Raw genomic sequence first — 68,593 nt, forward strand, 5'->3', positions numbered from 1 at the left:
AGGCCTCTTGTGTTACAAAGTTTACCATCATCTTTTCTCACCCCTTTGGTGATCAGTTGCTTGTTTTCTAATTAACCTTTTGCTATTGTATTTGCTGTTTTACAGCAGGTTTCCAGTTATTTTATATTATCTGCATTCTAAGTGTGTAAGGCTTTCAGCCGTGAGTGTGGTCACTCGCCTAAAAATTCTAATTTTCTATTTGTATTTACGCAGAAAGCCTTTAAAATCTTATTTACTGCCATTCCTGGCGTCTGATGTCTTCTTCTGTGTTTGTGGCTACTCGCCTTTAATATTTCAATACCTGTAATTTGTAAGTTGCAGCGAGTTTTAAACAATTCTTAATTTATTGCCATTCCTGGCGTGTAAGGCCTTCTGCCCAGATCACAACATTATCTGTTGTATCTGTACTTAATGGCGATTTGGTAAATTGTAGGTCGCTGAAAACACTATTATTTGCACAGTTGTTTATTCCTTCATTAATAACGTGTGGTATTTTATTTATTGTTGAGTCTGTTATTACTAGTTTAAAATAAATTGTGTGTATCTTTAAAAGGCAACGAATAGTAACTGATTACGGCCCCGTCCACAATCGTAACCGAATCCTGCCTTCCCTTGTCTACCAGGTCTCAATTAATATTCCATAGTAAGATTTTATAATTTGTTGTGAAGCGGCGTTTGGCTTTCTGCACTTACTCAGACACATTGAGACTAACGACGTACTTAAATCAACAGTGTTTAGCACTGTGTAAATATTGTTTTTCCAAAGAAATTTGATTTTATCATTTATATTTCTACACGGGAAACACAAGTATAATGAAGTACACAAAGAAGGTAAGAACGAATGAACTTTAAATTACATTGTACTCAACGATGAAAAATATAATATTGTACGGGCCAGAGAGTACAAAAATGTGTACAGGCATAGACTAAAATGTTATTAGGTAAAATAAGTGGTGAATGTTAGGTTCAGGCAAAATGAGGGAAGAAGGATGGAGAGGGGAGAAAGGAGTCCGTGAAACGTGGATGGGACAACTGTTGTAGTATTGATCACAAACGTATTGTCTTATCTTGAGAAAAATATTTACTAGTAATTGCGCCGGCCAAAGTGGCCGTGCGGTTAAAGGCGCTGCAGTCTGGAACCGCAAGACCGCTACGGTCGCAGGTTCGAATCATGCCTCGAGCATGGATGTTTGTGATGTCCTTAGATTAGTTAGGTTTAACTAGTTCTAAGTTCTAGGGGCCATTTGAACCATTTGAACTAGTAATTGCTGCTTTATTAAGCATGAATACCTCACTCGATTTGGTCATTAAGGATTCTGAGTTTTATATAAACTGGTAGCCAGAATTTCACGTAACGTTAGTTTTCTGCCTCTGTTGTCTCTGTGGAAAACATCACATTTAATATAATAAGAATGGCTCTCAACGAGAGCAGTGGAATCTTTTCCGTTTTCCGTACTCCAGTTCTTTTCATGTTCATTTAGTCTAGTTTCTATAGCGCTACCTGACTGACCTGAGTATAAATGGAGACAGGAATTGCAGAAAATCCTTTAAATCTCTTTCCATTCTAAAGATTGCTGGAGGGTTCCTGAGAAGTCTTGCCCACAAATAGCATGGAAAGGGTGGGGGTAGAGAGGGCGGGGGATAAATGTGTTGTCAGTGAAAATTGGTGCTATACTGACATGCTGTTGTCCTCTTTTCCTTCTTTTTGCTAAGTATTTAATCAATTACGATACGACTGTAGCCATTACTTTAGCGATTTCCTTAAATATTTTGGATCCAGTTTCAATACCTGGTTTCGTTTGTGGCATGGATATCAGGCGGTTCACGTATTTGTGTATTATAAGTGATGTTCTTCATATAGCAGATAAAAACGAATAATTAACACAAAATTCTGGGTATTAATAAACACAATTCACAGAATCCTATCTTAATCCCTAATGGTCGAACACAGATCCATTATTCATCCTCGATAAAATAGCAGCAAATAATTAATATTGTTCTCAACACTGTTGTAAATAGTAACGACTGTTCCAAAACCACATCTCATTGTCTCCTTCCTCCCACCTGTCATCTACCTCCCTTTTCTCCAGTTCACGAATTCACCAGTTATTTTGTACATATAACATAGCAGTCTGTTCCTGTACTCGCATGTGTACCGTTCTGGCATGTATAACGGACGATCAAAATGTTTCTGTTCGAGATCGTTGCTGCAGCGAGAATCCAATGACGGTTTATAAACACCGACATACAGGTAAGGCATTAGTATCGCGTTCTTTTCTTTCTGACGTGTGTTGGTTAAATGCGGAAATGCGTACTACGGTGACCTTATTACCAAATGCATCCAAACGGGACCAACGTGTTGCTGTTCTTTTCTTGCCTGATGAAGGACAAACACTGGTAACATACATCGGAGAATGAAGAATGTGTATGGGGCAGGACGTCTGTCGCAAATCACCGATGTGGAAAGTTGGGCCTAGGGATTCTGCCGCTTCATGATGCCGCGCGTGGCCTTATTGTAAGTGTAACGCAGATGTTACGTCAGCTAGAGTGGGAGGCACTCGAGCATCTGCCCTAAATCCTCATCTCTCCCCAGGTGATTATCACCCTCCAGTCCCTTTGAAAAGGCCCTGAGGACTTGACAGTTCCTGTCGGTTGAAGATGTGCAACAGGCGGTTACCGACTTCTTGACACAGCAGAACACTGCGTTTTACCAAAAGGGTATCTTCAACTTTGTGCGTCGGTGGGATGGTTGCCTCACTCCTCAAGGCGATATCCCCTGATGTGGCGTAGCGATTCGAACTGTACGGCCTTCGAACGGAAACTTTTTAAGTTTTATACTTTCAATCCTTGATTATGATGTAATACAAGATTTAATTGTTCGAAGCTTCTATGAGTGTTTCACTACGCTTTCGTTTTTCGTATAGATATATAGTCGTAAAAGGTCGTATCTATACAGTTATACTGTCGTTGATATTGTGTGGACTATCAGTTTATCCTTAATTTGTCCAAAACTGGCCTAGAAATCCGAAAGTCAGGTCACAACGAGCTGTAAAATATTGTTGTGCAATGTGAATAGTGTCTATTTCAGTTTTTTTTTTTTTTATATACAAGATTTCTAACTATGTGAGTTAATGTGTCATGGAAGAACTCAATATATAAGTCACAAAAATCCAATTAAAGTAATAGAATTAAACAATGAAAAATATATCATTTAATTATATATAATCTATGTAAATCAGTAAAACATTACAGTGAAATGCTCGAAAAGGTCTAAACTATTGAGCGGAATTACTGTACTTTACTGGAGATAAGCATCTAATAAGAGGTCAATGTCCGTAAAATGTCAGGATGAACTGCTGAAAAGCAAATGAGTCAACGTGGCGGGGCAGGTGTACTCTTGTGATATCCTAGCCGCTGGTCACATGGAGAGCAGGCGCGTCGTCACAGGCACGTGCTGAGAGTGATAGCGGGGTCTTTCCAGCAAATGGAGGCTGGATGATCTTATCTACGCTTCCGCATGACAATTTGTAACGTTACTCCAAGCGGACACCACCATATAAATAGGCTGGCAAGAGCGGCGCTCGGCGTGTTTGTTGGGGAACGATTGTGTTGGATTCCCCTGCAGACAGCTGAACCAGCCGTCGTTCGTAATAGAACGCTGATATAGGTCTGAAGTATGTCGAAGGCACGGAAGTTCGTCATCACGAGACTCTTCAAAGGAGAGCCGAAAGTCAGCGACTTCAAGCTCGACAGCGAAGACATCCCGGTCCTGCAGGATGGCCAGATACTGTGCGAAGCGGAATTCATCAGCGTCGACCCCTACCAGAGGGCTTACACCGAGGGCCACGGAGTTGGACGCACCATGATTGGATCACAGGTACTCAGCAGCATTCGAGCCTCACTTACCACCAGAGCTGGCACTGGCACTTTATTCTTACTTTCAAAGTTACTTACATTAATTTCCACTTACCACGTGCGTCTATTTCGAAGCTCTGCTGCTTAAAAATTTGTCCATGAAATACAAGGAGTGGTCCTGATCTTAAATTTCCTTTCCTACTTGGCACATATTATATTATTGGACAAATGATCAAAAATTTTTGTTACTGTTTGCTCAAATCATTTCTAAGCCACTTACAGCTTTAATAATGTGCAGTAAAGAACATTCTTTCCTCTAGCATTGCAGGTATTGATATCACTGTTCTTCTCAAATTATGATGGGTTATTTATGACGTATTTTATTAGCAAACGTGTGTATTGCGATGGACAGTTTGATTGCCTAACTCTTTGAAGTGATACCTACGGATGATCACCATATAAACTCCTTAATGCTCGCCTTTGTGCAATCAGTAGTTTCTTTCTGTATGGTGAGTTTGCCCCAGAAAATTATTTCATGGGACATTGAGTGGAAATATGGAAAACTCATCAGGTGATTACTTCGATTATTTCCAAGATTAACAATTATATGAAGAGCGTAACTGGCTGAACTTATTTTTTTGAGAAGCTAGATAATATTCTTTTTCAAGTTCAAGTTTTCGTTGATATGAACTCCCAAAAATTTAGAGCATTATACTCAATTCTGGGACTAAAATTTAAGGTGAAAGTATACCACTGATGCGATTTGCTGATGAGATTTCTATCCTCGTTGAAACTGAAGAAGAATTACATGATCTGTTGAATAGAATGAGCAGACTAGTGAGTACAGAACATGGACTGAGAGTAAATCGAATAAAGACGAAAGTCATGAGAAGTAGTAGAAATGAGATCAGAGAGATACTTAAGAACATGATTGATGGTCATGAAGTAGATGAAGTTAAGCAAATCATGAAGCAGATCAAGTTAAGGAATTCTAGGCCCTAGGCAGATTAATCAACTGTTACGGACCAAAGAGCACACAAAGGGCACGTTAGAAGTGGCAAGAAGGGCATTCTTGGCGAAGAGATGTCTAGTAGTATCAAACAAAGACTTTCATTTGAGGAAGAACTTTCTGAGAATGTATGTTTGAAGGACAGCATTGTACGGTTCTGAAACATGGACTGTTGGAAAACAGACGAGAATTGAAGCAAAAAAAAAGTTCACATGTGTGTGAAATCTTATGGGACTTTAACTGCTAAGGTCATCAGTCGCTAAGCTTACACACTACTTAAACTAAATTATTCTAAGGACAAACACACATACCCATGTCCGAGGGAGGACTCGAACCTCCGCCGGGACTAGAAGCACAGTCCATGACTGCAGCGCCTAAGACCGCTCGGCTAATACCGCGCGGCGAGAATCGAAGCAATTGAGCTGTTGAGGTACATAATAATTTTGAAAATCAGATGGGCTGATGAGATAAAGAATGATAAGGTTCTCTGCAGAATAGAGGAGGAAAGAAATATATGGGAAACACTGAGAGGAAGAAAGGACAAGATAGTAGGACATCCGTTAAGACATCACGGAATAACTTCCGTGGTACTAAAGACAGTTGTTGAGGTTAAAAACTGCCGAGATAGACAGAGACTGGGCTACTTGCAGCAAATAACTGTGGGTGTAGGATGCAAATCCTACTCTTAGATAAAGAGGTTGGCGCTGGAGAGGACTCTTTGGTGGGCCGCATCGAACCCCTCTGAAAACTAATAACTCAAGAGAAAGGAAAGAAGGACTCCTTACTGACACCTGTTCACTTGCTACATCAATATTGTTGGCAAGACACCATTAAAAATCTGTACCGTGGGTTTCTCTCTAATGGGATTTATTATAACGCTAGTATCGCCTCCAAAATGTACGTATTCTGCTTTTTGAATGTTAAATAGAAGATCTTTCACATGTACAGGGCTATTACAAATGATTGAAGCGATTTCATAAATTCACTGTAGCTCCATTCATTGACATATGGTCACGACACACTACAGATACGTAGAAAAACTCATAAAGTTTTGTTCGGCTGAAGCCGCACTTCAGGTTTCTGCCGCCAGACCGCTCGAGAGCGCAGTGAGACAAAATGGCGACAGGAGCCGAGAAAGCGTATGTCGTGCTTGAAATGCACTCACATCAGTCAGTCATAACAGTGCAACGACACTTCAGGACGAAGTTCAACAAAGATACACCAACTGCTAACTCCATTCGGCGATGGTATGCGCAGTTTAAAGCTTCTGGATGCCTCTGTAAGGGGAAATCAACGGGTCGGCCTGCAGTGAGCGAAGAAACGGTTGAACGCGTGCATGCAAGTTTCACGCGTAGCCTGCGGACATGCTGGAAAATTGGCTCATGCCACAACTGGAGACCGACAGCGCCGACTTCACCTTTCAACAGGATGGTGCTCCACCGCACTTCCATCATGATGTTCGGCATGTCTTAAACAGGAGATTGGAAAACCGATGTATCGGTCGTGGTGGAGATCATGATCAGCAATTCATGTCATGGCCTCCACGCTCTCCCGACTTAACCCCATGCGATTTCTTTCTGTGGGGTTATGTGAAAGATTCAGTGTTTAAACCTCCTCTACCAAGAAACGTGCCAGAACTGCGAGCTCGCATCAACGATACTTTCGAACTCATTGATGGGGACATGCTGCGCCGAGTGTGGGAGGAACTTGATTATCGGCTTGACGTCTGCCGAATCACTAAAGGGGCACATATCGAACATTTGTGAATGCCTAAAAAAACTTTTTGAGTTTTAGTAGGTGTGTGCAAAGCATTGTAAAAATATCTCAAACAATAAAGTTATTGTAGAGCTGTGAAATCGCTTCAATCATTTGTAATAACCCTGTATAAGGAACAGTTTGGCCGAGCGGTTCTAGGTGCTACACTTTGGAACCGCGCGACCGCTACGAAGGCAGGTTCGAATCCTGTTTGGGCATGGATGTGTGTGATGTCCTTAGGTTAGTTAGGTTTAAGTAGTTCTAAGTTCTAGGGGACTGATGACCTCAGCAGTTAAGTCCCGTAGTGCTCAGAGCCATTTGAACCATTTTGAAGGAACAATTATGGACCCAACATTGAATCTTGTGAGACCCCCTTTGTGATACCTACCCTTCCAGAATTGTTAGAATTATTCAGCACATCGTTTTGGATTGTGTTTGCATGATTGAAACCATCCGTGTGGAATGCGACCAGTTCTACAAATTTTGTGTTGCTAGAGTATAACATGATGAATACAATAAAAAGGCTTGGGAAAACCACAAAAAGTCAACTGGTGATATTTTGTTACTGAATACTTGTATTATTTGGTGACTGTATGTATACATAACATTTTCAGTCGAGCCATCCTTCTGGAATCCAAAATCTGATACGGCAAGCAAATTGTTTGAACTTAAGTATACATAACTTTTCGAATATTTTGGAACTGTGTAGCAACTGCATATTTTTATCGGTTCGGAAAAATTCCTTGTGTCAGAGATTCATTACATATGCAAAGAGCAAGTAAGGTTATTTGTAGGGACGGCTAATAGTCAACTTCGATTTATTGGGAGAATTCTAGATACGTATAGTTCATCTATAAAGGAGATAACATGAGGAACACTTCGGGCAAAAATTCTCGAGAATTCTGCTTGAGAATTTGGAATTCCCAACAGGTCTGATCTAAGGAAGTGATCGAAGCAATTCACAGGCGTGCTACTAGGTTTGTTACCGCTATGTTCGAACACCCCAAGAATGTTTCGGAAAGGCCTAGTGCACTCCATCGGTAATTCCTGGAGAGAAGAAGACGTTATTTTCGCAAAACAATGTTGATAAAGTGTGACGAATTGCGAAAGACAGCAGAGCGATATTACAGCGATCAAAATTAATTTCAGGTAAGGGTCGTTAAGACAAGCGAAGAGAAATCTGGGTTGTGTGGAAACATATACGCAGTCATTGTTTCTTCGTTTAATTTGGCAGTTGAATAGGAAATTACGTGAGCAGCGGTCGCAGAAGTTGGACTCGGCCAGTCAGCGAATGGTTGGTTCCGGGGAGTATGTATAAAATTTAGATGTAGATGTAATTTCAAAAACTTTATAAAAATCAGCAGTCTAGAACAAATATTGGCTTTCCTATTCCAATAATCTATAGTGAAGTAGCTAAGGGCAACAATTTCCACACAACAACGATAAACTTAAGTTTGTTGCAATAATGATAACACGTCACACATACCGTAACCGAAGACCTTACTGATACCTGTAGAGTTGTTAATATTAAGCAACAGCAAATACCAAAGCTCTTTCACAGAAACTTGTGTCGATATTATGGTGGAAATTCTGTGTGGAAGTTCATTGCTTATAGGATGACAAATGTTTCAGTTGAGAGATTAGTGTTTCCCAGTCTTAAAAGAATATTTCTGCTAACCGTGAGATCATTTGGTATAAATAATTGTGTGTGCATGCTAAAATTACGAAATTAGAATATTTATTTTACAAGCAGTGGCCATAATCATAAATAATTAGAAAAGATACAACATTAGATACACCCGCTTTCTGTGAGAAATGTTTTAAAACAATATCCTCTTTTTTTGATGACTTCTCAGTTAAACATGGCATGCTGTTATTAACGATTTTAAAGCTATCATCATTCTAAAAAAAACAACAAAAGAGAATGTGTCCATATATGAAGAACTGTGGCAGAAGTTTATCACTGTTTATGTAATCTGTACAACCATCACACATTTGCAATGGTAGACTGCAGTACTTACTCATAAAACTGGAACAGGAGCATGTTTGCCTAACCATAAGGAAATCCACGTGTGGATGTATTGTACGAAAAGTCGGACGTCTGTCTCAAAGAGGAAATATTTGTGCTTTTCAAGTTACCCAATTTGTCCTCAGGACTTAAGTTTCTAGCATTCACACTGTCAATATTCGCAAATAAAATTCTTGATACATGTCAGGCTATCGTAGGATATACACTGGAGAGTACACTGAGACTGGAACACAGGCTGATGCACACGAAATGGAAGGAAAACTTAGTTTATTCTAATTAAATAAGCGAAAAAATACTGTCAGCAGTATTTAAGCAGGAAAGAGGTCATATTCCAGTCTTTATGGTATAAAAACCAGAGGTAGGAAGAAAGGCATCGGAAATGTTCTACGACACACTTCAGGAACAGGTGGATAAATAAAACAGCCGTGTCTAGTTTGTAATAAGGAGAGATTTAAATGCTACATCTGTTAATATACCAATACCAAACGTAGCTGAAGCGTTTGGGGGGATCGTTATGAGAATGAAATCGGAAGAGAGCTCAGAAAATTTGGAAATTTAAATCATCTGAAAGTAAAGAACACCTTTTCAGGAGAAAGGACATCAATAAGTACACCTGGAATGCAAGAGATCGCCAGTAGACTCTGTCACTGTAAACCAAAAATTGTCACCTCTTATTACCAACACACATACACAGCGGATGAGTTAGGTCCTCAGACCATTTTATTGTTGTTCCAAGAACCAATGTGTTGACAAAACAGAGCAATGCGCGATCTATACAGGCATTATGTGTAGGGGCTTGTAGCATATTCCTAGATTACCAAATAGGATTGGAAAGAAGTACGCCGCTTTGCTTCAAATGATTCCAATTTGACTTTCTCGAAATATTTGGTTACGCTTCTATAAGGACTCTACTATCCTGTTACGAGCCTAGAAGAGTATCTCGAATCCAGTGAGTGTCTCTTATGCATACGTCATATTGTTTCCGAACGGCGGAACAATACTCTACAATTGATCGCAGTAGTGACTTGAACGTAACTCTCTTTATTGACACAGTGAACTTTTCCAGGAAACTTCCTACCAATCTGTCTTCCGTTCGCCTTTCCTAATACCTGCAGAACGTGATCGTCAAATTTCCTACGTCGCCTTATTGTTACACATAAATACTTATACGATGTGGTAGAGATGGTCACCAACTATCTTGTAATATAACAGCTTTTGTCATTTCCCATTGTCCTTCATTTACCCATGTCTGAAGAAGCTATAATTCATTACAACAAAATGATTTTTTTCTGTAGGCAATAGCGTGATCAGCGAACAATATATAGTCCTCCTAATCCTATCCGACAAAAAGTTTGTGTACCGTGAGGGTATTAGAGATCCTTTTACACTTCTTTAATTCACATCCGATGTGAACGTTCTTGGAGCCTTTGATGACCATTATAAATATTTACAAGATATAAATATTTACAAGAGCATGTTAGCCCACACATTATCACACATTATCCTTATTCACCATAACTAACTAACTAACTCCGTCTACAGGCCGCAAGCGACCCATCGGGACCATCCGACCGCCGTATCATCCTCAGGTGAGGATGCGGATAGGAGGGGCATGGGGTCAGCACACCGCTCTCCCGGTCGTTAAGACAGTTTTCTTTGACCGGAGCCGCTACTATTCGGTCGAGTAGCTCCTCAATTGGCATCACGAGGCTGAGTGCACCCCGAAAAATGGCAACAGCACGTGGCGGCGGGACGGTGACCCATCCAAGCGCCGGCCACGCCCGACAGCGCTTAACTTCGGTGATCGCACGGGAACCGGTGTATCCACTGTGGCAAGGCCGTTGCCCATCCTTATTCACCATAACATATAAATTACTGGCGCGCCTAATTTTCGACCACATCCTAGAGGTGAACGATAAAAACCCCAGTCCAGCAGCGTGGCTTTAGAAAAATCGGAGTTGCTGCTAATAAGTGCTAACACTCGCTACATCGGTTGCATCTGGATTTCAGAGAGGCCTCAAATCGTACACAGCGTTAGTTGATCGGACGGCGGCTTTACGATACAGTATGTAGGGAAATGTTGATGCTCAACTCTGGTGATGTAATTCCACGTCAGAAGCTAGCATGTTTCCTTAAAAAAAAAAAATAAAAAATAAAAAAAAAATTAAAAATAAAATAAAATAAGAAATGCAGTCTGATCGAAGATTTTCAGTTTTTCTGATAGAAAAGCTGAGAACCTTGAACAATTGTCCCCTTCAAGGGTCAGTCTTGGATCCTATTTTGTTTAATTTGAAGTTTCACAATACCCATCTTCCTAATCGAAGAAATTCCAGTATGCAGATGACCTGGCATTAATTTATCGGCACAGAGATCATTAAGCATTATGAACGTACGGTCTAAAGCGCGTAATCATACTAAATGGTGACTTCAAAAGAAACCAAAGTGAAGCAGATGTAACGGCTTTCCTTTTCCATAATAAAGAGGTACACAGGAAGGTACATATTTTAGTTCACAGGGCAGAAGTTCTCTTATAACTACGCCCCTAATACTACTTCAGCCTCGATTGGACACTGTGATTTAAGAAGCATTGCACGAACCTGTTGAAGGATCTTGGCTCAAGGGTAAATCTACTATAAAAATGGGAGCCAAACAGCTGGGAAGCCATGGAGATACGCTACGCAATGCTGTAGTGTGACTTTTGTGCTGAGCTGCTGAACATCGTACAGCTCACATACAACTAGCGCAAATGCAACTGAGGACATGGGGACCATTTACTGGCATTGTCGGATCCACCCCCACGCAGTGCTTGCGCCTCTTATCAAATACTACCCCTCAAGATCTGAGAATAAAAGCTGACAAAGTGCAAATTCTTATGAGGATGGAGTCACATACGGTTTATTTTCTAAGTGCTCTTTCCAAATCAACTAACCATACACCTGAAGGAAAACAAGCCACTGTAACGAGCTGTTCTTCTGGAAGGTTGGACGGACGGTTTTCTGCTGGAGGAGGGCCGGGGTGTACACAATGAAAGTAGCCTGTCTGTTGCTAAAACCCTTTATTAACACTCATATATGACCTAATCATAAAATCAGCTGCAGTTATAAAATTATTTGTTTGTAAAAAGTGAAGCACTGCCCGGTTGTAGGACATATGTGGCATCTTCAGGTGCACGATAAATGTGAGTCCACAAAGGATAAGGCTAAAATAAGTTAAAATACTTTTGTGACTTTTTGTGATGCCTTTAGCTGCCTTTCTCTCTATTTCATGTACGATTGTACAATTTCGGCCTTAGGCCATTTCAATTCTCTAAAATGGAAGCATTATAGACTGCATGCATTAGTGACCCTTGTGATTTTGACATAGGAAAAAGTCATATCTGTTGATATATTAGGCGCATTATAACTTACTCTTCGGATAATTCTTTAGTAGCATATTATACCATGCCAGTCCTTGCTCCTAAGACTGCATGTAATGGTCATAAAGTAAGTTAGAAAGGTGTTTCGGTATTTTAGAAGCACGTTACTTTGGAGTAGTAGTAGCTTACTTCACAAATTTCTGTTAAATAATTATAATCTTCCTAGTGTTAAGTACGTTACAACATCGACCTTACATACACCGAACCGCCAAAGAAACTCGTCTCGTTCTTTTAGATAATGTGCACCCATTGTTATTTCTGCTATTACAGATCATTGACTGGGACTGTTACTGATTCAGTAGCCAGCAAGCGACACGGTCTTGGAATAGCTTCTGCGCTTAATATCTCTTCCAGTCTGGCCATCATTAAGGCATGCGTATTTAAATACAGAGACATGTAAACAGGCAGCATACGGCGCTGCGATCGGCAGCGCCTAAATAAGACGACAAGTGTCTGGCGCAATTGTTGATCTGTTACTGCTACTAGAATGGAAGGTCATCAAGATTTAAGTGACTTTGAACACAGTGTTATAGGCGGCGCACAGGTGGTGGGGCACAGCTTCTCCGAGGTAGCAATGAAGCGGAGGTTTTCCCGTATGACCATTTCACAAGTGTACCATGAGTATCAGGAATCCGGTGAAGCACCAAATCTTTGACATCGCTGCGGCCGGAAAAAGATCCTGCAAGAACGGGACCAACGACGCCTGAAGAGAATAGTTCAACATGACAGAAGTGCAATCCTTCCGCAAATTCTTGCAGATGCCAATGCTGGGCCGTCAAGAAGTGTTGTTGTGTCAACCATTCAACGAAACATCAGCTTTGGAAGCCGGAGTCCCACTCGTGTTTCCTTCATGACTGCAGGACACAAAGCTTTACGCCTCGCCTGGACCCATCAACGCCGGCAACGAACTGTTGAGGGCTGGAAACAAGTTGCCTGGTCGGACGAGTCTCGTTTGAAATTGTATTGTGTGGATGGACGTGCACGGGTACGGAGACATCCTGCATGTCAGCAGGGGACTGTTCAAGTTGAGGGAGGTTCTGTAATCGTGTGGGACATGTGCAGTTGGAATGATATGGGACCCCTCATAGGTCTAGATACGAGTCTGATAGGTGACACGTACGTAAGCATCGTGTCTGATCAACTGGATCCATTCATGTCCATTGTGAATTCCAACAGACTTCGGAAATTCCAGCACGACAATGCGACACCTCGCATGTCCGTAATTGCTACAGTGTGGTTCCAGGAACACTCTTCTGAGTTTAAATACTTCCGCTGGCCACTAAACTCTCCAGGCAAGAACATTATTGAGCACATCTGCGATGCCTTACGACGTGCTGTTCAGAAGAAATCTCTACCCCCTCGTACTCTCACGGACAACCCTGTGGGATTCTTGGTGTCAATTCCTTCCTGCACTACTTCAGACAGTAGTCGAGTCCATGCCGCTTCGTGTTGCGGCACTTCTGCGTGCTCGCGGGGGCCCTACACGATATTAAACCAGGTGTAGCAATACTTAATCTAACTTTAACTATCTTACGCTATGGACAACATACACACACTCATGCCCGAGGGAGGTCTGGAAACTCCGATACGGACAAAAGAAGCATCCGTGAAGTAAATTATAATGCGCCTAATTTATCTATAGATATGAATTATTCCTATCTAAAAATCTGAAGTGTCACTAATGTATTCATTGTATAATGCTTCCGTCTCAAATACTTGAAAATGGCCAACGCCGAAATTGTATACTCGTACATGAAATAAAGAGAACTGCAGCCGAAGCCATCACGAACTCGTTCAAAAAAAGTTTTTATCTATTTTATACTTATTTATACATACTTTGTGGACTCATGTTTTAACACGCAGCTGAAGATGTGACACATGTCCTGAAACCGTGTAGTGCTTCCCTTTTCAGAAATAAATTTTGTTACAACTTTAGCGGACTTAATCGTTGACGGTGAACAGTTTTGGATGTCCCTTGAAGATAAGTTGAGGTAGTATCACATATTAGTTTTGAGTCGTCTCATACCAACGCATGAGTTCCAGTAAGTAGCACTCAGCCAAGGGCCACAGGGAATGACTGGAAGTTCTTTTTATAATTTGGCTGCGTTTATGCCTAGCCGCAAATCAATAACTCGTAGCATTCACCTAAAATCCTCAACTGAAGAAAAGGAAAGTTTCAGTTAAATGCAGCCAGGAATTTACGTAAAGAGAATTTATCAGAAAGATGGTTCAAATGGCTCTGAGCACTAGGTGACTTAACTTCTGAGGTCATTAGTCGCCTAGAACTTAGAACTAATTAAACCTAACTAATCTATGGACATCACTCACATCCACGCCCGAGGCAGGATTCTAACCGGCTCGGCTCCAGACTGTAGCGCCCAGAACCGCACGGCCACTCCGGCCGGCTATCAGAAAGACTGGATGTGTGTCTCACAGTAATAAGTTTGTGAGCTGTCAATACAGAATGTTAGTATGCCAACGCGGGAATTTAAATAAACCCAGGCAGTAACTCGCGCACTCCAAAACGTTGCAACAATTCCAAGTCCCACTCCCTTCATATTTAAGTTAAAGGTCGTCTGTTGCGAACCGCCAAAATTACAGGTTCCAAAAACCACTCGCCAAGGTTGCTGGTGAAATTTAAAAGTTCTGAATCGTTCCCTAACGAAGATCCTACAAAATTATAAATTTTATATGTCCACGTTTAGACACTTGAAGAAATTTCAACACTTTCACGAAGCGACAATCATTACGTGCATACAAAATTCACCACAGTGACTGCTTCCTAATACTACAGAATCAGACTATTCCTCTCCAACTGCAGCAAAAACTAGGCTGTCTCCGCCAAGATGGGTGCCGTGTCCTTACGTCCTCGCACTGTTACATGAGTCAAAACATATACTTTTGGAATTTGGAAATTTGTGGTAAGTTCCTATGGGGCCAAAGTGTTGAGGTCATCAGTTCATAGGCTTACACGCTACTTAACCTAACGTAAACTAGCTTAACTAAGGACAACACACTCACCAATGCCAGGGGGAGGACTCGCAACTATGACGAGGGTAGCCGTTCGAACCGTGGCAAGGCGCCGTAGACGGCGCGGCTATCATGCGCTGGTAAAACATATACCTACTTTATTTCTTTCAATACATATTATAAAGAGTATAGATTTATCGCTGTATAAATGTATTACATATTAATTTGCCTTAAAATTTTCTCAGCTTTTCATTGCTCCCTTCATTCTTACGTTACGTTCCCTGGTTTTCTCGTAAATTTTAATTATATCACGGAAAACGCTATTTGTTCTTATATTGTCGTTTATATAGATTAACATTTAATAATAATTATACTCATACTTCCTTACCTATGTTTATTTCACATACTGCTGATACTTTCAGCACATTAATTACTCCCAGTATTTCCCGATGCGGAATAGACATCCTGGCCTGTATTCCAAAACTGGTAATGTTTATACCATTCTCTTTTGGTTCTCTGTTCGTGGACACTTTATTTATAAAAAATCGGAAAAGTGTTTGCCAGGTTATTAATTTTTAAAGTTAATTATCACTCAGAAAATATTTAACATAAAATAAATTAGAAATTGTACATTGTACGATGGCGCGTCTAAACCCTCGCACTCGTTTCTTTTTTCCCTTTATTGTTATTTTCATACCTGATGGAGGTAGGCTGGCAGCGGTACACTACGCCGCTCTTCGGCCACAGATAGGACAAACGATGCATAAGGAGACATCGAAAGCAAACATGGTCGATAAACAATAGTAGACATACAAAATAAAAATACATGGAGCCGTTGACGGGCTCAGTATCCGAATAAAAAACGTTCAGAACGTGGACACGAACAGAGATGACAGAAATGACACATGCGAACGATGGAGCACAAACGATGAATCTCTGTAACAAGAACACGGTGGGCACACACAAACACTGGTGATGATCTCCGGCGCGCGAGTGTTCACTGTTCATGTACAAGTCTGGGGACCTGCCAAAGGGGAAAAGTTGGGGGAAAATGGAGATCGGGAGGGTGTAGATGCCAGTGGCAGAGGAGCGGGGAGGGGGAGGAAAGAAGGTAAGGGGTAAGGGAAGACCAGGGGGATAGGAGGGAGAGAGGAAGAGTGGAGGAAGAGAAAGGAAAGAGGGTGCCCTTGGGAAAAACACAGGGGGTGGAAGGGGAGGATCAAAGTTGGTAGGAGGGAGAGATGGAGGGGATGAGGGCATCATCAGGGAGTGGGAGTTGGCGGAAGCCACCTTGGGCAAGTGTATGGAGAGTGGAGAGATGGAGAGCAGGTGGGATGGCAAAATACAGGCGCGGAAATGGACAGGGGTGTGACAGGATGGGAGAGACAATCGGTTGAGGGGGATCAAGTTTGATGGCGGTGTAGAGGATCCATATCCATTCGAGGAAAGGGAATGGATGCAGGAATGGAATTAGGCCATACAGGAGCAGTGTGGGGGAGGGGAGGCGGATCCAATAGGCGAGGCAGAGTGCATGGCGTTCCCGGATTTGAAGGGATTTGTAAAAGGTAGGAGGGGCAGAGGTCCAGGCAGAATGGGCATAGCAGAGGATAGGCCAGATGAGGGATTTATAGGTGTGGTGGATGGTGGAGGGGTCCAGACCCCATGTGTGGCCAGTAAGGAGCTTGAGGAGACGGAGTCAGGAGCATGCCTTGGCTTGGATTCTCCGGAGATCGGAGGTCCAGCACAGGCGACGAGCAAGGGTGACGCCAAGGTAGTTCAGGTAGTTGAGGACAGCCATACGTGGTGATGTAGAAGTCGAGAAGATGGAAGGAGAGGGTGCTTTTGCCTACAATGATCGCCTGGGTCTTTGAAGGATTGAACTTGAGCAACCACTGGTTACACCAAGTGGTGAACCAGTCAAGATGGGATTGGAGAAGGTGTTGAGAGCGTTGCAGGGTGGGGGCAAGGGCAAGGAAGGTAGTGTCATCGGCGTACTGGAGAAGGTGGACATGGGGTGAAGGCAGTGGCATGTCCATCATATATAGAAGGTAGAGAAGAGGGGAGAGGACAGAACCTTGGGCACACAGGTGGAGGGGTAGAAGGTGTAGGAATCCGTGTTATGGATCGTGACATAGGAAGGACGTTGGGTGAAGAAAGGACCCAATCAGTTGGTAGGAATGGCGAAGGTTTGGAGCCTGAAGAGGAGACCGGAATGCCATACACGGTCGTAAGCACGTTCAAGGTCGAGGGAGAGGAAGATGGCGGAGCGATGGGAGTTGAGTTGTTAGGAGATGAGTGAGGTGAAGGAGAAGGTCATCGGCAGAGAAGGACGGTCGAAAGTCAAACTGGGTATCGGGAAGGATGCGGTGCTGGTGGAGATGCTGGTGGATGCGTCAGGTAAGGATGGATTACAGGACCTTGCTGAAGACTGAGGTAAGGCTGATTCAAAGGTAGGAGGAGGCAGCGGATGGCGATTTATCGGGTTTGAGGAACATCAGGATCTGGGAGGTTTTCCACAGGTTGGGGTAGAAGCTGCTGGACAAGACCACATTATATAGCCTGTCTATGGTGGAGATGAAGGAGGCGGGAGCATCGAGGACGTGGCTATAGGTAATACGGTCATGACCGTACATTTTGTGCAGAGTGTAATGATGATATCCTGAGTAGTGATGAGGGCATTGAGCTCGTTGTGTCTAATGTTGTCCAAGAACTGGAATCCAGGAGCGAGTGGAGGGGCAGAGGTGTCATTTCGATAGCAGACATCAGGGAAGATGGAGTAATCGAACTGGGGATCGTCAGGGAGGGCAAAGAAAAGCTGACCAGTACTTAAACGAGTTGATAGGTATGGTATCATTAAGATGGGTGCATGTCTGTCGCCAGTCCCGGCGTTTCTCAGCCGCAAGCAAGTTTCGGACGTGTCGTTGTAGTTTCCGGTGGCGTTGTAGTGTGTCCCAGTCATGCGTGAGAAGGAAGGCATGGTAGACGGCGGAATTCAAGCAGGAGGAGGACGGCCTGTGGGGGTAAAGTGGGACGGTGCGGGTAGATGGCGACGGTAGGGACGTGGACCTCCACAGCCTCAGACAAGGTCTGCTGGAGAAAGGAGGTGGCTTGGGTAACATCATCAGAGTGGTAGTAGGCGAGGAGGTGGCTATCGACCTGGGTAGAGAGGGTATCCTGGTAGGCATTCCAGTCGACACAGGAATAATCTTGGACATATTTCAGGGGAGGGTCGATGCATGGATCGGGATGGGGCGACGACCGTCTGAAACGGTGAGGACAGGGAGATAGTCACTGCCAACTCACACTCGTCTTAATGTTCTGCTTTTATTTGTGGTATTGCCTTTCTAGTATCCTAATGGATTCACTTTTTATTGTGATATCTTATATTCATTATTTTAGCTGCTCCCTTTGGCCTCTCATGACGGCCTTCTCTTTCATTCTTTGACCGCAACAGCCAGCGTGCACGGGAAATTCCGAGCACCCTGAACGTCTGCTGCTCAACAGGATATCTCATACTTACACGACTTAGTAGCTGAGGCTCCAAGAGCGCCGACATCTAGCGGTGGAGCTTCAAACCTGGTGCCGCTCTGGGCCCCATGTGGCCCGTTCTCAATTCTCTTTTAATGTCGAACGCACACTGGTACAGATACATCTGTCATTCTACCAACATCAGCCCCGGAGTACACAGTTGCGTCGGATTCCAAAATTTATGCATCGTCCGAACAAGCAAAGAGCTTACATCGCACTTTCGATATCGTATCGAAGCACCACATATGGACACGAGCGTGTCGTCAACCTACGCTTCACGGCAGAAGTAACTGGTCAGCATGTCATCCACGTGTGCAGCGCATAAAGGGGATCAATTCTGTCTTGCAGGACGTAAATTCACCGCCTGATTTCAGGTGGCACGCATCGTGGAAAGCCGAGCTGACGGCTACCCGGCGGGTCGCTATGTAGTGGGTGCTTGGGGCTGGCGCGACCGCACCGTGGTCGACGTGGCGAACGCAGACAAAGACTTCCTGCTGCCGATCCTGGTGCCGGACCTCGGCGGTCTGCCGCTGTCGCTGTCGCTGGGGGTGCTGGGCATGCCGGGAGCCACCGCCTACTTCGGACTGCTCGACATCTGCGACCCCAAACCGGGGGAGGTGGTGGTCGTCAGCGGCGCGGCGGGTGCCGTTGGCTCCATAGCGGGACAGATAGCACGCATCAAGGGCTGCAGGGTCATCGGCATAGCAGGGTCTGACGTTAAGGTAACCACATTACACACAGATGTCCACTCCACCCCCCCCCCCTTTTATCACGGTATAACTGTACATGTATGTGGGTGTACTTTATCACTTATCACGGGATTATTATATATTTTAGGTTTTATAATTATTTTTTATGATTTTGGTTGGGGTGGCTAGCATGAGACCTTTAATTAACTTATTCCGCGATAACACTCGTACGGACATCGGCTGCCCCTAAGTACGTACTATACAATATTTTTTAAACACAAGGTGCGACTCACCGCCTTCCAATAAATAGTTTGCGTGAGCGCTGCTATTTAGAAAAGAAAATATGCCTGTTCTTACGCAAACTGTAATTATTAATATGGGTCTCAGGGGCTACTGGTTATTTATGTACCAAATGTCGCAAAGATTAACTGAGATATTGCGGACCTTATTGGGGTAATGATTTTCAATATTTCTTGTTCATTATTTACAAGGCAAAACTGGAGAGAATCTCGTCTGCCGTTAGGCGGCTAAAATGAAACAAACTGAAATGATTCAGTGCCGTGGATTTTAGTAAATGAAATTTATTACTACGCTATTTAACTTTGAAATTAATGAAAGATCAAAACTGAGAAGTCTCTTGCATTTACATTTAATATTATCACATGAAATTTTAATTGCATAGTGCAGTCAGCGTAATGGCCGACTAAATCCTGCTAGGGGAGATGAGCTCCCTGCACTACGAAGTTCTGTAAAAACTTGGTTAATGAGAATTAATGGTTGCGATCATGCGAGGTGACAACTAAGTCAATAATACACACTTTACAATAACAATTATAAGTATAATTTACTAAATTATAACCAAACTTAGGTTAAATATCATCCAGCGCAACAATGGCGGCCTACCTCTTGACGAAACAAAAATAGGGGAGCTCGTTCAATCACAGCATTGTCTCTGATCTTCCTCGCCTATGTTACACAGAGATTATACCAAAAAACTGTATTTTGTTAATTACATCGACATTTGTGTTTTGATAATAATAAATTACGTTCTTTACTATTTGTTATACATAGTGCAGAGGTACTTAGTCATTAGATAATTTATGTTTCACACATCTCACAGCAAAAATTTCTTTTCCCTTTCTCTAAATGTCCATTTATGTGACATACCGTCACACTTTCCCCTACTTTACTCTCTTACTACAGAAAATAATGACTGTAGTTTGAAAAGTGAACATAAATGGTTAGGATTTACCATGACTTACTGGCATCGAATGAAATTACAAGTTTACTGTCATCAGTCACTGTTTATCTATCTCCAAGACGCGTTTCAAAGGTTTAAACCTCCATCATCAGGTGGATTTACATTTGTTAGTATGTAATACGTGTGTGTTGTGTTACGATTTTTGGAGAAACTTGGAAATTTGGAAATTTGTAGTAAGGATTATAGGACCAAACTGCTGGGGTCACCGGTCTATAGGCTTACACAGTAATTAAGCTAACTGAACCTAACTTACGCTAAGTACAACACACAACAATGCCCGAGGGATGACTCGAACCTCCGACGGGTGGAGCGGTGCGAACCGTGACAAAACGCTCTGCCGTGCAGCTACCCCGCGCGGCTGGAGAAACTTGTGCACTGTGTAGAGGATAACCAAAACGCATTTCAGTACATGTTTTTGGTTTGTTTCTTTTGCAAAAACCCAATGATACATACATCAGAAAAATAAAATAAGTAAAACAGAATTCACCCAGTGGTCAGAGGTTCCTTTCAACGTCGTAACATATCGCACTTATACTGTCATATTTTGTAAACAAAGATGCCGTCTATAAACTATTAGGTGCAAGGATCATATAGCAAAGGAGAAACGTTATACAAAATACAAAGAATATTCATCATAACATTATTACGGAGTAAGTCTTATAGGATTCGGGAGATCTTTGATTTGAGGTGTTGAATAAATACTTCAGGAGCCGGCCGGAGTGGCCGTGCGGTTCTAGGCGCTACAGTCTCTAACCGCGAGACCGCTACGGTCGCAGGTTCGAAACCTGCCTCGGGCATGGATGAGTGTGATGTCCTTAGGTTGGTTAGGTTTAAGTAGTTCTAAGTTCTAGGGCACTGATGACCTCAGAAGTTGAGTCCCATAGTGCTCAGAGCCATTTGAACCAAATACTTAAGGTGGTATTCAACGCACGTATTCAACACCTCAAAACGAAGATCTGCACAATCCTTTAAAACTTATTCCATAATGGCGTTGTTATGATGTTTATTCTTTGTATTTTGTAACAATGTTTTTCTTTTGCTATATATCCTTGCACTTCACAGTTTCCAGACGCCATTCTTGTTTACAAAATAATAGAGTATAGATGTGATGTGTTACGATAATGAAAGGAACCTGTGTCCACCGGAGGTATTCTACTTTACTTGTTTTACTTTTTCTGATTTATAAACCATTGATTTTTTGTAAAGAGAAAAACACCAAAAACATGTACTGAAATAGCGTTTCATTTCTCCACTATACAGTGTCACAAGTTTCTCCAAAAATCGTAACACAACACACACACATATGCCATACTAGCAAATGTAAATCCACCTGATGATGGAGATTTAAACATTTGAAACGGGTCGTGGAGTTAAATAAACAGTGACTGGTATTAGTTAACTTGATCTTTCATGCAATGTCTATTGTGATAAGAGAGAAGTGCAAAGATAAAGAGGGTGTAGGGCATACTTCTTAAATCTACGATGTTTGGAAATTGTCGCCAGACTGTTGTATGGTGTTCTGTTTCCTTTCCATGGCAACCACAGGGAACATTTATAAAGAGATATTTTGCCTGTTGTAACTTTGTCTATTTTCTTCCCTACCGTTGCTGCATTCATTGCTAAGTTTATTTACAATCACCGGCTCCCCTATCACAAATTGCGAATCATTTCCCCTCGTTTCCACATTAATGTCTACGTCAGTATTTCGCAATCTGTCTGTCTGGAGGGTAGGTCTTGTGCAACTAACTAATCTCCTTTTCCTTGTTCCACTCGCGAATGACGCTTGAGAGAGATTACTATCGGTAAGCCCCTGTAGTGGCTCTAAGTTCTCGAATTTTCTCATCGTGGTCGTTTCGCGGGATACGTGTGGGACGAAGTAATATACTGTGCGACTCTTCCCGGAAAGTACTCTCTCAAAATTCCAATAGCAAACCTCTCCCTGATGCACAACGCGTATCTTGCAACAGCTGCCGCTGGAGTTTGTTGAGCACCTCTGTAATGCTCCCACGCCGACAAAATGAGACCGTGACGAAAAGAACCGCTCTTCGTTGGTCCTTCTCTATCTCTGTCTTCATTCCTACCTGATAAGGGTCTCAGATTGAGGAACGAAACTCATGAGTCGTTCGAAGGAGCCCCTTGAGAGCCACTTCTTTCATTGATGAGCTACAGTTCATTCGTATTCTTACTATGAAACTCAGTCTGTAATCTTCTTTTCCTGCTATTTATCGTATGAGGTCATTTCACTTAACGTCGCTCTGAATAGTTACTCCTATTAACTGGAACAAGTCGTCTCGTACCTTTAGATAATTTGCATCCATTGTTACACTACCGGACATTAAAATTGCTACACCAGGAAGAAATGCAGATGATAAACGGGTATTCATTGGACAAATATATTACACTAGAACTGACATGTGATTATATTTTCATGCAATGTAGGTGCATAGATCCTGAGAAATCAGTACCCAAAACGCAGGCCGTGGTGGCCGAGCGGTTCTCGGTGTTACGATCTGGAACCGCGCGACCGCTACGGTCGCAGGTTCGAATCCTGCCTCGATCATTGGTGTGTGTGATGTCCTTAGGTTACTTAGGTTTAAGTAGTTCTAAGTTCCAGGGGACTGATGACATCAGAAGTTAAGTCCCATACTGCTCAGAACCATTTCAACCAAGTACCCAGAACAACCACCTCTCGCCGTGTTAACGGCCTTGATACGCCTGGGCATTGAGTCAAACAGAGCTTGCATGGCGTGTACAGGTACAGCTGCCCATACAGTTTCAACACGATACCACAGTTCATCAAGAATTCTGACTGGCGTATTGTGACGAGCCAGTTGCTCGGCCACCATTGACCAGACGTTTTTAATTGATGAGAGATCTGGAGAATGTGCTGGCCAGGGCAGCAGTTGAACATTTTCTGTATCCAGAAATGCCCGTACAGGACTTGCAACATACGGTCATCCATTGTTGTTGTTGTTGTGGTCTTCAGTCCTGAGACTGGTTTGATGCGGCTCTCCATGCTACTCTATCCTGTGCGAGCTGCTTCATCTCCCAGTAACTACCGCAACCTACATCCTTCTGAATCTGCTTAGCGTATTCATCTCTTGGTCTCCCTCTACGATTTTTACCCTCCACGTTGCCCTCCAATACTAAATTGGTGATCCCTTGATGCCTCAGAACATGTCCTACCAACCGATCCCTTCTTCTAGTCAAGTTGTGGCACAAAATTCTCTTCTCCCCAATCCCATTCAATACCTCCCCATTAGTTATGTGATCTACCCATCTAATCTTCAGCATTCTTCTGTAGCACCACATTTCGAAAGTTTCTATTCTCTTCTTGTCCAATCTATTTATCATCCATACATGGCTACACTCCATACAAATACTTTTAGAAACGACTTCCTCACCTTTAAATCTATACTTGATGTTAACAAATTTCTCTTCTACAGAAACGCTTTCCTTGCAATTCCATTATCCTTCTCAAATGTAGGGTTTCGCAGGGACGGGTCGTAACACATCTGAAATGTAACGTCCACTGTTCAAAGTGCCGTCAATGCGAACAAGAAGTGACCGAGACGAGTAATCAATGACACCCCACACCATCGCGCCAGGTGATACGCCATTATGGCGATGACGAATACACACTTCTAATGTGCGTTCACCGCAGTGTCACCAAACACGGATGCGACCATCATGATGCTGTAAACAGAACCTGGATTCATCCGAAAAAATGACGTTTTGCCATTCGTGCACCCTGGTTCGTCGTTGAGTATACCGCAGCCATGGTCTCCGAGCTGATATTCCGTGCTACTGCAAACGTCGTCGAACTGATCGTGCAGATGGTTGTTGTCTTGCAAACGTCCCCATCTGTTGACTCAGGGATCGAAACGTGGCTGTACGATCCGTTAGAGCCATGCGGATAAGATGCCTGTCATCTCGACTGCTACTAATACGAGGCCGTTGGGATCCAGAACAGCGTTCCGTATTACCCTCCTGAACCCACTGATTCCATATTCTGCTAACAGTCATTGGATCTCGACCAACGCGAGCAGCAATGTCGTGATACGATAAACCGCAATCGCGATAGGCTACAGTCCGACCTTTATCAAAGTCGGAAACGTGATGGTACGCATTTCTCCTCCTTACACGAGGCATCACAACAACGTTTCACCAGGCAACGCCGGTCAACTGCTGTTTGTGTATGAGAAATTGATTTTAAGCTTTCTTCATATTAGCATGTTGTAGGTGTCGCCACCGGCGCCAACCTTATATGAATGCTCTGAAAAGCTAATCATTTGCATACCACAGCATTTTCTTTCTGTCGGTTAAATTTCACGTCTGTAGCACGTCATCTTCGTGGTGTAGCAATTTTAATGGCCTGTAGTGTATTTGTGGTATTATAGTTCATTGGTTGGTACTGTTACTGATTCGGTAGCCAGCAAGCGACATGGTCTTGGAGCAGCCTCTGTGATTAATATCTCTTCCAGTCTGTCCATCATTAAGACATCTAAAATTTCATAAGCCGACGTATGTTTGGCTTAAGAGTAGGTATCTGCGCCCCACAACGCTAGAACAGAACTTCGATCTTGTCTAAAGCCAAATTTTTTTCAGGAAGTCACATTGACACCGAAGAAAGAAGGTCCTTGACAGATGGCACTATAAATCACAAACGTGTAGCTATGGAAAGATTCTGGTGGGACGTTTTATTACCTAGTCAAAAGCCGAACTATCTGTAGTTACGCAATACACGAAACAACAAATTTTGAACAATCATAGGGAGGACCTTGAGATCACGGAGAAGAGGGACACTGGTAAATTGGAAAGTGGTCCTATACCATGCTACGAAAAGCCGGTTCTGTAACGTGAATTATTCAGTAAGAAAGTAAAGTTACGGTTGCAAACGGAACCCAGTCTTTAGAAAGATTAGAATACCGTCATAACCTTTGTCCCTCTGGAAAAAGCGTACGACAGAGCAAATTCGTATAACACGACCGAAATACGGAGGAAAATAGAGGTAATGTGTAGGCTAAGGATTGAAATAACCTTCTGCAAAAAAAAAAAAAAAAAAAAAAAAAAAAAAAAAAAAAAAAAAAAAAGTTCAAATGGCTCTGAGCACTATGGGACTGTCGTCATCAGTCCCCTAGAACGCAGAACTACTTAAACCTAACTAACCTAAGGACATTACACACATCCATGCCCGAGGCAGGATTCGAACCTGCGACCGTAGCAGTCGCGCGGTTTCGGACTGAGCGCCTAGAACCGCTAGACCACCGCGGCCGGCTAAATTTCTGCAATACAGAATGTGTGCAGAGGTCAAGAAGAAAGAATAAGAATCGAAAAGCAAGAACGAAGTGATTGGGTTAAAGAAATGGTGTAAGAAAGAAGAGAACGGATGTCCATGCCTGGGGAATAAGGGGTAGCCGCCCCTCACCGCCACCCCACTCTCAAGGAAAGGAAAAATGCAATACTGGTAGACGTTTTTATTTTAAAAAGATGTTTGAGAAACCTGTATTATGGACGTGTTTAACAGGGTCAGAACTGGACCTTTTTAATATCTACATGCGTGTCGCCATTCGTCTTCTCCAGGTCTTACCACCCTCTTACCTCCCCCCTTCCCCCCTGCTCCTGCTCCCTACAAATTATCGCATTATCGCATAGGCGTTCTTACAGGGATGTAGTCTTTCGCCCTGCTGTTCACTCTTATACATCGAAGGAGCAATGACCGGTGCAAAAGAAAGATTAAAGTGTGGCATTGAAATTCAAAATAAAATGATACCACTGGTAACACTCCCCGATGACTCTCTTCAGTGAAAGTGAAGAAGAATTACACGACCAGTTGATTGGAATGAACAACGTAATGTGTAAAGAGTATAAACTGTAAGAAAACCGAAGAAAGATGAAGGAAAGTGGATTAAGCGGAATGAGGCTAGCGACGAACCTAACATCAAAATTGAGGAGCAAGGAATAGAGCTATAATGGGACGAGAATAATATAACACGGACGAAACAAGGAAGAGATGAAAAGAAGACTGGCAAATGCTAAAGGGGCATTCACGGCCAAAGGAAGGGTACTAGTACCAAACGCAGGATGTAGTTTGAGACAAAAGTTTCTGTAAAATGTACGTCTGGAGCACAGCATTGCGTCGTAGTGAATCATTGACTGGGGAGAACTGGAACAGCGGACAACCGACGCGTTTCAGGTGTGATGTCATGGACACATGAGTCCTATTCTTTATATAGCTTTATTATTTGTAAAAGACTCAGTTTAACACTGTATGGTATGCAGATTCCAGACACATAAGCTGCAACCAATACCCATCATTTGGTGAAAACACAAATTCTCTTAGTGTGCTCGCTCTACGCCATCTTCGTCAACATATTCTATGTATCATAAGAACAAGTTAAGAGAAGGTAGCGTACGGCGGCAAATAGACATTCGTTTTTCCCTCACTCAGTATGCAAATAGAGTAGGGAATGAAATCTACACTCCTGGAAATTGAAATAAGAACACCGTGAATTCATTGTCCCAGGAAGGGGAAACTTTATTGACACATTCCTGGGGTCAGATACATCACATGATCACACTGACAGAACCACAGGCACATAGACACAGGCAACAGAGCATGCACAATGTCGGCACTAGTACAGTGTATATCCACCTTTCACAGCAATGCATGCTGCTATTCTCCCATGGAGACGATCGTAGAGATGCTGGATGTAGTCCTGTGGAACGGCTTGCCATGCCATTTCCACCTGGCGCCTCAGTTGGACCAGCGTTCGTGCTGGACGTGCAGACCGCGTGAGACGACGCTTCATCCACTCCCAAACATGCTCAATGGGGCACAGATCCGGAGATCTTGCTGGCCAGGGTAGTTGACTTACACCTTCTAGAGCACGTTGGGTGGCACGGGATACATGCGGACGTGCATTGTCCTGTTGGAACAGCAAGTTCCCTTGCCGGTCTAGGAATGGTAGAACGATGGGTTCGATGACGGTTTGGATGTACCGTGCACTATTCAGTGTCCCCTCGACGATCACCAGTGGTGTACGGCCAGTGTAGGAGATCGCTCCCCACACCATGATACCGGGTGTTGGCCCTGTGTGCCTCGGTCGTATGCAGTCCTGATTGTGGCGCTCACCTGCACGGCGCCAAACACGCATACGACCATCATTGGCACCAAGGCAGACACGACTCTCATCGCTGAAGACGACACGTCTCCATTCGTCCCTCCATTCACGCCTGTCGCGACACCACTGGAGGCGGGCTGCACGATGTTGGGGCGTGAGCGGAAGACGGCCTAACGGTGTGCGGGACCGTAGCGCAGCTTCATGGAGACGGTTGCGAATGGTCCTCGCCGATACCCCAGGAGCAACAGTGTCCCTAATTTGCTGGGAAGTGGCGGTGCGGTCCCCTACGGCACTGCGTAGGATCCTACGGTCTTGGCGTGCATCCGTGCGTCGCTGCGATCCGGTCCCAGGTCGACGGGCACGTGCACCTTCCGCCGACCACTGGCGACAACATCGATGTACTGTGGAGACCTCACGCCCCACGTGTTGAGCAATTCGGCGGTACGTCCACCCGGCCTCCCGCATGCCCACTATACGCCCTCGCTCAAAGTCCGTCAACTGCACATACGGTTCACGTTCACGCTGTCGCGGCATGCTACCAGTGTTAAAGACTGCGATGGAGCTCCGTATGCCACGGCAAACTGGCTGACACTGACGGCGGCGGTGCACAAATGCTGCGCAGCTAGCGCCATTCGACGGCCAACACCGCGGTTCCTGGTGTGTCCGCTGTGCCGCGCGTGTGATCATTGCTTGTACAGCCCTCACGCAGTGTCCGGAGCAAGTATGGTGGGTCTGACACACCGGTGTCAATGTGTTCTTTTTTCCATTTCCAGGAGTGTAGATTAGGAACAGCAGAGTGCCTATAACATTTCCTTCGAGAACGCTGGATATCACTTCTATTTTAATCGATGAATTTCCATCGATTACTACGTACTGTGACCTTTATGAGAATAAGTCGCTGACCCATTGGCGCAACCGAAGCGATACTCCATAGTCAAGCAATGTGATAAGAAATCTCTTGTGAGGAACGGTCTCAAATGTCTTCTGGAAATCTAGAAATATGCAATCTATTTCGTATCGACTATCGATAGCACCCACTACTTCGTGCGAATGAAGGGCATCAGAGCATAGAGCACTGGGTGACACGACTGAACAGTCAATTTTGTACGCAATTTCTACACGCTGTGTGCCTGATTAATTTGGTTTCTCTCTAGTACAAACGAATAAACCAATAGCCAACCCCCGAAGGAAGAAACAGGCACGCTTCTTTAAAAGAATCGAACTTCTATTTATACAACAGCTCCATACGCCTGATTACCATGATGTAGAGTCTGTGTCATTTGTGCTCCGTTTCATGAAAGGCTGTTTCCTCACGCATCTCAATGTTACGATTGACGTATCTCCCAAACTACGAGGGCTATTCGGAAAGTAAGTTCATATCGGTACCGAAATGGAAACCACTGCGAAATTGAAAAGTGTTTTATTTGCCACTTTTAGCTACACCTTCCAGCCACTTGTCTACATAGCTACGCTCCGACTTAGACGTTTGTCATAGCGTTGTACCAACTTTCCAATACAGTTGTCGTAGAAGGCAGCCGCCTGTGCTTTCCGCCAACTCTCTACGTTAGAGTACAGTTTATTGTCTGTGCAAAAACTTCGTCTTCATTTCTAGCAGTTCATGTGAATAGAAATAAAACTGAATGGGACCCAACTGCGGGGCATGTGGTGGGTGATCAAACATTTTCCAACGAAAACGCTGCAGGAGCATCTTCATTGTCCCTGCAGAGTGCAGCAGACAATCGTCATAATGAACGAAAGCCACGACAGTTATGTTCTGCGGACTGCATGACGTCAAGCGAAATCTCTCTCCAGGCCTTCATACTTGGTGGTAGACACTATCTTCTAGGCGTCTTTATGAGCTCGTCGTATGCGCAGAACTGACAATAACGATGTGGCGCGATCTACGGTCGTAATAGAGATACTGCCCAACATAAATGTGCAAAGTTTCATCCGATTTTCACAGCGGTTTCAATTTCATGAACAATCGGAACTTACTTTCAGAGTACACCTCGTATATATGGCACAATTATAAAATTTTGCAGGTACGTTCAGCGGAACATGTGGATACTGTCTGCAAAATGCGTTTTGAAAAGAGTTTGGTAGTAAAGATGTAATAAATTAAAACGTCATGCCCAATACTGAAAGTTTGCTGCATGAACAGTGAAACAGTGGTGAGGGAAAAACTTTTATGTATTCATCATTTTGTGGGAAATATCAGCAAGAAAAAGTATCGTTGGATATGGCTAAGTGGTCTGATTGTCAAATACTAGATGAATGTAATCTGGATAATTTGTGCACTCTGAGTTCCAAATGCACCCAATTCCCACAATTATACTACTGAGAACAGTTAATAAATGCAATTTAGAGCAGATGGCTCCTATTTTACAGTTCGAATTACTTTGAGGGGAGCACATCATTCAGTTAATGATTCCAGATACTTAGACAGCAAGGTCACGAGGAGGATTTCTCCAATTGACCTGTTGTTAATAATTCTCTGGGGTTTTATCAGTTGCTTGAATAAAACGGTAGGTTTGGTTTGGACTGTTTGTTCAATGCAAGAAAAATCTCTTCGTGTACTTTTGCCGTAGGCGTTACATTTTATCTTCATCACAATAACAGTGAAATGAAACTTCCTTCTGTATAACACAAATAACCAACAATTGTCCACGGCCGATAATCTACTATAGTCCGATTTACTAACGATGGCGGTTCGCGCAGGTCGATCACGGACAGGGACTGCATTGTTGCCAGTTCCAAATACGGTTGCAGTAAGGGCATACTCGTGTCTTGCGCTTGATATGAAAAACGTGTATCAAGTAAATTATGTTTCTCGCTTGCGTGTGAAAAATGTGTCGCTTATCACCACCATTACTGACGACAACTTGCCATAAATGGAATACAAATTCACTAAATAATTCGCTACGAACACGTTTAAGGTTCGCTTTGGCTAAGACATTCAGAACAGAGCACTCAGAACACTACTGAACGCTCATTGCCTGTTGGAGAATGCGTGACTCAGATGCACAGAGCAAGCCGAAACTCGACGCCATCATTCGTGACTCCAACTATAGTTCCAAGCTGCAGACATGCAAGCGCCGTTCGTTCCTCACGCATCGTTACGTACTAGTACATGCTGACTCGTCAATGCACCCAAAATTACAGATACACATGTTCTGCAGATACTCTACCAAGAAGTGTGAAAACATAAACGATGACATTAATTTTTTTTTCATAAAACGTAGAAACTTTTGGATTATCTCAAAATACGTTTTGTGTTAAGACGTACATTTATTCTTTGTGTTCAGATTCGTCTTAAATCAGGTGTTAAGTGCCTGGATGACTATTCTTCTCAGATCTATTGCATTTAAGTTATCTGATGACATAAAAAATACATAAACTTGAAATAAGAATGGCCATGAAAAAACGAAAATTATGTAGAAATTACGGGATGCCCTGCAAAAGACGAAGGACACGTAAGTTCACAGAAAACGATACTAGAGAATTCGCTTTAAAAATCAGGCATCGGTATGTTTAATACCGGTGGCAGAGTATCAGCCTAGTATCGTTGTACACGGACTAAAGACGTGTACTCAGCTTCTAAATTTAATACTTGTCTCATTGTGTTACTTTAATATAAAGTTGTACCTTTTAATGAATAGATTATGACAGTATTTTAAACTTATTGTAATCGGTATATTCGTCACGAGAGAATCTGCATCTCTATTGATGTTTCAAATAGTTACCATTTATTTTTCAGCCTCACTTGCACATTTTTTAAAATTACGTGATATGTTTCGATGACGGTGAACCATCTCCAGGTGTAAGAAGTCAATCAGTAGCTGGTTTTGTCTAGCCCATCGGAGTCTTGTGTGTCATACCACAGTACTGACACAGCAGTCTGTTGCACATTTTGTTTTAATTAAAAGAAACGTTTCGATCACTCTGAATGATCTTCAGATCTTGTCTTTCAGACAACATGGGTTGTTCAGGCGGAGCTTGTCTAGTGATTAAGACAAAACGAGTTGTTGAGGCAACTACTTATATTTGAAGATGATCAAGAGTGATCGAAACATGTCATTTAAGAAAAACATGTTAAACTGAGACTCAACAGCAAATGAGAGTTATTTGAAAACAATTTATTTGTTGTCCCTTACAGTTGCAATTGAAGGAGAAACAGCCCTTGGTCACTATTTTTAACCAATTAACCTGGTTTCAACAATGCTAGGAGTGTCCTCTTCAGGATTTAAGACAAAGAATGGACTATATTCTATAACATGGTCACAGAATAATGACAAAACGTATGATAGGGCATATGTTCGGAATCATCTTAAAAGACTGACAGTACTTATATGTCATTTATAAAGTAATAAATATGCCAAAAGGGCATTAGTCAGAAAGATATTTAAGATAAAGGAAACTGTGATGGGGAGCCACTAAGGGCACTCGTTACTTGCTTGGTGCAGGTTGCAAAACGGAGTCATGATTCTCTGACCATGTTATGAAATATAGACCATTCTTTGTTTTAAAGTCTGAAGAAGACACTCCTAGCAGAGTTGAAACCAGGTTAATTTGTAAAAAATAGTGACCGAGGGCTGTTTCTCTTTCAATTGTAACTATTTACGGTCTCTGAACGTGCAGCCATGTACAAAATTTTGTTTTTTCCCTTCAAGGTGTTCGGTAGTCAACATGCAACTGAGATTAGCCCTTTAGTAATGCAGATTTTTTCTCTGTGGACAGGTTAAGTGGGTGAAGGAGGACCTAGGGTTCGACCAAGCCTTCAACTACAAGACTGTGAACTTGGACAAGGCGCTGAAGGAGGTTGCCCCAGATGGCGTCGACGTCTACTTCGACAACGTGGGAGGGGAGCAGAGCAGTGCGGTGATCGCCAACATGAGGCACCGCGGCCGCATTGCTGTCTGCGGCTGCATCTCCGTCTACAATGAGAGCCAGGTAGCCGTGGCACCTGTCATACAGATGCACGTCGTGTCCAGGGAGCTCAGGATGGAGGGCTTCGTGGTGGCCCGCTGGTCCGGCCGCTGGGACGAGGCGTTCAGAGAGCTGGGCCCGTGGATCAGGGAGGGCAGGCTCAAGTACAGGGAGACCGTCACCGATGGCTTCGTCAACACGCCGCAGGCCTTCATCGGCATGCTCAGGGGAGAGAACCTGGGCAAAGCCGTCGTCAAAGTTTGATAATTTGAAACCCACTTCTGGACTGAGAGAAACAGCGCGAAGGCTATCAAAAATTAACTACACTTTCCATTCTCTAATGTATAATGGAGATCTAAAAGGTTCTGTTTGAACGCCCTACAGTCCACAGTCAATATGCCAATAAGGAAAATCGCCTTGAGCATTGAGGCAATACATCTCACTGACGTACCAGGTTGAAGATATCAGCATGGTGAAACACTGTGTGTGCGTGTGAAGAAGTCCGTAACAGCTGCACATCATCGTTCGACATTTATTGTCGATCCTTCAACGCCATGTTTAAGGGCAGGTGCTCGAGTATCACCCATGTGAGTTGGCAACCTCGACCAGCACAGAGCTTGGTGCACCATTCCACAAAGGTGGTTTTCCTCCCCTACACACATTCTTCGTTCTCCGATGAATGGCTACAGATGTTTTCACTTTCGGTAGTCAAGAAAAAATTAACAGCACATTCATTGTATTTGGACGCATTTTGTAATAAAGTTATGTTTCCACATTTACTGGACGTACTTAGGAAAGAAACTAACGCCACAAAAACCCCTTTCCTGCATGTCGATGCTTATATGCCTGCATTGAAATCGCGTTACGTTGTGTATTCGCTGCAGCAACGCCCTCAAACGGAAAATTTTTGATCGTCTCTTATATTTACAGGTGAATAGTAGTTCGGTATGTCCGTTATGTTTCTACCTGCCCTCCTTCCTTTTCAGTGCACTCGGTGCAACACTCTACAAACTTGCCTATTCATGCCGAGAAGAAGGTTCACCACTAATAGCAAAGCCATCTTTGCATCGGTTCCTTACCTACACGTATAAACAAAATCAACGATTTTCCAAAGCACTGTTGAGCACCCCAATTGGAAGTGGGAGAGAGCGACATAGGTTTTGGGTTTCAAGAGAGGGTATTCCAGCGGATAAAAACCCACTTTCCTGATGGTTTCAATGGTGTGGCTATCGTTGTGCAATAGCAACACATTTGTCGACAACATCTCTCGTCGTTTTCTGCGAATTTCTGGCACTCTCTTGTTGTTCAACAATTTACTGTAAGACTCTTTCTTGTGATTGTTTCCTTTGTCGGGTACTCTTCCGGTACAGGTAATTTGCTTCCAAAAATGGTCAACATAACATTTCCCGTCGATGGTGATCAACCAGGTCAACGATGAGTCGCAATCCCCGTTCCATTGTTCGTGTTGGTGTTGCATATCTCAAACACTTATTACTTCGAATTATTCAGTGAGCTTTCTCGATCACATTGCGCAGAAACTCTTTTGTAGCCGCGTTCATCATGAATGATTTGACACGGGGAACCATGACTTATGTCGAAAGAAGAAGCTACCTTAACAACAGTAACTCGCTCACCCGCTGAGACCACCTAGTGAACTTGCCGAATCTTTTGGATTGTGCTGGACACTGATGGGGTTCAGGCTCCAACTTCACACTCGGCCGGTCGTTTCAAAACATCTCTATTCACAAATAAACTCTTTTATGTGGCACGTCCTGTCCCCATACTGAGCTGGAAGTGTGGTGAATTGCAGCCCCTTTCACCTCCTCCAACCAATGGAATCTAATCACCACTCGTTGTTCCTCCTTAAAGCAAACTACTGCCAGAGTGGACACTTTACGTTCTCATCGACAGGATATAACCAAAGTGGTTGGGATCGAATGGCGCGCGGAAGACTGTAATGGTATGAACAGCAAACGTGAATGTGCGGAAGGCAGTCTGAGAAATTTAAAGGTGCATCATTATGATGAAACTGTAGAGAACTTCTGACTCTCTATTATATAAAACTGTTCACAAATGTTTTGTTCCCATTTGCACGGGACGTCTTTGGAGATGAATCGCTGTATGGAATATGATTCTGCAATTAGTAGTTGGAGCGAGCACTACATCCAAAGAGAGAGAATCGTAGGAGTAACGAGAAGCAACAGCTGCCAACCGAGGAAATGTTGCACTCGTTGATTAAGAAGGTTACTGGTCACATGCCGGCCGCGGTGGTCTCGCGGTTCTAGGCGTGCAGTCCGGAACCGCGCGACTGCTACGGTCGCAGGTTCGAATCCTGCCTCGGGCATGGATGTGTGTGATGTCCTTAGGTTAGTTAGGTTTAACTAGTTCTAAGTTCTAGGGGACTGATGACCTAAGATGTTAAGTCCCATAGTGCTCAGAGCCATTTTTGTTGCTGGTCACAACGGAGATTACCTTCAAACAATCTAACGACACGACTTACACATAGTTGTGTTTGGACCACTCTAATAAATTTATAATGAAGTTTTATTGTGATTTGAGTTTTGCTATTAATCAGTAAAATAACTTGATTTTTAGTTTTTTTAAGAATAAATTCATGTCTTGGAGACCGGAAATAACTAGAAAGTAATTTACTGTAAACAACACCTATGCCCTCCCTTCTCTCCTTTTTATTTCTTCTCGTTCTTCACTTTTATTCATAGATTTTCAGTTTTGAATCTATGACTGTCTTTATGCGAAAATTAGTTTTTGCGCCCTCGTAAAGATAAGTTATTTAGATTGTATTAACAGTAGGTTTAGTTCAAATTTCTCATTAAATACGTGCATAAGTGCGTTTTTAAGTGTACGATTGCAGTTATTACTTTACGTTACGTATTAGCCCAGTAAACCCGTAAGGATCATGAGGTCGGCTTGTAGTAGTGTATTTTTCACATTTTGGCACAATAACGTAGAGAATCCCGCTTAGTTGTTCAGTTTTCCTTTAAAATAATTTAATTTGATCGTGTACATTTACTGCTAAGTTCGTATTTTCTTAAAGTAGCATAAATCTTAATTTGTTTGATTTACAACATTTCTCACATGTGGGTTGTTTACGTGGTGTTGCGTACAATGAAGTTACATTCGGTTGTGATTAAGACAGCTCAACGGATACTACAGTTGAGTGAGTGCTATGATCTTGTTGTAAGTGGTAGTACATAACTTTTCACATTATGTCATACATGTGAAGCACTAGCCTGTAGGCCTACTTTTTGTGCTCGTAACTAACGAAATATCGTCAAAAGTGTGTTTAATTATTTAATTCTACTTTTAAGGATGTAATTTGTGCTACAATACATGATAAGTGTGGATGTTACCGTAGGATAGTCAAAGGAGGAATGGTAGGTGTAGACTGTGGGTTGGAATTTCACTGGGGTGACTGCAGGGGGAACTGAATGCTGAGCTCAACGGTCTCCCATGAAACTGCAAGCTTTGCAGAAAAGGCAAGAGAATCGCTGAGAAGGAGGCAAAAATTTATTCCCTTGAGGATGAATTAGGTCACACGAAGTTTGAACTAAACAGGCTGAAGGGGGAAAAAGATCTTGGAACTGTGTAAAGGTAACAAACAATGGGTGCAAGGGAAGCAGCTCTTCAACTTTATCCACATTTAGCCTAATAGTTTACAGTAAATCTGATGTATTACCTGAGGCAGAGGTGGAAGAGTCTCTTCCAGCTTCAGGTCACAGTAGGCTGCAGCAGACTTCTAGGAAAGAAACTCAATGTTAGCTGCTACCGAAAGAGAAGTGAGGCAAAGAGTCTTGCTGCTAGGTAGTAGTCATGGGAGGGGTGTAGACCAGTTGGTACAGGACAAATCAGGGACTGGGTACCAAGTCACTGTGAAGCCAGGTGACAGAGGACATAAGTAATTCGTGTAAAGGTTTTGGTAAGGAGGATCAGGCTCTTGTAGTTGGTGGAGCAGGCAACAGCCTGGCCGAGAACAGTAACTGCTGCTTTAGGGGTGACCTGGATGAAACAGGCGCAGCAACTACAAACACAAATGTGAGTTTTGGGGAGGTTCTGCAGCGTCATGACCAGCCTTGGGTAAACACTGCTGTGAGCTGTGTGAACACTGAGTTAATGAGGCTGCTGCTGTCTGAAACGAAATCTCACGTAAGTGCATCGCCTGTTGTTAAAATTGGGAGATGGGGATATACTTGATATGGCCTACACCTGAATAGGAGAGGGAAAGATAGGTTGGCCAAGCTTCTTGCAGATAATGTATGGGGAGATCACCATCACTCATAGCAAGATCCCTGTAGTTGTTGGTGTCAGAGGGGCATCCTTTTCAGGTTACAATCAGCATTGAGTACCCTGTTTTGGAAGAAGTGAAAATAACAGGAGAGCCCCACAAAATATTTCATAATGCATCTAAAACAGAGGTTAGCGTATTTCATTAGATTATTATAGTATTGAGTAGTAAGGTAGAAGTGAATATTGTCTGTTTGAAAATTTAAAGAGCTCTGAAAAGATGGACATCCTTTGCCTGTCTGACCACCATATAACCAAGGTATTAAATAAGTTATTTGTGAAAGATCACACTATTGCAGCTTACTTATGAAGAAATAAGAGAAGGAGGAATTGTTATATAGGTTAAGATAGAACCTAAGTTGAAAACCATTGAGACAAGTAGATTTTGTAGTGATCAGGACACAGAGGTGTGTGCATGTGAATTAATGCTGAAATATAGTTAACTTTTAATTATATATGTATATAGATCACCACTGGGTTGTTTTGAAATATTTATGACGAACATAAATTCCTTATTGTGCTATTTGTCAGACAGCAGCAAGCAGTTATAGTCTGTGATGAGATCAGTGTAGATTTTTATAGGATTCTTTCAGGAAAAATGTTCTGGAAACATTATTTTTATTTTATAATTTGGTCTCAGTCATTAACTTTCCAATACAGGTGGATGAAGACAGTAGGAATCTAATTGACAATGTTATCTTTGACGAAACATAAAGTGAGAAAACAACTGTTTCCCCAGTAACAAATGCTCTCTCTGATCATGATGCACAGTTAGGCTAAATAACATATCGCCTACAGTATGGATATCCCTCAGTGGAAATCAGTTAGAATGATTAATAACACCAGGACAAATGCTTTTAAGAATAGTTAACAGGAGATGACATGAGATATAACTTATAATGAACCAAATGTTAACAAAAAATTTAATCTTTTGCATGGTTAATTCATATCATTATTTGAAAGTAGATTTCCTGTTAAGCTAGTCAGAAAGTTCATATAACAGTAAGATAAAAAACCTGGATCACAAGAGGGCTTAAAGTATATTGTGAAAGGAAAAGGGAAATGTATATTTTGGCAAGAACAAGCAGGGGTTCTGCAATAGTTGAACACTACAAAAAATACTCGAAGTTACTAACAAATTTTATTAAAAAGCAAAGAACATCCACATAATGTCAGAAATAAGTACTTTCGACAACAGACTTACGGCAATATGAAATGTAGTGGAGCGAGATATAGCAGAGCCAGCCACACAGCAACAAAACAGTACCATTGAACGGAATGGAAGGGCTGTAGTTACTGATGGGTCACACGTACCAAATGCAGTTAATAATCATATCTTAAATATATTAGGAAGTATAGGTACAAACAGTTCAAGAACAAGCTCACAGCAATATATTGTAACTGTGTATGCACCACCAACTTCTCCTTTCGAAATTAAGAAAATTATACATTCTCTCAAAAATACAAGTTCATCTGGTTTCTATGCTGTTTCCAATAGAGCACTGAAAATTTGTTCCTATGTAATAAGCCCAATCTTACTTGAAATATGTAATGCATCACTGACACAAGGCATGTTTCCAGAGAGACTGAAATATGCCGTTGTTAAACCCCTGTTTAAGAAACGTCGTAAAGGGATTTCAATAAATACTGATCTGTTTCGCTATTGACATCATTTCCCAAAATTTTTGAGACGGTGATGTATTCAAGAATAGTATCTCACCTTATCAACAATAGTATCCTTAGCAAATTATAGCTTGGGTATCATAACTGTTGCTCTATTGAGGAAGCCATCTACACGTTCACTCACCAGATTTTACATGTATTAAATAATAGAACAGCACCGGTTGGTATTTTCGGCGATCTTTCTAAGGCATTTGACTGTGTGAATTTTCCTACATAAATTAACATTTCATTGGATTGATGGTATAGCGAGCCGATGGATAATATCATGTCTGATCAAAAAAATGCCGAAAGTTGTTCTTAGTAATTCAAGCAGTATACTCCAGGAATATAATTCTGAATGGGGAGAAATTATATATGGGGCTCCCCAAAGTTCAATCTTGGGCTCACTACTATTCCTCATATATCTGAACGATATTCCATCCAGCCCTTAACTCACGAGGTGATTTTTCTGTTATGTATCCTGTGATGTGTGGTCTCTGGGACTCCCATGTTGAAATTGTGGTTTAAAGAGTAAATCAATGGAAATTTTAATTTAAGTTACACAAAATTTATTTGTACTATTATTTAAATTCTCCTTTTTGATTTTATTGCACTACATAAAGACAGCAGTAAATTACTTTTTATGACACAAAATCTCGCACTTCGCGCGTTTTGCTTAAATTGGTAATCATAAAGGATGTGTTATACAACTGAATGTAAGTTTATGTAATATTATAGTTTCTATCCACATAAGACTAAATTTCAGAGTTTCACATGCACATAGTAATTGCAATAGATAGGTACAAAAAGAAGCTCTGCAGAACAGACATTGAATAATGGAATATACATTTTTCTTTATTAACAATCAGAATACTTTTGATCCAACACTTTCAGTATAATATTGAAACATTGAAGAAATGTGTATTTTGAAAATTTTGCTGTATACTGAAGAAACTGTTGTTTCTTTACACACACTTTTCTTGAAGCACTCAAGGCAAATAGGAATCTTGCACATTTTGCACAGGAACGGAGTTATCCTTCTCTTCTTTGGATCACAAAGCTTACAATTCTTCTTCTTGTCAAGACGGTTTTGCTGCATCCACTCGTACAGCTTCCGTACTAACTCCCAGTACTCTACCAATGTAAGCCCTCAGTTCACGTGTAAGCTGTATGTTTTCAATTCTTCTTTCCGTGTGAGGAGTAACAAGATGCTTTGAACGTTTCTTCATAAAGTTGAGCCGGTTTGCAAGCTCACTATCTTCGTAGATGTTGTGCAATACACATGCATTGACAAAACCAATGTCTACAATTCTCTAAAATATTGCCATGTGCCATCGACGAGTTCTCCTTCCTGAACTGTAGATGGAACACAATTCATAAGGGATGTCTACACCGCCTTTAGTTTCATTGTAATACTGAATAATTTGTGGCTTCTGTTTTTCCTCATTCGTGTCTGGCGCACGATGCACACTGATCAGCAGCACAACAGCTCTATTTTTCTTTGAACATGCGAAAGTCGTGTAATGCTTTTTGTGAACCCATATTGACTGGAGCCTATAGGAAGTCTTCTGTTGGGATGAAATTCCTTCGGTATTTCCTTTTTGGTTTTCTTAAATGTACTAACTAGCGTCAACCACTTTTTTCCATCAATAGGGCAAGTTCCACACAAGTATACCAATTATCAGTCGTCACATTTCTATTCGTTCTTTTGATTGGTGTAAGAAGTCGGATGCATGCTTAGGTGGGGAGTGAATAGTTTTTATCCTCTGCTGTGAGAGTCCTTCATCAGAATTCTCGCCTGTGTAGAGACAACCATTTAGAAAATAATGTGTTTTGAAATCAACTAGCCTCTGAACTTTTATTCCATATCTATAAGGTTTCTTATACATGTAGACCTTGAATCTATAGTTCCCTCTGAAGGGCACTAACACTTCATCGATTGTAGCACACTAAACTATAGTGTAAGATGTCTCTCAATTTTCTACAAATTTTTAAAAATATCAGTATTGCTGCTGCTGGTTCAACTGCTATTCGTTCAGTTCTGTCCTGATGGTCATCAATACGAAGGTAGTAATGGAGTATGTCGAATCCGTTTCGGCTCTTGACACAACGAAAAATGTCGTTTCCTGTTCCGTCTGTGGCCCAAATAGCAGAAATGTCTTCATGGTTACATTTAAATAAAGATGTGTAGATGAGAAGGCCAATGATTGCTTTCAGTTCAGTCATTTCCACATCTGCCATATCTGCAGTATTTGCACTTTTCCACTTAACTCGTTGACGTTCAGGTTTCATGTTTGTGAATAGTAGTATTGTCTCCAATATAAGTCCCATATTTTTTCAGACTCCACTTGATGCCCTAGAGCTCCAGTAGCAGGACGAAGACTAAGCAGCTGCAAGACGAAATTGTGCTACATTGTTCTTGAAAGGATCCCCTGACTACATGAAACCATCCTTGCTGTAGTATTATTTTTTCTGTGTAACTTACAACGTTTTCTCTAAGTCAGAAGAAACTGAAAGATTCCCATCACTATGCTCCTGAAGTCCTTCCTCTGAGACATATTCTTGTTGACCAGCAGAGTTGTGATCACTGGCGATTGCAAAATCATCGTCTACGTCTTCATCTATATCAGTCTTCCTCTATCCACTGACTAACAATTTTGTTGGATTTAGTATCTTTAAAATTGATACGTTTCTGCTAACACGTTTTGTAATGCACTGCAAAATACCTCTACGTAGATCACAAAGCGCGGTCTAGAAAACCCCAACACGTGTCAGCAAATAAACATAGAAGGCAACAATGCAACCGATGGTAAAACATTGTTGGGCTCCAGGTTTAAGGAGGGTAGGGAAGGCAGAGCAGCGTTCCGTTAAAACTAACCTTGAAGAGCGAGTTCGAAAATTCTCGCTCGGTCTGAGAGACCACGCCTCGTGCGTTAAGAGCTAATATACAACAAGCCGAATTAGTTCTTTTTCCCGATGAAACTGGTATTGTAATCAGTCCAAGCATATATACAGAAACAGAAGAAACGCTAAAACAAAGTTCTTAAAAGTATCATTGACCGGTTTTCTGCGAATCGTTCCATCCTCACTTTTAAAAAGACCCAAGATATTCTGTTCTCCTCATCTGAAGATACTACACCAGTGATAAGTATAAATCATGGTGGGAAAATAGTAAATAAGGTGGAAACTTCAAAATTCTTGAGGGTTCACATCTTTAAGAACTTAAACTGAAGAAAAAAACACATTTAGAACTCCTAAGAAAAACATATTTCAGCTACATTTACACTTAGAATCATTGCAAATCTTGGGGAGACACAAATCATTAAGTTGATATGTTTTGCGTATTTTCATTCAGTAATGTCATATGCAATAATGCTCTGGGGTATCTCACCTTTGAAATAGAAAAATCTTCATTACGCAAAAGCATGATGTGAGACTAATATGTGGTACACGCCCGTGATCGTCTTGTAGACATCTGTTTAAGGAGTTGGGCATTCTGACTACGCTTCACACTACATTTATTCCCTCATGAATTGTGTTGTAAATGATCCACTACAGTTCAAGAGGAACAGTGAGACACATAATTACATCACATGAAAGGAAAAGTGACATTAAGGTGGTCTCTAGCACAACTGGGGATGCACAACGCTGAGAAAGTTTCTCCTTGACAATTTCCTCTATTCCGTAGAAGAATATCTATTATTGTAATGCATTTGAGGTGGTGGGTAGGAATTTCTAACTCTATATATATATATACTCCTGGAAATGGAAAAAAGAACACATTGACAGCGGTGTGTCAGACCCACCATACTTGCTCCGGACACTGCGAGAGGGCTGTACAATGATCACACGCACGGCACAGCGGACACACCAGGAACCGCGGTGTTGGCCGTCGAATGGCGCTAGCTGCGCAGCATTTGTGCTCCGCCGCCGTCAGTGTCAGCCAGTTTGCCGTGGCATACGGAGCTCCATCGCAGTCTTTAACACTGGTAGCATGCCGCGACAGCGTGGACGTGAACCGTATGTGCATTTGACGGACTTTGAGCGAGGGCGTATAGTGGACATGCGGGAGGCCGGGTGGACGTACCGCCGAATTGCTCAACACGTGGGGCGTGAGGTCTCCACAGTACATCGATGTTGTCGCCAGTGGTCGGCGGAAGGTGCACGTGCCCGTCGACCTGGGACCGGACCGCAGCGACGCACGGATGCACGCCAAGACCGTAGGATCCTACGCAGTGCCGTAGGGGACCGCACCGCCACTTCCCAGCAAATTAGGGACACTGTTGCTCCTGGGGTATCGGCGAGGACCATTCGCAACCGTCTCCATGAAGCTGGGCTACGGTCCCGCACACCGTTAGGCCGTCTTCCGCTCACGCCCCAACATCGTGCAGCCCGCTTCCAGTGGTGTCGCGACAGGCGTGAATGGAGGGACGAATGGAGACGTGTCGTCTTCAGCGATGAGAGTCGCTTCTGCCTTGGTGCCAATGATGGTCGTATGCGTGTTTGGCGCCGTGCAGGTGAGCGCCACAATCAGGACTGCATACGACCGAGGCACACAGGGCCAACACCCGGCATCATGGTGTGGGGAGCGATCTCCTACACTGGCCGTACACCACTGGTGATCGTCGAGGGGACACTGAATAGTGCACGGTACATCGAAACCGTCATCGAACCCATCGTTCTACCATTCCTAGACCGGCAAGGGAACTTGCTGTTCCAACAGGACAATGCACGTCCGCATGTATCCCGTGCCACCCAACGTGCTCTAGAAGGTGTAAGTCAACTACCCTGGCCAGCAAGATCTCCGGATCTGTCCCCCATTGAGCATGTTTGGGACTGGATGAAGCGTCGTCTCACGCGGTCTGCACGTCCAGCACGAACGCTGGTCCAACTGAGGCGCCAGGTGGAAATGGCATGGTAAGCCGTTCCACAGGACTACATCCAGCATCTCTACGATCGTCTCCATGGGAGAATAGCAGCCTGCATTGCTGCGAAAGGTGGATATACACTGTACTAGTGCCGACATTGTGCATGCTCTGTTGCCTGTGTCTATGTGCCTGTGGTTCTGTCAGTGAGATCATGTGATGTATCTGACCCCAGGAATGTGTCAATAAAGTTTCCCCTTCCCGGGACAATGAATTCACGGTGTTCTTATTTCAATTTCCAGGAGTGTAAGAGTACACAAAAATTAACCTGAAATGTGAACGTAGTGATTTTGAGCGATTTGATTTTATGTTCCGAGATCACTTACCTTCGTTTTGACGTTCGTGCGGCGGTTGAAAAGAGAAACCGTATTACGATCTGCTGCGTTTTAACAATTTCGGAATATGTGGCTTGTTAAAATGCTGATCCGCTACATACCTGGCACTAAATTAAAAAATAAGAAGTGGGTAACTCTTACTACCTGACAAGTGGTTCTTGCGCATGTTGTACGGAAATGTAGAGATTTAAATCGGAGACCATGTCAGTAATGGGTTTGAAGAGTGTTTGTGTAATAAATGTATTTGTTAATGTGTAGGGTGCAGGTGACAAATTTAGGCGATTTAGTTAGATAGTAACATGTTACATGGATCATTTTGGTAGATAAATCGTAACGATGTAGAACGAGTCATCATACAGTAGGTGGACCAGATGAGATACAGACATATGCACCCCTTTAGCAGCGGTATACCGTCTGCTACTAGAATGACGAAGAGGAACCGAGCTCTTGAAAAGAAAGCTCAGGTAATTTCAGTTTCTAAGAGCGGTCGTCGAAATTACGTGTACAGTTATATGCCGATATCTACAGCGTTAATCTGTTGTAATATTACGTAACTTGTTCTGAGTTCAAGCATTATGACGGTTTTGGAGCACTAAAACTTTCTTTATAAGGAAATTTACAAATTAAGCTTGTTCCATTCGTTACGAAGCCCAGAGCGCCGTAGACAAAGGCACACCCACGTTGGTGCCGTGTTGCATACACCCTGCAGGGTATTGAGTTCAGCACTACAACCTCGCTTACTGAACAAACTATGAACTTGAAACTTACTGGCAGATTAAAACTGTGCGCCGGACCGAGACTCGAATTCGGGATCTTTGCCTTTCGCGGGCAAGTGCTCTACCGACTGAGCTACCCAACCACGACTCACGCCCCGTCCTCACAGCTTTACTTCTGCCAGTAACTCGTCTGCTACCTTCCAAACTTTACAGAAGCTCTCCTGCGAACCTATCCTTTCTTTCAGGAGTGCTAGTTCTGCAAGGTTCGCAGGAGAGCTTCTGTAAAGTTTGGAAGGTAGGAGACAGGGTACTGGCAGAAGTAGAGCTGTGAGGACGGGGCGTGAGTCGTGCTTGGGTAGCTCAGTCGGTAGAGCACTTGCCCGCGAAAGGCAAAGGTTCGAGTCTCGGTCCGGCACACAGTTTTAATCTGCCAGGAAGTTTCATATCAGCGCACACTCCGCTGCAGAGTGAAAATCTCATTCTGGAAACATCCCCCAGGCTGTGGATAAGCCATGTCTCCCATATCCTTTCTTTCAGGAGTGCTAGTTCTGCAGGTTCGCAGGAGAGCTTCTGTAAAGTTTGGAAGCTAGGAGACGAGGTACTGGCAGAAGTAGAGCTGTGAGGACGGGGCGTGAGTCGTGCTTGGATAGCTCAGTCGGTAGAGCACTTGCCCGCGAAAGGCAAAGGTTCGAGTCTCGGTCCGGCACACAGTTTTAATCTGCCAGGAAGTTTCATATCAGCGCACACTCCGCTGCAGAGTGAAAATCTCATTCTGGAAACATCCCCCAGGCTGTGGATAAGCCATGTCTCCCATATCCTTTCTTTCAGGAGTGCTAGTTCTGCAGGTTCGCAGGAGAGCTTCTGTAAAGTTTGGAAGCTAGGAGACGAGGTACTGGCAGAAGTAGAGCTGTGAGGACGGGGCGTGAGTCGTGCTTGGATAGCTCAGTCGGTAGAGCACTTGCCCGCGAAAGGCAAAGGTTCGAGTCTCGGTCCGGCACACAGTTTTAATCTGCCAGGAAGTTTCATATCAGCGCACACTCCGCTGCAGAGTGAAAATCTCATTCTGGAAACATCCCCCAGGCTGTGGATAAGCCATGTCTCCCATATCCTTTCTTTCAGGAGTGCTAGTTCTGCAGGTTCGCAGGAGAGCTTCTGTAAAGTTTGGAAGCTAGGAGACGAGGTACTGGCAGAAGTAGAGCTGTGAGGACGGGGCGTGAGTCGTGCTTGGGTAGCTCAGTCGGTAGAGCACTTGCCCGCGAAAGGCAAAGGTTCGAGTCTCGGTCCGGCACACAGTTTTAATCTGCCAGGAAGTTTCATATCAGCGCACACTCCGCTGCAGAGTGAAAATCTCATTCTGGAAACATCCCCCAGGCTGTGGATAAGCCATGTCTCCCATATCCTTTCTTTCAGGAGTGCTAGTTCTGCAGGTTCGCAGGAGAGCTTCTGTAAAGTTTGGAAGCTAGGAGACGAGGTACTGGCAGAAGTAGAGCTGTGAGGACGGGGCGTGAGTCGTGCTTGGATAGCTCAGTCGGTAGAGCACTTGCCCGCGAAAGGCAAAGGTTCGAGTCTCGGTCCGGCACACAGTTTTAATCTGCCAGGAAGTTTCATATCAGCGCACACTCCGCTGCAGAGTGAAAATCTCATTCTGGAAACATCCCCCAGGCTGTGGATAAGCCATGTCTCCCATATCCTTTCTTTCAGGAGTGCTAGTTCTGCAGGTTCGCAGGAGAGCTTCTGTAAAGTTTGGAAGCTAGGAGACGAGGTACTGGCAGAAGTAGAGCTGTGAGGACGGGGCGTGAGTCGTGCTTGGATAGCTCAGTCGGTAGAGCACTTGCCCGCGAAAGGCAAAGGTTCGAGTCTCGGTCCGGCACACAGTTTTAATCTGCCAGGAAGTTTCATATCAGCGCACACTCCGCTGCAGAGTGAAAATCTCATTCTGGAAACATCCCCCAGGCTGTGGATAAGCCATGTCTCCGCAATATCCTTTCTTTCAGGAGTGCTAGTTCTGCAGGTTCGCAGGAGAGCTTCTGTAAAGTTTAAGCTAGGAGACGAGGTACTGGCAGAAGTAGAGCTGTGAGGACGGGGCGTGAGTCGTGCTTGGATAGCTCAGTCGGTAGAGCACTTGCCCGCGAAAGGCAAAGGTTCGAGTCTCGGTCCGGCACACAGTTTTAATCTGCCAGGAAGTTTCATATCAGCGCACACTCCGCTGCAGAGTGAAAATCTCATTCTGGAAACATCCCCCAGGCTGTGGATAAGCCATGTCTCCCATATCCTTTCTTTCAGGAGTGCTAGTTCTGCAGGTTCGCAGGAGAGCTTCTGTAAAGTTTGGAAGCTAGGAGACGAGGTACTGGCAGAAGTAGAGCTGTGAGGACGGGGCGTGAGTCGTGCTTGGATAGCTCAGTCGGTAGAGCACTTGCCCGCGAAAGGCAAAGGTTCGAGTCTCGGTCCGGCACACAGTTTTAATCTGCCAGGAAGTTTCATATCAGCGCACACTCCGCTGCAGAGTGAAAATCTCATTCTGGAAACATCCCCCAGGCTGTGGATAAGCCATGTCTCCGCAATATCCTTTCTTTCAGGAGTGCTAGTTCTGCAGGTTCGCAGGAGAGCTTCTGTAAAGTTTGGAAGCTAGGAGACGAGGTACTGGCAGAAGTAGAGCTGTGAGGACGGGGCGTGAGTCGTGCTTGGATAGCTCAGTCGGTAGAGCACTTGCCCGCGAAAGGCAAAGGTTCGAGTCTCGGTCCGGCACACAGTTTTAATCTGCCAGGAAGTTTCATATCAGCGCACACTCCGCTGCAGAGTGAAAATCTCATTCTGGAAACATCCCCCAGGCTGTGGATAAGCCATGTCTCCCATATCCTTTCTTTCAGGAGTGCTAGTTCTGCAGGTTCGCAGGAGAGCTTCTGTAAAGTTTGGAAGCTAGGAGACGAGGTACTGGCAGAAGTAGAGCTGTGAGGACGGGGCGTGAGTCGTGCTTGGATAGCTCAGTCGGTAGAGCACTTGCCCGCGAAAGGCAAAGGTTCGAGTCTCGGTCCGGCACACAGTTTTAATCTGCCAGGAAGTTTCATATCAGCGCACACTCCGCTGCAGAGTGAAAATCTCATTCTGGAAACATCCCCCAGGCTGTGGATAAGCCATGTCTCCGCAATATCCTTTCTTTCAGGAGTGCTAGTTCTGCAGGTTCGCAGGAGAGCTTCTGTAAAGTTTAAGCTAGGAGACGAGGTACTGGCAGAAGTAGAGCTGTGAGGACGGGGCGTGAGTCGTGCTTGGATAGCTCAGTCGGTAGAGCACTTGCCCGCGAAAGGCAAAGGTTCGAGTCTCGGTCCGGCACACAGTTTTAATCTGCCAGGAAGTTTCATATCAGCGCACACTCCGCTGCAGAGTGAAAATCTCATTCTGGAAACATCCCCCAGGCTGTGGATAAGCCATGTCTCCCATATCCTTTCTTTCAGGAGTGCTAGTTCTGCAGGTTCGCAGGAGAGCTTCTGTAAAGTTTGGAAGCTAGGAGACGAGGTACTGGCAGAAGTAGAGCTGTGAGGACGGGGCGTGAGTCGTGCTTGGGTAGCTCAGTCGGTAGAGCACTTGCCCGCGAAAGGCAAAGGTTCGAGTCTCGGTCCGGCACACAGTTTTAATCTACCAGGAAGTTTCATATCAGCGCACACTCCGCTGCAGAGTGAAAATCTCATTCTGGAAACTATGAACGTACCTGGTATTAGACAAGATATGTGATTGTTTTCAAGACTTTCTGAGAGACAGAACTCAATACGTTCTTTTTAACACGAAGAAGGGTAACAGAATTATTCCCGTAGTGCGTTACAAGCCTATTACTATTTACGATCTATGGACGATTCTAAATGAATGGGACGAAAAGAAAATATTCCTGTGTTTACAGTAACTACTTTATTTCAGAAATAATCACATAGAGTGAAGGGCGAGAGTTTGGACTGGTATTAATGAAACAATGGGAAGTTGCCACTATTGTTCATCGCTGGCTATAATATTCAAAATACTGACATCCGCGACAAAAACTGAGGTATTTTATCATAGAACACGCATAAACATCCTCAACAATCGTTCTTCAAAGACGTTGTCTTTGGTAAAATGGCACCATACCGTCATAACATTGTTAGATGACAAAGGAATTGGGTGAAACAGAATGTATGTACAAGAAGAAAACCACTTGGCGGCCATCCATCGGGGATGAAGTTGTGGAAAACATTGGTACGATTTACCGAAGAAGCGCTAGATAACACCGAGTGGCATGCCAGCAGAGAAGCGAATGTGTCACAATCAACAGTGTGCCGTGTGTTGTGCAAACGTCCTCTAACAATCCCACCCCAGAAGTCCATTTAGTTAGAGCACATAATAATTTAATAGTGATGAAAAATAAATATTTGCATTTGTCATTACTATCTGATTTATAAATGCAGAAGAAAAAATTTTGGTCACAGTACCGTAGAATAACGGTTCCGATAATAGTTATTGTATGAATTAGAAAACTGTTCTAATATTCTTTTGATTGTTTGGAGCATTTGTGGCTCATGGCCTCGTCGAAATATTTTTTGGCATATGATTCCTTAGGAGGCTCAGGTTTGTAGCGTATGAGTGAAGATATTAACTTGCAGATGAATATAAATAATAGTATAGTGTCAATTCCAACATTTTCAACAATTAACTTAACGTTTTATATTTATAGGAATTCGCTAAAAAGAGTATTTCAGTTAACAATATCATTAATCCCTTTAGTCACATTATTCAGATCAAACACAATCAGCAACTTTACGACCATTGACTGTTCTGTTCAATAGTTAAACCTACATTGGTTACTCTAAGTCTAAACCAACACTTTTTCACTTCATCTTACATGAAAATGAGTCCAAGCCTAACGTAGGTGAATAATGGTCAAAGATTAAGATGTATGAAACTAAACAAAGATACCAAATTTATTTGGTCATAGAACCAACGATACATTTTACGGTATTAACATAAAGAGCTTTTCTGTTACTTCTGAAATTTTGCTACAGCTTTTTGTGTATAATGAAGTGCTATGACCAACTATTGTAAAGCTTAAATACGTACCAGTTACAATCGAAAGAAACAAATATAATTTCGTGCGATAATTAACGTTCTTAAAGGGCCAATGCCAAAGAGAATGAAATTACTAATGAATTTTCGCAATCATCAAATCAGTTCCAAAGGGTTTCTTTTTGAACATCGCATTAACAGTTTTCGAAAAGCCGTTGTTGAAAAATAGATAGAATCGTAGATTTCTTAATTGAGAATGTGTATCGCAATTTGCTATTGAACAGAGGTCCTTACGCTACACATTTGTTGCAGTTTTCAGTTGAGGGCTCACAGAATTCAAATGCTGCAGTACTGAATACAGACTTTAATCCAAAACAGAGCTAATTGTGCATTGATTTTAAAGCACAGATCGAGGTGAATGATTTCGCAGACCGACAGACGTTCACTGAAGAAGCCACATTTCACTTAAGTCTCATAATGAACAAGCATTGTTTTAGAATATGGGATACACGAAACCCAAATGCCTGTCCGGAACATGAACAGATTCTCCACGAATTAATGTTTTCAGCGCTGTAACCAAACGCAGAGTCTTCTGTCCTTTCTACTTTCGCAGAATGTACTGTTACAGGCGTAAGCTAACTCAACATGCTTGCCTCAGTTGACAAAAGAGGTTGAAATATGGCGTCTTGTATCGCACCTATTTAAGTTGGACGCTAGCGAACAGACAACTTGGTTGTAACATACAGATGTGCGCTATGATCCAGTAGCTGACTGCAAGTATTTACGGCTGTGTCCGAAGGGTGTCAGCATCTTAAGGACTATAAAATTCTTAATGGTCAAAATAATATATTCTGCAAAGAAAACTGTATCTTCTGCGAATATTACATTTTCTATTAATTATTGTTGTTTTAATATGTTTGGTTATTAGTGTGAATGCATAGCAATAAATGAATATTATCACGTGTGTTAACTGTGTCTACGTTAGCACGAGAATTGTGACTTTAGCGTCAGAGTGAATCATATTCCCCGGGGAAATTTTTAAACTGAAACCAACCAGTTTATGATACTGGAAAAACAAGAAACATGTTACGATAATTCAATTGTTTAAAGAGGGATCCATTTTAATATTTGTCGATTTTCTAAATTTGATTACCTAATTGATTGTTCTCAGAAACTATTACCTTGTGGTTAGTCAAATGTGAAAGAGGTGGGATTAGATGGTTTGATTCTTATATCAGATTGGCTCAACTGTTCATCAGCCAATCGGAGGACAGTACGTTCGCACGTACTTTGTGAACTAAGAGAATTGCTTTGTAAAGTCTAAGATAGTTTGGAGCTCACCCTTTGTCATGTTCGGACGCGTCTAGTAGGAGCCTTGAATAGATGCAAGTAGATGTAGAAATTTTGCGGAATTACGAATTAATCGGCCGTGGAGTGCCGCAAACTGAACGCGAACCAGTGAGAAAGACGAGCACACTAAATTCTGATTTTCACATGTAAACTGTAACTTGCGAACTAATTAAAATCTGCGTGGAGTATTGCGCAAATCGGAACCGAGAATTGAGCTTTCAAACCGATCTTGTTGCGGAGTAGTTAAGCGTGCATTCTGTCGGAGATAATCCTTTTCGTAATCTTTCGTAATCTTTCCGATAAATGGTTTTGTTAAACACCATGAGCAGGCTACGTTGAGTGCCTGAGATTACATGTGTATGTGTCGAAATAGCAATTTCAGATTATCAGGGGATTGGCGGTGATTTGTGTACCAAACTAGTGAAAATACCGGCTGTTTATAGTTAAACATTCCCTATTTGACACGTTGTAACTTGTAAACTAATTACCGTATGGGTACCAAATGTGGTACCATTAACCCTTTAACTGCACTGGACGTGTTAACGATCGCGTAGACACGTTCAGAGTACCACGTGGAAGGACTGGTGGCGCGCGTAAACACGTTCAGATCACACAGGGATAGGTACAAAGGCACGCGCGTTAACACGTCCATAGCAGTAAAAGGGCTAATGTCCAGAGAACGGAGTGTATGGTTTCCATGCATCACAGCGCCACCATCCTTTTCCAACTATGGCTACCACGTGCCGTGATCAGTCTTCGTGTTACATCGTCTCACACACCTCACCAGCCGCAGGGCACTTGTTGACACGTCATTATTTTCCTTATAGGTGAGGTGATCACACACAACTGCCGATTGTGGGGAACTTCACCTCCAGTCACTGTGCATGAAGTTCCTCGAATGGTGGAAGTGTCACTGTATGGTGTGGCTTCACGGCTATGTTTATTATTGGCCCATTCTTTTTTGAACAGGTTGGCGCTCAAGGACCAAAGACGTGCAGTGTGACTGGTCAACGTTACTGATATGCTTTGCCAGTACGTCTTATTCGCTCCGCAGGAAAGAGACGCATTGAACTCAACAGTTTTCATGCAAGATGGGCCCCCACCGCACGTTGCTCGTTAAGTTCACCTATTACTCTGAAACACATATGGGAACGATCGAATTATGAGTCGACCGTTTCCAAATCATGGAACATTCACACATGCGCTGATCTGAAGCGCAGCATACCACCAGAAGCAGCCGGAATACCAAGAATATGCTTCGTTCTGCTGTGCAGAATGCAATCCTGCGCTTTCAGACTCTTCTGGACAATGATGGGCGCCATATTGAGCCCCTTTTGCAGCAATAGGGGTTCCTGTGTATTACGGTGTGATGTACCGCAGAGATTAAAAGTGTTTCGGTTGAATTGATTCTACATTATTTCTCTTCCCCATGTCGCCGACATTAATGCTAACATGTTTGTCCTCGTACAGTAATTAGTTTCCATGTTATAAGTGTTAAATAGGGTAAGTTTGATTATAAAGTTTCCGCTCAGAAACTACCTATCCTTTAATAGCTCGGTTAACCTGCAACTAAAATTTATACTGCGACCTGTCAATACAATTAGTGCCGCTACCTCTACTACAGCTTACCCAGTCGAGCATCGAGCAACACTGATTTGCTTCCTAATAGGGAAGAAGAAGAAATGACCGCAAGGAGACTGGATAATTTCTGTAGAACTGACAGTTTTAAGCAAGTCGTTGCAAGGTACCCGACTTCGACGACAGAGCCCGCCACTTTGGCAAGACATCGTACACAGCCACATCAACGAACGTCTTGTTACGTAATCTCTTAGACTTTTCCAGTGACTGATTGTCATCCCGTTGACATCGGGTGTTCTGCCGATGGTCTGAGTCTTCCCGACACGATATTTCGACGCTGTAATCCGACGTCTTCATCAGGTGTTTCCTGGGACTGGCTGCCTGGCTGACAGTGTCCCGTATTCATGGCTGGCTGGTGCCTGGAACTTCAGGAAGGTCGTGATTGGTCGAATTATGTGTCGCTCAAGTTGTGCCGTCCCCCTCCCGCAGGTGGCATTACCTAGCAACAATGAGTTTTTTTCTTTTGGTGATGTGTGAAGGAGGACATGGTTTACGTACTCCCATTTCCGCTGGACATAACAGCAGCTAAGACACCGGATAATGAGAGTGGTAACTACTCTTTTTGACATTTGCTAAGGAACAGAAACATTTTTGGACAGGAATAATCACGTGCAATGATTGCATGATATACAGTATGTGCGTAACAGAGGCAGAGTGATATATTTGTAGTGAAAAATGGTACAGATGTCAGTACAAGGGAAAGCAGGGTAACAGACGTAAGTAACGTTCATGTTTGACATAGGTCGGACTCCCAACATAATGGTCGACATCGGACTCTCAGTAAGGAATATGGCCTCTTCGGGCACTAATGTACATTTCGCTCCTGTTATTCATACTGGCCACCAAACCGTTGAAGAGTACTTGGGCGATAACTTCCCACGCCTGTCATAAGGTGGGTTTCAGTAGTTTCACGATACGTGGCAGGGATGTTTGTTGACAAACATGTCTGCAAAGAACATGCGAGGCATGTCCAGAAGAGTTTAGGTCTGGTGAGTACGCAAGCTGTTCCATACGTTCAGTATCTTCACTTTATAATATGTCCGACACTTCATCGGTCCTGTGTGGACGAACATTGTCGTCCATAAACAGACAGTAGGGACTTAACACAGGTTTAAACATACGGACAGCATCTAGAATAATATCGATACAATAACGCTGTACTATAACGGTACGTCGTTCAAAGTTGTGCAGCGGTATTCGGCCACACCATCACGCCTAGGCGAAGATATTCAATACTAGGCTATTGATGAGAAAATCACTGGAAACACGGAATAACAGTAATCGTATCTTGCGTCTTTCTCAAACACGAGTAGGTAAAGGAAAGACCAAAATACAGATAGTAAGCGGAATTTTATTCCCAAAATATTCACTGTCTCCGTATGACAAGTGAAACCAGTGTCATTTCAGTGTGATGCATTGTGAATTACCCGATCGCTTGGTTTTGTTTCATTAATAAAGAGGATGATATCGACTGAACCCGAATCATAAGTCATTCACATCCAATTTCAGAGAACTTCTAACATGCATTGCTTCCTAGTTGTGTATTTATGCCGACCGCTCCTAAAAAAACCACCATTTTTAACCGTCTGATGTACAGCCCCCTGTGAAATATTTGATTCTTTCAATGTACAGAACGCCTGTTTATTCCTCACAGAGAATTCACTATTTAAAAGTATAGAATGAGTGAAACATTGTTGCTATTGTGTAGCAAATGATAAATTGTCCCACAAATCACACAGCTGCGAAGGCTTCCCCACCATTCGCGGACGAGCTATAGATCAAGTTAACGCTTTTGGAGCAAATACCTTCGGCTTCACTTTTTTACTGATATCTCCGGTAACTAGAGACAAGCTATTATTGATAATCGCAGAAGAATTCTTTAACGTATTACGACGTAATTAAAGATATTATTTTATTCAAACACTTATTAGGTTCCCTCTGTTGCTTATAATATTTGACCGCAGTGATTTTAAAGAATTTTCGCAGATATACAAATGTTGCGGATAACTATGATTCTACAAAAGGCACAACTGTGACCTCCATCTATTTATTATACATATTAATTTATAGTATCCTCACTCATATGTAAAAACGACGCCTTTTGTCCAGTTCTTTCTGTTATTAATTCTTGCGACCTTTGTTCCGATTTTTTAGCCTTGAACCTAGTTAGCGAAACAAATAATTAGTTAATAGTTCTAACCAGCTATCCACTGTGAAGTCAAGAGAAACTGTTATGATATACATAATTACTTTCTTTTTTTTGTAGTGTGTATATTTGTAATTTGAGATACCTTTTAACATTTCATCACACTTTCTGCTGTCATGGTTAAGAGTTTTATTACACTGAATATTATTAGCAATTAGGACGTTTCTTATACATGTCCTTTTTAAGGGACTATGGATATTCCCACTGGAAAAATCGCTTGTTAGTTGTAATCTACTCTTGACTGTAGGCTTCTAAACTTTTATTTCTGTTATGCTGTCGTGACAGACAACTGCCTTTATTTCAATCCGTTAATTTTGTTTGTAATGAAACTCCATTGTGTATACAGTTTTCAAGGACAGTGTAAACTTATTTGATTGCTTCCGAATAACTCGAAACAGGTGTAATTGGTAGCGTTTGCACGGAAAAATGTAGGCACGCTTGTGGTACCTTTAGTAACTCATGTAGTATACATCCCCACAGACCAACCTTTCTCCTACGTGATAGACGGTCCTGAACACAAAGTGCATTACTTATAGCTTAATAATACCGGGCTCTGTAGCACGTTAGTGCATGAGGTAGAGAACCAAGCTGCACAGACTGCACATGACCCAGTTCATTTGTTTGATCTACAAAATATCAGAATCAATACGGCATCGAATTAAATGCATAGGGGAATGGACGGTGTAAAATTCTAAAAAAATCAGATGTTGATGTAAACATTTCTTCAGTAACATAGCCTTTCTCACAAATACCCCGAAAACATTAATGACATGTACCAGTCCTGCAACGTTATTCTTGCTATTGTGCACCAGGACAGAAGCACCGAATTGACCAATATACTACTTGGATATGGCAAACCGTAGTTGACCTGATGCAAGGTTGAATGTAGAAAAGTTTCTCAACAGAAATATTTCTCGTCATTGGACGTTTAAAGCAATTGTCAGAATATTATAAGAGAGTGAGAGGTTGTAAGCAAATGCCGTACTTCTTGACAGTAGCTGTTTTTCCTTACGTTGTTGCGGTTACTCACATGATAGGGAGTATGCTGCACTTGTTACGTTTTCGGTTCGAACGGTTGCCTCTAAAGAGGACCTCCGTCCAAGTGTGAAAAGTCTTGCTCACACCTCATGCTGCCGGCGAGTGAGAGCTACTTCCGTACCATCTGAAGAAAGTACAGGCAGTAAATTCTGGTCAGCAATAGGCTTATTTACAGAACTGCATACACCAGCCACAACTCTCAACAATGCTGCTATTAACCAATGAAGTCACGGTGAACTTGAGCGACATTCTCATTTAGGACGACGGGAAACCGAGAGCGGAAATTTACGCATCTTACCAATGTATGTTTAGTGCGAACCTACACTAATGAACCAAGGCATTATGGTCATTGATCACGGCGAGGAAGAGTGCTGCCTCGCGTTTTTTTGGCCACGTGACAAGGTAAAGTGTTTCGGGTACGCGATCCCGTAAGGAAAGTACAGTGTGATTATAATTAAACTTAGGCTACTTGAGGGGAACTTCATGAAAGGCAAATGACCGTAGGAAACGATACATTGTGGAAACATTTGTATGGACGCGTAGAAGAGAAATAACGGATAAACCGTTGACAGAAACACTTTAATTTTTACATGATAGAGTGACATTTCTTAACTGTGCACCATGTTTACGTTCAAGGTTATAAACGTTGCTCGACGTGACGATCATCTGCATCCACAACAACCTGGAACTGCACTAAATATACCACTTCACAGCTGTTCGAAGCACTTATCGAACGGTGGAGCATTGAATGTTCAGTTCTCGTGACACAGCTTGCGCACTGTTAGGAGATCGCACAATGTATCCAGAATTCTTGAACATGTCAACACCAACTTTTTCAACAATTTGTGGCACAATGGAAGGTCAACCTCTCTCAGGATTAATTCCCAAATCGCCAACTAATTCGAACATTCCCAATCGCAGTGCAAAAAGAGGACCTCTGTGTATTCCTTTAATGTGTCGATATTCGCGATGAGCGGTAACGTTATTGCTGGTGCTGTGGTAATACAGCTTTATCAATAATGTCCCACCCTGCTCACCTCGTTCAGACAGATGCTGGCTGTCTGCAACTGTAAGCCACATCAATGTTTGTGTTTGAAACCATCCGTTGCCGTACCCCTACCGGCGCCAAAGGGCAACTCAAGACACTAACGCTACTAACATCGCAAATCCTGCACCGCGCAGTCTGAACATTAGTTCCTTTAAGTTGAGTACCCTTACAGCAAATAGTCTTTCGTCTACACTGCTGAAAGTAGCGACAGTTTAATTATGACTACCGTTAATTATTTATTTATAATTTCTGCTACCAGTCTTTTTTTTTATTTTATGTTTAATGTTTCGAACATGTTCTGTTCATATTCAGGCGTTTATACATACATACATACAGAAAAATGTTACTTAAAAAGAAACAGTCTGAAACTAGATTAATCTAGAACTCTTTTTCCATTGTTTGTTACTATATCGGCTGTTGTGGCATTCTTTTTTTTTGGGGGGGGGGGGGAGAGAGAGAGAGCAGGAGGGCAGTGTATGGCTAGAAATCGAAATCAGTTATGTCTTCTGCTGGTTTTCTTCCATGTGGCTGTGTGCTGTGTGCTGTGTGCAGTCTGTGGCTAGTTTGCATTGTTGTCTGCCATTGTAGTGTTGGGCAGTTGGCTGTATGTATGGTATCACAGTCTGTATAGGATGAGATACATTTGCATCAGTTATGTGTTACGAAAATAGTGTGAAAGGATTTTATATGACGGTTGATCACTTACGATTTCATCATCTTGCTGCTTCACTTGCATCACTGGTGTAAAGGCGGAGCTGTTGACTGACATTACACCATTGCACATTGTATTTTGCCACTGACTGCCAACGTAATTCACTGCACAGATTGCTTCGACATTATGCACACAACACAAGATGGCGGACTGTAGCGTGTCAGTCTCTATCGGCTATCGAGGTTTTGTATCGATATTATTGGTACTGACAGATTTGTAGTCAATTATTTACATTGACATATCTAGAATCTATTGAGTTAGAACTGGCTTAAGACTGTTGAAGGATTGTGAGTTTTTGAATTCGGTTATTTAATTAAGAATCTTATCTCCATGCTTTGTATTATGTATGAAAATTTCTATTTCTTCCAAGATATCCATTCTTTTACTTTTTAGTATTTTGTGTAAAATTTCGGGATTGTCTTCGATTTTGAAAGGGTGGCTTGTGTCTATAATGTGAGTTGCTACTGCTGATTTGTTACATTTATGAAGCCTGTAGCAGTTTAAATTTTCTTGTCGGGTTCTGAAATTTCCGCCTGTTTGGTCGATGTAATATTTGGTACATTGGCTGATGGTAATTTTGTAAATGCCAGATTCAAGTCTTGATGTACCTGTGTACCGACTCCTACTGTCTCTACAAACACATCCAAGAATACTCCCATTGCAACTATGATGCCTACACGGAATTCATTGCTACCGAACTCGAAAGCCGTCCCTTATACTACCTCTTGAAGGCCTTGTAAGTAGGCTGTATAGGTTTTGTTATTGGTAACGCCACGTAGCGCTCTGTATGAAAATCACTGGCTGTGCTGTGTGCAGTCTGTGGCTAGTTTGCATTGTTGTCTGCCATTGTAGTGTTGGGCAGTTGGCTGTTAACAGCGCGTAGCGTTGCGCAGTTGGAGGTGAGCCGCCAGCAGTGGTAGATGCGGGGAGAGAGATGGCGTAATTTTGAAAGTGGACGATCTGGACGTGTGTCCAGCAGAAAGAGTAAATTTGTAATATTGGATTCATGGACTAATAGAAGTATTATGACTTTTGAACTTTATTAAGGTAAATACATTGTTTGTTCTCTATCAAAATCTTTCTTTTGCTAACTATGCCTATCAGTAGTTTGTGCCTTCCGTAGTTTGAATATTTTATTTAGCTGGCAGTAGTGGCGCTCGCTGTATTGCAATAGTTCGAGAAACGAAGATTTTTGTGAGGTAAGTGATTCGTGAAATGTATAGGTTAATGTTAGTCAGGGCCATTCTTTTGCTAACTATGCCTATCAGTAGTTAGTGACTTCCGTAGTTTGAATCTTTTATTTAGCTGGCAGTAGTGGCGCTCGCTGTATTGCAATAGTTCGATAAACGAAGATTTTTGTGAGGTAAGTGATTTGTGAAATGTATAGGTTAATGTTAGTGAGGGCCATTCTTTTGTAAGGATTATTGAAAGTGAGATTGCGTTGCGCTAAAAATATTGTGTGTCAGTTTAAGCACAGTCATTTATAATTTTTCAAAGGGGATGTTTCATATGTCGACCATTAGCCGAGGAAACCTCACTGGAATCTTCTGATTTTTCCTTGTAGTTTGTGTAATTAGTGTAGCTATTGCGTAATTATAGAGAGAATTTCCTTTATATTTGTAGTCTTTCATTGTTGTACAGTAAAACAGTTGTGGCATGCATGTAGATTTGCACCAAGTATTTCGCAGCTGCGCTTGCAATTAACTAGATATTATTTTCAGTGCTATGTTAATGTGTTTTCTTATTTTGCTCATCAAATTGTGCTTTTCTGTGTTATCGTGCGAAATACGTGATAATTACGACGTGTGAAAAACGTAACACTAGGCTCCAAAGTAAACTAAGAAATAATAGTGACGACTAGCGTAGCTTATCAGCACCACTGTGTAATGAATTAACAGACATTCAAAGTAGTAATTTGGTAATTGTGCATAGGGAAATGGAGCAGGCGGCAAATAATGTCGTAGACAGTGAAACAAATAGTGAACAGGGAAGCATTATCGATCGATCGGTCGGCAACAGGTCGCCTCAGGAATCCGAAATGACAGGACACAATGTTGCAAAAACTGTAGATTCAGGTTTTGCGTCCTCACCGTTTTCTCAAGTAAGTCAAGACACATTTTCTGCTTTTCAAAATGCGAATATTGCCGTTTCTAATGCACTGCCGAATAGCACTGAGGAACATGTTTCAGACACCAGTGCATTGTTATTACAGTTAATGCAACAAATGGGACAAAGACTACAAAAGTTAGACACAACACTTGAACCAAATCAGAAACCAATGGGACAAAATCTTCAAAAGTTAGTCGCAAAGGAACAAAATCTTCACACCACGCTTGAACAAACACATGAAGTTTTAACTACTGAGTTACATAAAATCGAATCGAAATGTCAAAAAGTCTGTAATGACGTAAAAACACAAATTTGTGAGCATTTCCAACCTATTTCTTCGCGGCATGAAAATACACTTCAGAATCACGAAGCAGCCATAAAAGAACTGCAAACTATTGTTCACGAAAATCATGAGACCTTGCAAGCTAAAATTGACTCAGTTGCATCTACCGATTCGGCTATGCAACTTGCAAAAACTCAGGAAAACTTAAAGGGCACAGTAGATACGATTTCAACACAAATGGACACTCTGAAACTTTGTTAAGAAAAACTCACTGAGGAAATAAGTACACTATCGGAGAAAGTAGCCGAACTTTCGGATCAGTTCACTAACTAATCTACAAAGGTAGATGATGATCTGAATGACACAAGACCTGTAGCCATCACTGACACAGAAGAGTATGAACAAATTAAGAAATTCAAACAAAATCAGAATCTAATTAATATGCAACACAAAAGAGAAATCCGGGAAGTACAAGATCAGTCGGCACAAGTAATACAAAAATTACGTGTTTCAGTGGACACTCGCGCTCCAACACGGGAAGAGGGACTTAGGAATACGGAAAAGCCGCAAAATAATAACACAGGGCATTTCGGAAATTATGAAAGAAATTGGCAAGGTGCGTCGAATTTTGAGATTGAACCGCCAACACGACGTAATAATGACCGACATGCGACTCGCCGACATGATGATTTTGACTATAAGCTGTTCATTACTACACGTAAATTCAAAACATTTAAGAATTCTGGCAACGACATTCATCCACAAGCGTGGCTTCATCAATTCTCTCATTGTTTTCCTCCCAACTGGTCATTAGAACACAGATTAGAATTTATGTGTGGCTATTTAGAGAATGAACAGCTGTAAGAGTGCGATCGGTCATTCACGATTGCCACAGTGAAGGAGAATTTTACCATGCCTTCCTCTCTACATATTGGTCCCAAGCCACACAAGACCGAGTAAAACATAGCATCATAATGATGAAACGTTTCGAACAATCTGAATTTTCCAGTCTTATCAAATATTTTGAAGACATGTTGCATAAGAATCAGTATCTTTCAAACCCATAGAGCCCCTCAGAACTCATCCGCATTTGCTTAATCAAATTGCCTGAACATTTACGACATATTATTTTAGCAGGACGTTGCAAAGAAGACATTGAAGCTTTTCAGGGACTGTTACAAGAACTAGAAATTGACACAGACAGTCACGGGATGCGAAAACAGGAAATCAATCACTACAGGTCACATCCGTCACAATTCCGTGACGACAGAAACAATAACTGGACACGACAAGTCTATTCTTACAACGCAAATCGTGAACAAAACAGACATCTTGCATATGACAACCATTTTTTAGTAGTAACTTTTGTGGTATAGCTGTTGAGACAGCCTTTTCTGTAGCACAACAATACGGTACAGTACAGTACTTTCTTCATCACGGCAATAAGCATAAGAACTACGATACCTATACGCATAGCATTTCGCTTATGTTTATTACAAGGTAAGGACACTGACTTCCACAGAACTTTGCTTATGGACGACGATAATTACGACACTTGGCACATTTTTTACCCTTAAGTAATGACAGAGATTATGTTGCAACAAGACGCACAATTTAGCGCTACAGGACACGCATTTGAGTGATTAATTTTGTACTCAAAACATTTATTTTTAAAGATTTTTGAATTACAAAGAAAGTTTTCCGTGATATATTTCATTCCGTTGCTGTAATCTGTAACACCTGAGGGTATAATTACATTAATCCTCAGGGGGTACACGCTTACTTTGTGTATCATGTGTTTGGGAAGCACAAGGAGTCCTAGCTAATATGGTATTTGCTTACACAACTTTACCATCGGTATCATATTTCTCTAACACATAATTACACAGCTATCTGATCATTTAACTGAAAGAGACAAACATTTTTTTTACTACGTCAGTGACACATGTTTACGTAATTACACAGTTGGATAACTTCACACTTATGAAATTGTATTTGTCTGTACTTTGTGAACTGTTCATATTTTTTCAGAACCATTGTGATACTATGAGAGCTTTGAATGATGTATCTGGTATGGGATCATGATTTTTAAAGTACGTTTGAGGTAGATGACACTTTTGAAATGAGCAGACAATTTTTTTTAGATTTTAAAATATTCAGAAAGCTACGACGATTTTGAGATGTGATTGATCTGTTATGATATTATTACGACGACGATGTGTATTATCCTGTTGAGATATGTTTATGATCAATGAGATGATGCTATATGAGGAATCTGATTATGCTATGTATTTATTATGATGAAATATTGAAGACGTGTTGATGAATATGTATATGTATAATAAGGTAAGGAATAAGGAGTAGTGGCTAGGGACTCTGACTTGTGAAAAAGACTGATGGAAACCAAGAATCGTACTTTATAGAGTTATGAAATGTGTGTAAATGCGTGAATATATCACAATGCCGACAAAAAGTTTTTGGACACTATTATATTTAAAGGATTTTGTTTCTACACATTTGTAACGCAAATTCTCGATCTGTGAAATTTTTATATGAGACTGTCACTGTAATGCAAGCGGGTGTCATAAATATTTCGGTAAGAAAGTTGAGTGGCCACCTTCACATAATGCGTCGTGGGCACCCAGCTGCGTGACAGTCGCCTGGAAAAAATCATTAGTGTGTGCCTTTCAGACTCACAGGTGGAGAAAAAAGGAGGCCACTATCCTCGCTATCGACATTTCTTTGTAGAAGGCATCGCAAATACGACATGCTCAAACTTGAAAACATATGATTACACTGGTGAGCTCGTAATTTATGATATTTACTAAAATGCCTAATGAAATGATGAGAAACATTTTATATCTGTTGCCTTTGTAGTTGAGAGATTGTTCATTTTGTTTAATATCTAGTATCTAGCTCCACTGCAGCATTGGTTAAAATAAAATTTTATAGATGTACTAATATAAATATTTTCTGTCTACAGATCCAGTAAATAATAATTTTGTTATTTACTTCCAAAAAGATGAGGGAGCACAAAAAGACATTTCCCTTCACAGGAACTGCATACATAATTTTCTTTTCAAGTACTTGGTACTTTATTTCATAGAATAAGTTTTTGTGGTGCACCACTTTAATTACATAGACATTATGATGTGAATATACATTTCCCTTATCTGCATTGTTATCTTTAGTGTACTATTTTTTCTGCTTGTGGGTTTGTCATGTTTAGATATAAGTTATTACATTTACTGCTGCTTGCTTTGCCAATTTCCATTTTTTTGTCATTGCTGTTGTGTTAATTGTTTTGTGCTGCTGCATTGCCTCGTCCCTTAGTTTAGCATCTAGTTTAGCATTTTAGATTTAAGTTAGCTTAAGATGGGGTAGGCTATATAAGAGAACGAGTTGTGATGAATTGGATAAATGCATTGAGAAGCTATAAGAAAATGGCTTGGCCAAAAAAGTATTTTGAAAGAGAATATGAACAAAAAGTAGGGTTTAGGGACAACAGGTTTAGGTAGGATTTTCTTGGAAATAAATGATGAGGTAAGATAATGGAAAATAAATAATGAGGTAAGAAATATGTGAACATATAAATACAGAAAGCATGCTTGGATGGGATTTGTTGGTGGAAACAAATGTTGGAATAAGACGAAAGATATGGAATGATGTTTTGGGTTGGGCTGCAGTACCAAATGTTACACTGAAAACGAAGCCTGTCCTTTCCTTTTGAGCTATTCCGCTATGTGTTTGAGTACCCTTGTGTATTTGTGTTTTTCCTGTCTTTATGTGTTTAGCTGATGAGAGTTATGTTGTAGATTTTTTCTAATACTATGTTATTTACTTTGTAAAAATGTTTAGTCTATATTTATCTGTTCTGTTTTGTTGGTCATATATGAAGTTGATGTTTCAAAAGTTATTCTGATCTTTTATGTATGTACTTATGTCATAGTTCCTGTAACACTGATGTATATGTTATTTCGATTCTTTTGTAAAGCCCTTATTACTACAAATGTTATCTATATTGTTATGTTCTTTAATGATGTATTTTGTACCTTTGTTATTGTATTCTCATGTTATAAAATTGTAATTGACACCAGTTCATCAAATTAAGTAACTTGTAAGCATTCATTTCACTGCACATATTTCTGTTGGTCATAGTATATGGACAATACATTGTTTGGACGTGTGTTAATAATTCAGCAAGGGACTGGATAACAGCATTGCTGGTTCTAAGGGTATTTCAAAAAAAATTTCCGTGAGTGCACAAGTGGTGGTTATGGAGTTGCTATATTGTCCACAAGACTCTTCGATGGTGATTGTGCACCTGTGCAGTCGCAACAGATGGCTGCTGGCCGTCTCTACAAGGACTACAATGGGTCGGAATCTTTGATGGCCCACCAATACCATTATTTCTACAAGGACTGCAGTGGGTTTGCACCTCTGGTGGCCCACCAATACCATATCCTCTACCAGGACTACAGTGGGTCTGCTCTGTGATGACCTACCTACCAATATTCTTCAAAACTTCGACTGACTCTGCGGTGGGTTTGCTCTGCTGTGGTCCATTACCTGTCTGCATGTCAAGAGTCAGCACTGTCTTTCCGTCGGAAGGACAACACTACTTCTTCAAGACTGCATGGAAATCCACTACTTCCTTGTGCATTTTCTTTTACTGCTCAGACTTTGAGTAAAACACTACAATTTTACTGTGATGAACGATCAGGACTGTCTTTATGGACTGTGAGAAAATTTTAGCTTTTGACCAACATTGTATCGATAAGTGTGTGCATTTGATTTCTTTGTTATTGTCATTATGAAATTTTTTTTTATATCTGTATTGGCCAGTGCCCAAAACAATCTGTAAAATTTTTTGTGAGGAGCATGGGTGCTATGTAAGTAGGCTGTTTAGGTTTTCTCATTGGTATCGCCACGTAGCGCTCTGTATGAAAATCACTGGCTGTGCTGTGTGCAGTCTGTGGCTAGTTTGCATTGTTGTCTGCCATTGTAGTGTTGGGCAGTCGACTGTTAACAACGCGTAGCGTTGCGCAGTTGGAGGTGAGCCGCCACCAGTGGTAGATGTGGGGAGAGAGATGGCGGAATTTTGAAAGTGGACGATTTGGACGTGTGTCCAGCAGAAAGAGTAAATTTTTAATATTGGATTCATGGACTGATATATGTATTATGACTTTTGAACACTATTAAGGTAAATACATTGTTTGTTCTCTATCAAAGTCTTTCTTTTGCTAACTATGCCTATCAGTAGTTAGTGCCTTCCGTAGTTTGAATCTTTTATTTAGCTGGCAGTAGTGGCGCTCGCTGTATTGCAATAGTACGAGAAACGAAGATTTTTGTGAGGTAAGTGATTTGTGAAACGTATAGGTTAATCTTAGTGAGGGCCATTCTTTTGTAAGGATTATTGAAAGTGAGATTGCGTTGCGCTAAAAATATTGTGTGTCAGTTTAAGCACAGTCATTTATAATTTTTCAAAGGGGACGTTTCAGCCTTCATGACACGTAACACAACAGACCTGGTCAAATTCCATAAAGCACAACAATGCGACGAAGCGCATATACCCACACCGTCCCACGCTCCCTCCAAGCGCTCTTCCGGTTCTCTGTGAATCCTGTAGCATTTACCAAGCCTTCTGCAAACTCGTGACCGAGATACGCATCCGACAACTACAAGGAAACTTCCGAAATCTGATGACCGCAAAGAAACGCCGAGTCAGGCACTAAACACGCATAAAAGTCAATGCCACAGTGCCCATAAACGTTTCCAGGTACTGGCCAATGTACCGGGTGGTTATAATTGAAGTTCAGCTATTTCTGGTAGTCTGGAGTGGGCTGTGATTATAGTATGAAAGCAGGGTTTGGTAAAACCAAATTACGCTTGAAAATATTTTCAATTTCGTAATTTTGGCCAACAGGTGCAAATCTGGCCTTATGGATGCAAGAAAGACGAGTAGAAATTTTTTCATATACGTATATGGATTAGGAATGGAACATGGATAGAAAACATCAAACAAGTGAGAAAGGCATAATGTTGGTTCTATTATTAACTATCATGAATGAAAACAGTGAGTTCCACATATTTCTACTCTTCCAAAGCAGGAATCATGTGCACTACAAGGAGGTATCGATAATGAGCAAATGTGAGAGAACATTTGATAGGTCTTCTGGGTACATACTCTCCGAAGAAGAATGGACCTGGAGCAAAGGTGCTTGTGAATCCACACCAACCCTCACAGTCATATACAGCAAGTGCAGTAGCCCTTCCTATCCGAGACTCTGTTTAACAGTATCAAAAACTCGGCAGCTCTGTGTATCCACTGCAGCCTGTAGTGTACAATTCACCTTTCACTTCATAAAAAGTTACCTGGCCACATATCATCAATCTTGGTATATGCCAAACACTGAAGAGCAAGTTTAGAATGTTTCTGCGAATCACGTGATTTCAGTAGTTCCACTGTCTGGATCTTGTACAGGGTATCAGAGTAATAAAGACTGCAAAACCTTCCATGCTGTTGACTGTGGGATGAACCATTTTCGTGACGCTGCATGAGCACTGACACTACCCAGGACACTTGCTGCTTGTCAGTTACAGCAACAGCAACCTCGTTAATAAATTCCACCGGATAGGAAGGCTCCCTTATTCGGGTCCCACACCAGGGTCACCCGTATTTTCGAATTTCATTATCATCTTAATTGAACCATTTAATGACATTGAGCCACCCCTCAGAACTTTCAGTCAGCGACCTTATTTTAATGTGCACTGCAATTGCTGCCATTCACATAAAACAGTTTCACTAACAGTGCATGGTCTCTGTTCCCGATAGCCATACTGTTCATTCACTTTACGGCTTGTCAATTAACAGTATGAATGTCATACCAACATTGCATAGCGCCAGATTTCCATCTAGTGGTCAAAATTGGAACTAATATATTCTAGATTAAACCAATTCGACATTAACCAATTAGTATATTGAGTGGCTCGTGTTGATCCCGTTTGTTCTTTTGCATTTTGTCACAATCGAGTGGCGTCTTTTTCCCTGAGTTACTACCATAATGAGTTGCTGACTTTCCTCCGTCATTGGCAGCAGCAGTGCTTATCGATACTAGTACTGCTGTACAATGTTTGGTGTGATCGCTATATTTCCGTGTGGTGGTGTGTGTGGCAGTCTGTCGGTTGGGACAGAGCAGCGAGGAAGTCTCTGCGGCGCGAGGTCAAGCCAGGACTGCTGGCGGTGTGCATGCACAGTCGGATTGTGAGGCGCTACCTGCGGGAGGTACAAAGTTCGTTTCCCACCGAACCTGGACACTGAAGTTGAGTGATCAGTTAACCTGTTATGAAACCTCAGCTGCTGTGACATCTCTTTGTTCATTGCCGGCTGTTGCTTCCTGGGGCTTTCCAGCTAGCAGTAACATATTGTGATCTGGAGTTGGCGTAATTTTGCAGCCGTCTTCCTGTATGGTTTTTAACTATTAAATTAGTTGTTATTTATCAGTGAAGTGCATCAGCGGTATTTTCTGCATTGTGCCCATTAATGCCCCAGTTACCTGCCCTGGCCATTGGCGTAGTTTTCTGGCAGTGCGTTTTTCCTCGCCGTGTTGATGCTGTCCGGTACAGCATATAGTTCGACAGTATTTTAGTTGTTTGTTCATATTTTTTCTTAAGAATGGTTACTGTGTCTTGGCTGATGTTAGACGCCAATTTTGAAGGCGTAGTGCTGCTGGTATCTTCGTCCTTGGCTGATATTTTCTATTGTCGCACTGTTGGTCGTGCCGAAGGGAATTGATTATACTGTAGGTCGGTCATTCAGCCGTCCTTGGGTCGGGTTGCCATCTGATTAGTATAAAAAGCCTGTAACAGTTTTGCAGAGCAGGTTTTCCTGAGATATAACTGTTAAGAAGTAAGGTTTGATACATTCTGCCATATCCGAGCTATTTAGCACAGAAGTTAGTCCGTCAGGTTATTAATGCTCGCGATGTCAAGCACTTGCAGGCACAAAATGCGGTAATGCACGGACACGTGTGGGTCCATGAGTTTCTACTTGTTCAAATGGTCATTAGCAATTAAAATTTGTCTTTGCAGTTATTCCAAGATTCTTGAAACATTCATCACTGAATTCGGTCAAAGTTTTACATAATATTCTAATACACATTAAGACACACATAAGCTGTATACTTTATTTCAACAGCGTTTTACAGTTTTTCTATTAAAGACTCGAAATGTTGTGCTGTGCTGTGAGAAAGAGCGGTTTCACATTTTCTAGCAGTCTGTTTCATCCACGATGGCAGGTTATTCCACCCACTAGCTAAATTGTGCCTCCCATATATATTTTTCTTCCTTGAGTATAATTTTAAACGAAAGCTATATGCACAGCAACGTGCTGTTTTGCTTTCGTCCTCGTCGTCAGTTTTTAAAAGAAAACAGTGAAGTTGTATTTATCGCTTTTCGGCCTATAATTGGTACTTTGGAAGCTGAATCGTTCGACACTTTACAACCCTACCTGTTCACAGATTAAGCCTACACAAAATCCTGTTACTGAAGCATCGGTCCTCACAGAGCCAGCAGCTGGAGAAATGTCTCCGGTACGCGATACACCAATGATCCCAACCTACTTACCCTTTCATTTTAAGTGATTTCAGTTCTCAATAAACGTATTTTTTTGCAATAACAATAAACA

General features: G+C 42.2%; 1 protein-coding gene across 1 annotated transcript; it reads left to right on the plus strand.

The window, feature by feature from the left end:
- The first annotated feature begins 3,614 nt into the window (after window positions 1–3,614).
- LOC126243050 (prostaglandin reductase 1-like) lies at window positions 3,615–33,328 on the plus strand. The gene is made up of 3 exons (XM_049948135.1): window positions 3,615–3,877; window positions 18,936–19,283; window positions 32,373–33,328. The coding sequence occupies exons 1-3, from the start codon at window positions 3,677–3,679 to the stop codon at window positions 32,823–32,825; spliced, it is 1,002 nt and encodes a 333-aa protein (XP_049804092.1). The 5' UTR covers window positions 3,615–3,676; the 3' UTR covers window positions 32,826–33,328.
- The last annotated feature ends 35,265 nt before the right edge of the window (window positions 33,329–68,593 follow it).

This window comes from Schistocerca nitens, chromosome 1, assembly GCF_023898315.1.
Source record: "Schistocerca nitens isolate TAMUIC-IGC-003100 chromosome 1, iqSchNite1.1, whole genome shotgun sequence".
NCBI classification, from domain to species: Eukaryota; Metazoa; Arthropoda; class Insecta; order Orthoptera; family Acrididae; genus Schistocerca; species Schistocerca nitens.

Excerpts from the sequence above, each read along its gene's own strand:
- LOC126243050 (XM_049948135.1), top strand. The coding sequence starts at position 3,677 with ATGTCGAAGGCACGGAAGTTCGTCATCACGAGACTCTTCAAAGGAGAG. Across the intron at positions 3,878-18,935 it reads GCACCATGATTGGATCACAG|GTGGCACGCATCGTGGAAAG; the intron begins GTACTCAGCAGC and ends GCCTGATTTCAG. Across the intron at positions 19,284-32,372 it reads TAGCAGGGTCTGACGTTAAG|GTTAAGTGGGTGAAGGAGGA; the intron begins GTAACCACATTA and ends CTCTGTGGACAG.